Raw genomic sequence first — 61,475 nt, forward strand, 5'->3', positions numbered from 1 at the left:
AGGGGAAACCGGAGCACCCGGAGTAAACCTCACAATGAAAAGTCGAAAGGGGAAAAGGTCAATTATTTGAATATTTTAGAAGTGTGGGGGGAAACCGGAGCACCCGGAGTAAACCTCACGATGAAAGGGGAAAAGGGGAAACGGTCAGTTATTTTGACGTTGGAAGATGGAAACCAGTCTCATCTTCGCTCGACGAAACAGTTTGCAGGTCCTCTGAAAAAGGTTTTTCTTCTTTTTCTTCTTGATGTTAGCGTCATCAGCAGGTCCAGGGGCAGCTGCAGCTCCGTCAGTCTTGTCGTCATCTGTGTTTGTAGAGCTGTCATTGCGAGGAATAGCAGCACCTGAGTCTTCCTCGGGGGCAATAGCAGTGTCTCCTACTGGCTTGCTGTCCCAGCCTTTGTCACTGGAATGAGTGGGAGGGCTGTCACCTGAGGAGACACTGCTGGCTGGCATTATAGAGTCTTTTACACTGGAAACTAGAAAAGTTAAGTGTCTTTTAAAGATGCAAATGGTGGCCGGTACTACATCTTGGTTACGGGAAGTGTCAACGTCAGTATTGGTACCACTGTAACCCTCAGTGGTTGATTCTCCAGTGATGGAAGTCTCAGTGGCTGAGGATTCATCAGCGACACACTCCGAGTCTTTTACCGAGAGCCTGGCAGAAGATGGCTCTCTGTCTGAGGAGACCTTCAGAGCTCCAAGGTCTGCCTCCTCATGGCTGGAACTATGGGTGTCTGAGGCTCCAGCCCTTGAGTCAGAAGCCTGGTCATTTCTGTGGTCCTCAGTGACGGAGTGAGGATTATCTGTCTCATTCAAACTGTGGGAGAGGTTAACGGTCATGAGGTCAGCATTTGCATACGAGCTGGTCTCATTCAGGTGAGCCATTGTGATGAAAGGGTGTGCTAGGGCTTCCCTGGGTGTGATTCTCTTTCCAGCGTCCATTTGCAGAATCGATTTTAGGAGGCTTAAAAATGCCATCCTATCCTCATATTCTAGAGTGCTGCTTTTCTCTTGGAAATTCTTCACTTCATACTCCCGATTTCCTATCTCCTGGAAAAACTCCCACTCAACGTTAGGCTCATTACCAGTGGCCTTCTTGTACTCCTCTGGTGACTTCAGTCTCCACCCTGGACTGCTGGAGCCCTCCTCTCTGCTGAAAAACGATGAGGTGTTCTTGCCAGCACTCAGCAGGAGGTCCTCTGGTTGACCCAGCATGTGTATCATAGCTTTTATCCTATGATAGTCACAGTCTCCATCGAACATGTCACCGCCAAGGTACAGGAAGGACATGACGCATCCCACTGACCACATGTCAACAGCCTCTGACAGGGGAAGGCCCAGGGTCACCTCTGGAGCCCTGTATGCTGGAACCTGTATGGTCATCCCAGTGTGTAATCTTCTGACTGGAAGGGCCACACCGAAGTCGATGAGCTTCACCCTGAACGGCTGATCCCTGTGGTTGACGAGCATTATGTTGTCAGGTTTTAGGTCCCCATGTACAATGCCGATACCTTTCAGGGCGTCAAGTGCTACAAATAGCTGCTGCATCACAGTGCGAATTTCATTAAGATGCAATGGCTTTCTAGTTTCGTCCAGCAGGTCGTAAAGGCTCCTGTCGAGCTTCTCAAAGGCCAGGCAGGAGAAGCTGTGGTACGTGAAACTGTCAATGAATCTTACTATGTTTGTCTTTTCTGGGTCAAGAGAGCTGATTGCTTTCAGCATCTCCATTTCCCAGCTGCAGTCATCCCTGTCCTTGAGGATCTTAACTGCCGCCAGTTTGTTTGTTGTCATATCGAGACACTCGGCAACTCTGCCAAAACCTCCCTCACCCATAAAGTCCATCACCAGGTAGCGAGTGGACTTGCAGGGGAGGATATCAGACCTCTGGACCTGAAATGGTTCAGCAGGTGTGTCCTTGTTCTCCTCCATGTTTGTAGAGCTGTCATTGCGAGGAATAGCAGCACCTGAGTCTTCCTCGGTGGCAATAGCAGTGTCTCCTACTGGCTTGCTGTCCCAGCCTTTGTCACTGGAATGAGTGGGAGGGCTGTCACCTGAGGAGACACTGCTGGCTGGCATTATAGAGTCTTTTACACTGGAAACTAGAAAAGTTAAGTGTCTTTTAAAGATGCAAATGGTGGCCGGTACTACATCTTGGTTACGGGAAGTGTCAACGTCAGCATTGGTACCACTGTAACCCTCAGTGGCTGATTCTCCAGTGATGGAAGTCTCAGTGGCTGAGGATTCATCAGCGACACACTCCGAGTCTTTTACCGGGAGCCTGGCAGAAGATGGCTCTCTGTCTGAGGAGACCTTCAGAGCTCCACGGTCTGCCTCCTTATGGCTGGAATTATGGGTGTCTGAGGCTCCAGCCCTTGAGTCAGAAGCCTGTTCAGCTCTGCGCTGCTTGGTGACGGAGAGAGGATTATCTGTCTCATTCAAACTGTGGGAGAGGGTAACGGTCATTAGCTGAAGGACAGCCTTTGTATACGAGATGGTCTCAGCCAGGTGAGCCGTTGTGATGAAAGGGTGTGCTAGGGCTTCCTTGGGTGTGATTCTCTTTCCAGCGTCCATATGCAGAATCGATTTTAGGAGGCTTAAAAATGCCATCCTATCCTCATATTCAAGAGTGCTGCTTTTCTCTGGGAAATTCTTCACTTCATACTCCAGATTTCCCATCTCCTGGAAAAACTCCCAGTCAACGTTAGGCTCTTTACCAGTGGCCTGCTTGTACTCCTCTGGTGACTTCAGTCTCCACCCTGGACTGCTGGAGCCCTCCTCTCTGCTGAAAAACGACCAGGTGTTCTTGCCAGCACTCAGCAGGAGGTCCTCTGGTTGACCCAGAATGTGTATCATAGCTTTCATCCTATGATAGTCACAGTCTCCACCGAAGATGTCACCGCAAAAGTACAGGCAGGACATGATGCATCCCACTGACCACATGTCAATAGCCTCTGACAGGGGAAGGCCCAGGGTCACCTCTGGAGCCCTGTATGCTCGAACCTGTATGGTCTTCCCAGTGTATAATCTTCTGACTGGAAGGGCCAGACCGAAGTCGATGAGCTTCACCCTGAACGGCTGATCCCTGTGGTTGACGAGCATTATGTTGTCAGGTTTTAGGTCCCCATGTACAATGCCGATACCTTTCAGGGCGTCAAGTGCTACAAATAGCTGCTGCATCACAGGGCGAATTTCATTAACATTCAATGGCTTTCTAGTTTCGTTCAACAGGTCCCAAAGGCTCTTGTCGAGCATCTCAAAGGCCAGGCAGGAGAAGCTGTGGTACGTGAAACTGTCAATGAATCTTACTATGTTTGTCTTTTCTGGGTCAAGAACGCTGACTGCTTTCAGCATCTCCATTTCCCAGCGGCAATGATTCCTTTTGTTGAGGATCTTAACTGCCACCAATTTGTTTGTTGTCATATCGACACACTTGGCAACTTTACCAAAATGTCCCTCACCCATAAAGTCCATCACCAGGTAGCGAGTGGACTCGCCGGGGAGGATATCAGACCTCTGGACCTGAAATGGCACAGAAGGTGTGTTGTTGTTCTCCACCATTGTAGATTTCTTTGTAACTAAGGTCGAAGTAGAAGTTGGGGAAGACATTTATGCCGTCAAATGCTTCCAAATCCTTTCCAAACGCAGTATAGTTGTATGCTCAGGTCCTCACTCTGAAGGGAACAGAAGGTGTCTGACCAGCTTTACTTGAAGACTTGTTCTAGAACATGCCTCATGCTGTTCTGAGAGATCAAAGCCAAAATAGAATTCTGTTTCAGTTTGAAAACAAACAAAGAAAAATCTATTCAAAAAAAACTTTATTACCATGACAACTGGTTGACTGTTTTTCAGTTCAGTTCAATTCACTTCAACAGGCTTTACTGGCATGACATTTAACAACAAGAAAGACAACCATCAATTCACTAAATCAACTAAAAATAATGTGAACAGCAACATGAGTCATTAGAGATGATTTACAACAATGAAAAAAAAGAAATAGAATGAATTTACAAAATCAAGAAAACAGTAAAAAAAAAAAGAAAGTGAACACTTGCTATGAATATTTGTAAAATACTGTGGAAGTGTGGGCTAAGTTGTTAGTGTGTGTGTATCAGTGAATTATTCAAATAATTAAATAATGATCAAATAATTCTTTACAGGATTAAAATAACAATATTATATACATAACAATATTTGACCAGCTTATAATGACAAAATCTGATGATTCAGTATATCCAGATCACATATATGATCCGTCATGTTTCAATACAGCAGCTCATTTATCAGCCTACCAACCAGCCTGAAAAGACTGATTTGTTGCACCTTACCGTAATTAAACGGATTGATGGGCACCTCCAGTCTATCGAACAACTGAAAGAAATGTGTAAGGGGGGCAGAGGTAAACTAAAGAAACAGTAAACTGTTACACAGAGAAACATCTTGGACCTCCAGGCTAAGGGCCACTATGAAGCCAGGTCTGAACGAAGAGCTAGACCATGGTCCACAATACATTTGTTGTGACAAACAGTGCGTGTTAAACAGTGCGTGAATATAACTTACAAATGTTTGACATATAAGTGAGAAACATTTTATGTTATGTTGATAGTGTGTATGCGCGTGTGTGAACCTGTGTGTGTGTGTGTGTGTGTGTGTGTGTGTGTGGCATAAAACACCTTATGACAATAACAAGGTTTGTGTTCCACTTGCCAGTCTGCCATTAGCAACAAGGGCATCATGGGTACAGATGTTTTTTAACAATCACTTATCACACACAATAAGTTATTTCAAATAAAGTTCTTAAAGACGAAATGCTTACAAAGTGTTTTGTGTGATCATGCACTTGGTTTGGGCACACAAAAGTTAAATTGCTGTTTTATGATCTCTCAAATCTTTGCTTATTTCAATCCACCTAGTTGTTCTTTTTAACAGCTGTATTAAAACTCAATCATCAGGTTTAGGATTATTTTCTCACAGAGAAAGTGATGATACCGAACTTTGCTGCAGTGCTATGTTTTGGCTGTTGCACATGCTGCTCCTACACTCAAGTTACAAATAATTTCAACATGATCCATCCACCTAAAACCCTTAAAAGTCGGAAATCTGGTCAGATTACAATTTAAACCACTTTTTTTTTTTTAAATGTCGTACTCAAGTGACTTAGTAAACATCCTTAATATTCCCTAAATCGTTAATAAAAATCATCAATCATACATTTACATATTTCTTTTTCCAATTTTATTGAATACAGTTCATACATTGTTTAAAGAGAAGTCTCCTTAAACAACATAAGCAGAATGTTTTAGAAGTGTGAGGGGAAACCGGAGCACCCGGAGTAAACCTCACGATGAAAAGTCGAAAGGGGAAAAGGTCAGTTATTTGAATAGTTTAGAAGTGTGAGGGGAAACCGGAGCACCCGGAGTAAACCTCACGATGAAAAGTCGAAAGGGGAAAAGGGGAAACGGTCAGTTATTTTGACGTTTGAAGATGGAAACCAGTCTCATCTTCGCTCGACGAAACAGTTTGCAGGTCCTCTGAAAAAGGTTTTTCTTCTTTTTCTTCTTGATGTTAGCGTCATCAGCAGGTCCAGGGGCAGCTGCAGCTCCGTCAGTGTTGTCGTCATCTGTGTTTGTAGAGCTGTCATTGCAAGGAATAGCAGCACCTGAGTCTTCCTCAGTGGCAATAGCAGTGTCTCCTACTGGCTCGCTGGAATGAGTGGGAGGGCTGTCACCTGAGGAGACACTGCTGGCTGGCATTATAGTGTCTTTGTCACTGGAACTTGGAATTGATGAATGTCCATTAAAGATGCAAATGGTGGCCGGTACTGCATCTTGGTTACGGGAAGTGTCAACGTCAGCATTGGTACCACTGTAACCCTCAGTGGTTGATTCTCCAGTGATGGAAGTCTCAGTGGCTGAGGATTCATCAGCGACACACTCCGAGTCTTTTACCGAGAGCCTGGCAGAAGATGGCTCTCTGTCTGAGGAGACCTTCAGAGCTCCAAGGTCTGCCTCCTCATGGCTGGAACTATGGGTGTCTGAGGCTCCAGCCCTTGAGTCAGAAGCCTGTTCAGCTCTGCGCTGCTTGGTGACGGAGAGAGGATTATCTGTCTCATTCAAACTGTGGGAGAGGGTAACGGTCATGAGTTTAAGGCCAGCATTTGCATACGAGCTGGTCTCAGCCAGGTGAGACATTGTGATGAAAGGGTGTGCTAGGGCTTCCCTGGGTGTGATTCTTTTTCCAGCGTCCATATGCAGAATCGATTTTAGGAGGCTTAAAAATGCCATCCTATCTTCATATTCAAGAGTGCTGCTTTTCTCTGGGAAATTCTTCACTTCATACTCCAGATTTCCCATACGCTGGAAAAACTCCCACACAACTTCAGGCTCGTTACCAGTGGCCTGCTTGTACTCCTCTGGTGACTTCAGTCTCCACCCTGGACTGCTGGATTCGTCCTCTCTGCTGAAAAACAACCAGGTGTACATGCCAGCACTCAGCAGGAGGTCATCTGGTTGACCCAGAATTTGTATCATAGCTTTCATCCTATGATAGTCACAGTCTCTACCGAAGATGTCACCGCCAAAGTACAAGAAGGACATGACGCATCCCACTGACCACATGTCAACAGCCTCGGACAGGGGAAGGCCCAGGGTCACCTCTGGAGCCCTGTATGCTGGAACCTGTATGGTCTTCCCAGTGTGTAATCTTCTGACTGGAAGGGCCAGACCGAAGTCGATGAGCTTCACCCTGAACGGCTGATCCCTGTGGTCGACGAGCATTATGTTGTCAGGTTTTAGGTCCCCATGTACAATGCCGATACCTTTCAGGGCGTCAAGTGCTACAAATAGCTGCTGCATCACAGTGCGAATTTCATTAAGATGCAATGGCTTTCTAGTTTCGTCCAGCAGGTCGTAAAGGCTCCTGTCCAGCTTCTCAAAGGCCAGGCAGGAGAAGCTGTGGTACGTGAAACTGTCAATGAATCTTACTATGTTTGACTTTTCTGGGTCAAGAACGCTGATTGCTTTCAGCATCTCCATTTCCCTGCTGCAGTCATCCCTGTCCTTGAGGATCTTAACTGCCACCAATTTGTTTGTTGTCTTATCGACACACTTGGCAACTTTGCCAAAACTTCCCTCACCCATAAAGTCCATCACCAGGTAGCGGGTGGACTCGCAGGGGAGGATATCAGACCTCTGGACCTGAAATGGTTCAGCGGGTGTGTCCTTTTTCTCTTCCATGTTTGTAGGGCCGTCATTACGAGGAATAGCAGCACCCGAGTCTTCCTCAGTGGCAATAGCAGTGTCTGCTACTGGCTCGCTGTTCCAGCCTTCGTCACTGGAATGAGTGGGAGGGCTGTCACCTGAGGAGACACTGCTGACTGGCATTATAGTGTCTTTTACACTGGAAATTGGAAAAGTTAAGTGTCTTTTAAAGATGCAAATGGTGGCCGGTACTGCATCTTGGTTACCGGAAGTGTCAACGTCAGTATTGGTACCACTGTAACCCTCAGTGGTTGATTCTCCAGTGATGGAAGTCTCAGTGGCTGAGGATTCATCAGCGACACACTCCGAGTCTTTTACCGGGAGCCTGGCAGAAGATGGCTCTTTGTCTGAGGAGACCTTCAGAGCTCCCAGGTCTGCCTCCTCATGGCTGGAATTATGGGTGTCTGAGGCTCCAGCCCTTGAGTCAGAAGCCTGTTCAGCTCTGCGCTGCTTGGTGACGGAGAGAGGATTATCTGTCTCATTCAAACTGTGGGAGAGGGTAACGGTCATTAGCTTAAGGGCAGCATTTTCATACGAGATGGTCTCAGCCAGGTGAGCCATTGTGATGAAAGGGTGTGCTAGGGCTTCCTTGGGTGTGATTCTCTTTCCAGCATCCATATGCAGAATTGATTTTAGGAGGCTTAAAAATGCCATCCTATCTTCATATTCAAGAGTGCTGCTTTTCTCTGGGAAATTCTTCACTTCATACTCCAGATTTCCCATCTCCTGGAAAAACTCCCACACAACTTCAGGCTCGTTACCAGTGGCCTGCTTTTACTCCTCTGGTGACTTCAGTCTCCACCCTGGACTGCTGGAGCCCTCCTCTCTGCTGAAAAGCGATGAGGTGTTCTTGCCAGCACTCAGCAGGAGGTCCTCTGGTTGACCCAGCATGTGTATCATAGCTTTCATCCTATGATAGTCACAGTCTCCACCGAACATGTCACCGCCAAAGTACAAGAAGGACATGACGCATCCCAATGACCACATGTCAACAGCCTCGGACAGGGGAAGGCCCAGGGTCACCTCTGGAGCCCTGTATGCTGGAACCTGTATGGTCATCCCAGTGTGTAATCTTCTGACTGGAAGGGCCACACCGAAGTCGATGAGCTTCACCCTGAACGGCTGATCCCTGTGGTTGACGAGCATTATGTTGTCAGGTTTTAGGTCCCCATGTACAATGCCGATACCTTTCAGGGCATCAAGTGCTACGAATAGCTGCTGCATCACGGGGCGAATTTCATTAAGATTCAATGGGGTTCCAGTTTCGTTCAGTAGGTCCCAAAGGCTCCTGTCCAGCATCTCAAAGGCCAGGCAGGAGAAGCTGTGGTACATGAAACTGTCAATGAATCTTACTATGTTTGTCTTTTCTGGGTCAAGAGAGCTGATTGCTTTCAGCATCTCCATTTCCCTGCTGCAGTCATCCCTGTCCTTGAGGATCTTAACTGCCGCCAATTTGTTTGTTGTCACATCGACACACTTGGCAACTTTGCCAAAACTTCCCTCACCCATAAAGTCCATCACCAGGTAGTGAGTGGACTCGCAGGGGAGGATATCAGACCTCTGGACCTGAAATGGTTCAGAAGGTGTGTCCTTGTTCTCCACCATTGTAGATTTCTTTGTAACTAACATCGAAGTAGAAGTTGGGGAAGACATTTATGGCGTCAAATGTTTCCAAATCCTTTCCAAACGCAGTATAGTTGTACGCTCTGGCTCTCACTCTGAAGGTAACAGAAGGTGTCTGACCAGCTCTACTTATAGACTTTTTCAAGATGACATCAGGGAGTTCCGGGAGAACTCCAAAGAGTTTCACTTTGAAAACAAACAAACAAAATCTATTCAAAAAAGAACTTTATTACCATGACAACTGGTTGACTGTTTTTCAGTTCAGTTCAATTCACTTCAACAGGCTTTACTGGCATTTAATTCACTTCAATTCAATTCAATTTATTTTGTATAGCCCAATATCACAACAGAGTTGTCTCACAGTGCTTTATAAAGTTCACTGAAAGCGAACAAACAATCTAATAAAGAGTCCAGCAGTCGATGAGGCCAATGGATTAATGCCGTCCAGAGCAGTTATGGTAGTAGAAAAGCTGTCTCTGAGGTGTCTGGGGCCAAGTAAAATAACTTCAGTTTTATCTGAATTTAGCAGCAGAAAGTTGCTGCTCATCCAGGACTTTATGTCCTTAAGGCAGATTTGAAGTTTAGCCAACTGGCATGACATTTAACAACAAGAAAGACAACCATCAATTAATGAAATCAACTAAAAATAATGTGAACAGCAACATGAGTCATTAGAGATGATTTACAATAAAAAAAAAAAAGAAATAGAACAAATTCATAACATTAAAAAATAATAGTAAAAAATAGTGAACACTTGCTATGAATATTTGTAAAATACTGTGGATGTCACGACCCGGACAGACAAGACAAAGGAACCCACCTGCACGATCTCAGGGGATCTCAAGTACAAGAGTTTGTTTTCAGCCAGAGTGAATCCACAGTTCTGATGAAGCGATCAAACCCAGGGAGGCGGCATAAGAATGAAAGGAAAGTATGACCTACATATACGTCTGCAGCACAGGGAACATGGAGAAATATATGACCAGCATTCGATTATATGCTTCAGTGTTTCGTGTGGAGTTACATCTGCAACATTTATTTCTATAAGTTTGGGAAACCTCTTGTTATCGACCTGATCATCGGCACGTCTCAAAATCTAAATTGACCTGTCCTCCGAAATCACCCAACCTAAACCCATCTGAGATGGTTTGGGATGAGTTGGACCACTGAGTGAAGGAAAAGCAGCCAACAAGTGCTCAGCACCTCTGGGAGCTCTTTTAAGACTGTTGGAAAACCACCCGGGTGACGACCGCATGAAGCTGACTGAGAGAATAACAAGAGTGAAGCAAAGCTGTCGAAGCAAAAGGTGGCTACTGTGAAGAATCTAAAATATGACGGTGTGTCCAAACCTTTGACTGATATTGTAGATTATACTTAAGTACTTAACATTACAGCAGCCACACACACACACACAGAGACACGCTTAAAATGGGCTTCTGTACATCAACAGAGGCAGGGGCGAAAATCCCATTTCATTGTTGGGGGGGGGGGACAATAAACAGTAAAATTTCAGAGAGTAACTCCTGGGGGGGACATGAAAACATTGCTGTCTGGCCCTATCTACCTCTCTCTCCTTTATGCTCCTTTGCAACTTGTCTTGCAGGGTTGAGCCCTCAGCATGTTCAAATGCTTTAAATAATGTTATTAAAAGTAATAATAGTAGTTATAGCATTGTTCCGTATTAGTCCATATCCTACCTGCATACAGGTTTTTGTATGTTCAACCAGCAATACCAACACTGGTATTAGGTGGAAGGTGGCAGTGATACACCTTAACCAGCTGAAAAAAACAAAGAGGCTGATTTTGGACAAAACTGGAGAAATGTCACTTTTCATGTTACAAACATGTGCTTGTTGAACAAGTGGCGTAATAAATGACTTACTGGCTTTTACACATTAGTGTGGTTAGCTTCCTCACTATCAGTGACTGTCACTGAAACACAGAGCTGCCGGTAGCCCCGCGCATCGGAAAACAGCATGTGGACCAAACCACTTTGAGGAATAAGGGGGGGGTCGTAATTTTTCAACAATTAAGAAACACATTGTTTTACGTTTATAATTAGCACTGCATGTGTTGTGCTTTCATTGAACATAATCATATTGTTCAAAATTATTTATTTGTGTTTCCAATGATTGGGGGGGGTCACGGTACACATGCATAGTGACACACATTCGACAAGTCTTAAGCGTTCTCCTGTTGATGTTGGATTTTAGCTTTTACCCCCACATGACAGCCTCCCAGACCTGCTGAGAAACAGAAGAGCCTGCACTGAACTTCCAGCAGTGCACATTGTGAACGCTGCAGTGATCAAATCATATAGGGGAAAGACATAAGTAAGCAGAGGCATCACAATGAACGGAACCACATTAAAAACTAGCATAATCAACGCAGCGCTGATGATCTTGGCGGCTCTCATCTTCTGCTGGTTCCCTTCTTTCTTCTCTCTAGCCTCTCCTGGGCCGGGCCGTCGAAGCACTCTGAGAACTGACAGACTGCAGAGGAGCTCGATGGAGAGGATGGGGACCAGCAGAGTGAATGAACAAATGGAAAGCAGCGTGATGTTCTGCGGTGTGAAGACATTGGCCAGTCCAGCACCTACGCATCAGCAAAAAGAACACAAGGCTGAAGTCCCAGCGTCGGATCCCTCGCACATTATGTGATATAATGATATATTATATGCAGAACTTCTCTTACATGTAGTAATCAGCGAAAGAGCAGCAAGACAGGCACCCCTATACCTTATTTGCTTGTACCTGAAGAAGAAGAAGAAGAAGAAGAAGAAGAAGAAGGAGAAGAAGAAGAAAACACATGTTGGGTTCCATGTAGGTTCCATCACTGTACAAAAAATGTTTATCCAGTGCATGCATACACACATGACACACAACTGGAGTCCTGACTAACTCTGATTTAAGGATTATCTTAAATCGGTCGATCTGCACACTGACCTCCTACCTAGAGGGTGAGTGAACACTACATCCATTATTTTAGCTGCTTTTTAACGTGTGATTTAATGTTATTGTTGTCATGCTTTTAACAAGTATTTCTTGTAATGTGTCTTTAAAAGTGCTCTATTAATAAAATGCATTATTATTATTATTATTTCTTGTTTAAGCTAAAATGGGATGCCGAGTCGAGCCTTTAATGAATCAGATTTCAGCACATTTCACACATGAATTTGTTCATTTGTCAGGAGCTACCAGGAGTGATCTTCCTGTCCTCCCATGGAGACGCGAGCCAGTCAAATGAGTAGACACCCCCGCCCCCCCTCCCTACTGCAGCTGCCTGACCACAGTGCCAGATCATTTCACATTTGATGATGCTGAACGTGCTCCTGCTGGACTTTCCTTCAAGTTACCTGATGAAGACCACAGGATGGACGACTGCCAGGTAGCGATCCACACAGAGATAGCACTGGAGCAGGGTTCTTCCCACCACGGCCGCAGCATTGCAAAAGTTTGTCAGATCTTCAATAGAATGTACTTTGAAAATAACATGGATCACAGTAAGACAAAAACTCACAGAAACCACAGTTTCCATGATTACCAGGTTGAGAGTTAGCATCTCCGATTCAATGAGACTCCATTTCCCAGAGACAATGACCCACAGAGCCCAGCAGTTGACTGGAATGCCACTCAGGTGGTCTGCTGAGCCGGCGAAAATGAAAAGGTACACAGCAGGGGATGAGTACGCTGAGGAGTGGTTGGTCATCATCCCGCGTCTTTCTTCTGAAGATTAGTTACCTAAAATAAAAAGCAGAAATGAAACATGGTTGGCATTTTTCAGGCATTTCATTTTTTTTAGATTGTGTACTTGGCATGTTATAAGTTTATGACAAAGGCTGGAAAAAGTTTGGAAAATGAACTCAGAATACAGAAATTTTGAGCTTTGAGCAGTTTGGAGGACCGGCTGAAGTCTTCTCATCGCACGTCAGTAACTGCTGCTACTTTTTACTCAACATTTCTGTGTGTTTTTCATTTCAAAAAAGTTAAAAGCATCAACATCAGTGCACACACACACACACACACACACACACACACACACACTATATCTATATATATTAATGATAATAAGAATGCACATTGAATGTCATAGTTTCTAATCCGTCATTGCTTATCAAAAAATGAAGAATGAAAAAGATGTTTCTGAAAAATGAAGATATTACCACCGACCTGTTGTGTCCCTCCTGTGAACAGCAGCCTGCACCTGTTTCTCTTAAAAACATGTACAAGTAATTCAGTCCACAACGTTTTGCATGCTGGATTTATTTGACTAGTGGCTCCCTTCAGTCATCCCTCTACTCTGTGGGCACCTCTTTTAAGCAAAACGTGGCAGAACTGTAAAGAGAAATCACACGTGTTCTCTGAAACATTAAAGCTTTTTTCCCGTCATGTTGTTACTGTCAGTTACACCCAGAAAAAAAGTCCATATTTGTTGACATTTGTTGTTTGAGTTGACGTCTTGGGCATGCATGTATCTACATATGCTGAATGTGTGTGTGTGTGTGTGTGTGTGTGTGTATACTGTATGTATATGCCTTTAGGTTGTACAAAATCCAATTTTACAAACAGATGCCACTTTGTGCAAACTGTCACCTTCAGACTGGTATTCAAACATTTGTTTTTACTGCGCCTTTCACACAAGACAGGTGACAGCTAACCAACTTCTATTTCGGCGTGAATGGTGAGAATTAGTGCAGGCACCCGGTGAAGAAACCAAACGTTCTACTGATACTTTTTCCAGTTCAGCTCTAGCAAATGCTGATTCTAGGCTCTGGGCACCGACGTTGATCAAGATACAAATGCTACAACCTTAAACCGTGAAACAAAACCATTCAAGTTATGTTTTTCGAGTGTAATTTACCATAAGCACCGTGGGCGTTTCCCCTGCTGTTTAAAGGATAATTCTGGTATTTTTAAACCTGGCCCTATCTGTCCATATCCTGGTGTCTAAATGACTGGTAGGTACTAACAGTGTTGGAATTGGTCCAGTGGATCGCCTCAGTTGGCAGCTGAGAGCAGGCTGTGAACGAGCTTCAGTGGCTGTAATATAATTCTTTGGGGCCACTCCAATCCAGTAAAAGTGCTGTTTTTTTCCCCACTGCAGGCTCATATTGTTCTTCTGCTGGCACTGCTGCTAATTCCTGCTACTCCCATGATTCAACATAGATGTATGTATGTATCTATGTACATATTTCATAAACCATGTGCTAAATGTAGCCAAGAAATAAATCTTTTGGAGGTACTGATGGAGAAAAGTAAGCACGAGAGGAATGTTTCTATTTCTACACGGGCAGGTGAGTAAATCAAAGGGCCTGTAGCTCCTGGCGGCCGTCACCGGTTCACTCCTACACCGGGCTGTTAACCGGTTCCAGGAGGTGCAGGGGAGATGGTGCGTTAGGGAGCAGCAGACTCCCTCAACAAGTAGAGCAGTACACTCTTGTGGGCTAAAGGTTGTACGACACCTAAGATTCAAGATTCAATCTTAAATGTCTCATATGTACAGATAAAAACAAGTTTCACCACACAATTAAATTCTTGCTTTGCCCTTTTGGCTTCAATTCCTTCAGGATTTAGAAGGTAAATATGTTTTGTGAGCAAAGCTTAGTTCAGAAAATGACTGATTCTTAGCACTCTGTAGGTCAGATGTGAAGGTGTCGTGTCGCTCTCAAAGATCCCCTGATCTCACCTCGTCTGTACTGCCTTTGAGGCCTCATTTTCTGTCCATGGTCACCTTGTTGTCTTGCCTTTTGCATACTTGCGCCCCAAAGCACATTCATTCACATAACCTGGTTTGCAAATAAGATTTGGAGCTAATTCATGAGTTTCAAAAAAACAAATCTGCAAATTAAATCAAAGAAGTATTTGTTTAGGAAACGCCTTCTGTGCGAGACTGAATGATGAGATGATCAGATGATCACACACACACACACACACACACACTTATGATGAACGAGCACTTGATTAAAAGTGATGATTGACTGTCATCACTAAATCAGTGTGTCCATCGGGAGAACTGCTGCAGACGCTGACATTCTTTTTGAATTAACAAGCGTTGATGCTGATGTGTCGCAAACCAAATAAAGTCAGACCAGAGGATCATTTCTGAAGGAAAGTCTTTGCTGACTGAGCCAACAACTCAGTATGGTTGGTGGTATTCCATGACACCTCAACACCTAGGTAGGTGTGTGTCGGCTCCAGGTAGGCAGCTGGAGCTGACACACAGCCTCCTTAATCAAGAGGTCACAAACTGTTACCTACCGATGACCTGTTCTACCTTAGGCAGGGGGAAGGAAGGCAGTACCGGTTGCGGGAGGCCCATGAGGTTCTACTTACTGCTCCCAAAGAGTTCTAGTAACATGCTGCTGGTCTTCAGTTCCTGCCTTCTGAATCACACAGTTGGCACTTTGCATGCCAATGATGAAACAACTCCCTAAAATATTTGCCTATGTATTTTACTCTGCTGTAGTTCTAGCTTGGCTACTTTGCCACAATCCTAGGATCACCTGGACTCTTCTAAGCAGGAGTTCTAAAAGTGAACAATGTGTTCAACAAAGTTACAGCTGTATAAAGCTTTACCTGCACCAACGGGGAAAATGCAGCAGGCAGGAGGTCGTCAGGCAGACACAGGCTGGTAGGCATAGTGCTGACAGGTTGCTGTACAAGCTGAGGAACAGCTGTAGGGATCAGGTGAACGCCTGAGTGATAGCTAGGAAGGGAAAAGTCTTTAGTGTCCATGCAAATCTGTGCTGCTGACAATATTCCAATGTGGGAAAATGTATGACTAATATCCTCTGGACAATAAATATACAAAGAGCTGAAATCACAATAGTATTTTAAAAGAATTGAGCTGAGAATGGTTTCTGTAATTTAGAAACAGAGCAGCGTCATCCATCCCAGCGCTCCCACTAGCAGCTGACAGGAGTTAAGTTGCCTGTCAAAAGGCAGCTTTTCTCTGCGCTTTCACTGCGATCACTTCAGTGGCAACCTGGGAAGACTGGCCAAGGCCAGAGGGGCCTGGATACAGAAAGTGTGTGATGCTGTCGAGTACACTGCGGCTACAAACGAGAGCAGGAGGCCTTTAGCCAAACTGTAACACAGGGAAGTCAAAATGAGAATGGTATTCCTAAAATACTGTATTTTATATTACAAATAAAACAAACTTTGAATTTAATGAAGTGTATTCAAAAAGGTCTTTTGTGTTACTGTAAGGCAACTGTGATAGTATTATTCATTATTACCATCGTGTGATTTTAGTGATGAGGTTTCAAGAAAACGATTCCGTTTCAAATGACAGTTTGGAGTTTTACAAAAGGGAAAAGGTTTTTTGTCAAAAAACAAACAAACCCTGCATTAAAATCCTGGGAGACACTGCAGCACAGACAGCTGAATCAAATAATATTCAACCTACTTCAGTTCAGATGGAGAAACTTCATACATTCAGAAGGTGAATGAAGGATAACAGACAAGTAAGTAAAAACATTTTATTGACTGTGCACAGTTCATACTGCCAGCCATCGTCCACTGTACACTTCCCACTCATTTCTCTTAATTCTACATGAAAAATCAAAACCACGTATTGACATCTACACCAATGTGAGAATCTGGACCCTTAGTGACAAATGGAGACAATACAAAGGAGGGGGGGGGGCAAAGTCAGAGTTTCACAGCCACATTCAGCTGGAGTCATCAGGTTTGGGAGCCACAATCGCCATCCTCTTGGTCTGCAAGTATTTCTAGAGGACAAGGAACAAGGAAACTGGATCAGTCCACAATATTCTGGCCTCTGTAGGACCAAACCAATGTGTGGAGATGTAGACACCTGCATTACAGCCAGAGGCAAGAATCTAAAAAGGGAAAATGGGGACTGTGCTATTTGACTAGACAAAGCTAGAGTCCTCAGGATTTTTATTGTTACAGATGAGTCCCACGTCACAGGCCAGCCGGGTCCTCAGATGCCTTCAGGCTTTGATTATTCTTCTAGTGCCGAAATAAGCCACACGTGTCAATAGAATGAATATGGAAATGTAAGTACCCTGATGTCTTACTGTGCGTGTGTGGGTGAGTAAGCGACAAACAATCTCAGGAGCGGATGGTGTGATTTAGGATCACCAGCAACTACACATGTCAAACTCAAGGCCCGCGGGCCACATCCGGCCCACGATACAATTATATACGGCCTGCAAGATGATTTCATATCACTATTAAAAACGGCCCGTCGGTAAACAGCACTCCCACCTCTTATACTACAAATCCCACAATGCACTGAACAGCTGCCACTCTAGTCAGGACCCGTGCAGCAGCCCCTCCTCCCGCAGGTATAATGACACACCGATCAGTGGATCAATGCATCGGTCACTGTTATATTGACACTTAAGCTAGCCCCCCCCCCAAAATAAATGGCTAAACGAAAAGTGGACTTTGAAAACAGAGACTTTCAAAGCAGCTGGGAATCAGAGTTTTACCTGTTTGTCGATATCGGAAGTGAACCTGTGTGTCTTGTTAGTGGAGCAAGAATATAAATATGGCACTATGAGACAAAACATGAAGATAAGTACAAAAAAGAAAAAAAAAATTAAAAATGTCATTTATTTTACTGAGGAAAAGTTGTTGAAGTTTGGCTGTTTAAATTCATATTTCTGAATAAAATATATATTATATTATATACTATAATAAAATAGTCACTTTTAGACTCTTCACTAAACATTGAGCCCGTTTGGCCTGCAACTTAGACCATGTTTTAAATTTTGGCCCCTTCTTTGATTGAGTATGACCCCCCTGCTTTAAAGCCATAAACTACAGGACCCTTCAGAGCCAAAACGCAGGTTTGACAAGACTTTTGTAGACCATTTTCATTTGAAAACACAACAGGCCCCCTGGAGACCTCCAAAGGGACTGTTGCTGTTCCATCTTTAAGGCATATTCACACAAACACCTGTCTATGTGTGTGTGTGTGTGTGTGTGTGTCTTACCTGTAGGTTCTCATAGTGTTTGAGGGTTTTGCAGTGGTTGATCTCTCCCTCTTTGGTTCCGCTGAAGAACCTATTGCACACCTTACAGAAGAAACCTGTTTTTGGGACCAAGAACTCCATTCCTGCGGGGACACACACACACAGACACGGCAGTGAGCTCCATCAGCTGTTGACCACTAAGTAGTCAGACACAGAGTACACATGTAAAAACACAGAAGACAGAAGTGAAAACTCAGCGGCAGACGAGGTGAAGAAGTGTCTTACCAACTGGGTTGCTGGGGTTGAAAGGGGGGAGGGAGGGGTCTGTGCTTGTGAGAGATTCCGTCGTTAATTTCTTGTTCATACTCCTGTCTTCGGTGTCTGTTTGGTCTTCAGACCTCTCATGCTTTCCTGTGAGAGACAGAGTCCTCTTTAAAATCTGAATCAGGGACTGATGCAGAAAACTCTTTCATGCCTAAAATCTGTGTGCACGCATAAAGACAGAGATGTGCATACGCATTATTTTAGTCAGATGTCTAAGCCAACATGCATGCCTGACTTGCTCCACTGTGGCCATGGAGCCAAACATGAGCTGCAGTTGGTCATAAATTATTGTCCATAAATTATCGGAGAAAGCCTCTTAACGGCTTTGTAACTGGCCCAGTAGATTGTCTCAGCTGAGAACTAGCAGCGAGCAAGCTACGGTGGTGTAATCCTTTGAGGCAACTGTGCCAAATCAAAGTAGCCCACTGACTTGCTGGTAGACCAGAAAAAGCCATTACATCACTATCAACTTGTCATTTTACACAGGAGTTACTGGTCTACCACTATCTCCATCACTTACTGTGTGAGGTCTGAAGTAACAACAACACATACTCACTGATGGAGGCAGCAGCAGACCAGCAAGTAAAATCCCTGTTTTAGTGAATGTAGTCTGGTGTGTGTGCTGTTTGTGATTAAACCAAAAGGATCTTCCAGGTCTCTCTCTGTAGGGATCCTTTCCATGATGCTGTCAGACAAGCTCTTTTAGTGGACCTACTGTGATCAGGTGCAGTTGTCCCAAAGGATCACGTTGCAGCCATTGCAGCCCGTATGGCTGCTGGCTGAGGTGATCTACTGGACCAGTTCCAACACTTTTAGGACCTACCAGTCATTTGAAACCCAATATGTAAATATAGGGTTTAGGTTTAAAAAAGGCAGACTTATTCTTTAAGCATTCATTTACATATGGACACTTGTGCCCCCTCCAACAGTCACTGTTGTGGTCATGAGCGTCCTGACCACCAAAGGCACTGCTGGTTTCAATTCACACTAAATCAACTAAGCCATACCTGTCACCACAGCAGGAGCTCCTGTGTCTTTGTCTTCCTGCTTCTTCTCGTGTTCCTCTGTTTTGTCCGACACCACCACCTTCTCCTCCTCTGTAGCCTGACTGTGACTGACATCAGTGTCCTTTTTCTTATCTTCCTCACTCTCTGCAGTCACTACCACTGTAGCTGGGCTGTTTGAGGAAGAGTCAGCTGGCGCAGCTGAAGCTAAAGGGGCAGGCTGGAGAGGGGGTTCGACCTCGGTGGCAGAGTCCAGAGTGGCAGAGTCCAGAGTGGCTGTCAGTGTGGTTACAGTAATGACAGATTTCAGGCCAAAATGAATTATTACTGTTACCATTATTATTAAAAATGACACAGTTTTAAATATAGTTATAAAAGAAGTTGCTTTCCTCAGTTCATGATAAGGTTAAATCAGTGCGGCTGTACCTGTCTCCGGTGCTTCCGGCTGACATGTCGGCACATGTGTTTGGCTGGGGGAAGAGTCAGATCGTGAAGCTGGTGAGGGGGATGCTGCAGGGGCGGGGACCAGACCAGGCGTCACATCTGATGACACCAAACTGTCTGAGGCCTCAGGTGTCGGCACAGTCCTGGGCTCAGACTCTGCTGATATGGGCTCATCAGCTTTCACCACAGCTGCTGTGGCGTCTGACATGCTTGTGTCTGTGGAAACCTCCACGGGCGTGTCCTAGAAGCAGAAACAAGGACAGTGATCTCATTAAACTGTGGAAATTACAGTCTCAAACACCCCAATGACACCCATGTAGAGACAGTGTTTCATGTGAGAGAACTAAAATGTACCCCTGGAGCATCGTTTTGGACAGATGTGGGCGTGTCCTCCCCTCCCTCTGTGGGAGGAGTGGGAGAAGGAGGGCAAGGGAGGTCAGTCACATCTCCCACTTCATCCACTGTCACAAAGTCACTCATGTTGAATGGGAACTCATCAAGGGCCTCCTCCTCCTCCTCCTCCTCCTCCGCCTTCACCTGATAGCATGACAGGACAGAAGAAGGAATCGAACTGAGGATGAGAATAAAGAGAGATGAAGCCAGTTTCAACACTGTTGACCCGACAGTGTCCTCTCACCGTTTTGGTCTCAGCGTCTGAGTTGTTGGACTGTTCATCCCTCCAGCAGCTCTGCTTATATCCCTCCAACCTGGAGGACGACCTCAGTCCTAGCGCACCTTCACCGTATCCTCTCTTCCTCAGCCTTCTCTCCCTTTCTTTCCTCTCCCACTCCCTTCGTTCGTCCTCCCTCTTCTCCCTCTCCCTCCTGGCTCTTTCATCCCGCTCCCTCTCCTTCTTCTCCCAGGCCCTCCTCTCCCTGTCCTTTCTCTCCCTCTCCCTTCTTGTCTCCCTCTCTTGCCTCTTTGCCTCTTCCTCCTCTATGGGGTTCTTGGCCGCCTCTTTTGTCTCTGTTGCTTTTTCACCCTGCTCTGTTGTATCCATTTGGGTTTCCCCCTTCTCTCCATTGGTGGAAGCGGCTGTGTTGTTGGGATGACCGCTGGTTCTAGTTCGGCACTCCACAAGCAGTGCGTTAACCATCTCTTGGGTAACCTGGTGAAACAGGGATCAAAAAGAGCTGCCAAAACTCACAAATATCAGTCAATAGTCTGGAGGTTCCTGGCCTGAGCTACACAGGAAAAACAGTGTGGCTGCTCAACAGTATATTTTACCTTAGGGAGCGCTGGCATGGCCGTCTCCTGGGAAGCTGCTTTGCCCTCAGAGCTAGACAACTTTGTCTCTTCACTGGTAAGAGTCTTTTCATTTTCTGCTTTGGATGGATTGATGTCTTTCTTCTCTCCTGCCGCAGTTTCAACAGCTGATGTTTCACTGATGTCTGTCTTTAAATCGCCTTCTGGTTTGGCATCTGATGCAGTCACACAATCAGAAACAAACAGGTCTTTGCTCCCGTTCTCGCCCAAACCTTCATCTTCACCAGCTATCCTCTCTGTGCTCTTCATCTTCTCACCCACCCCCTCGCCATCTTTTTCCATCCCCACCAAAGGAGATTCAGATTCTTTATCTGCTGCCTCCTCTTTGTCTGGAGCTGCTGCTGCTGCTGCTGCTTGGCTGCCTTTGCCATTTGCAGGTGTATCCTACAACCAGAGAGAAGAAGGTGTGTCACATCAAACTAGGTCTTCACAGGTCCAAAATGACCAACCCAAATCCCAAGGGACCCTCCACAGTGCATGTCTAAAAGGGGAGAGAGGTGGAATAGATCCCCCCTGGAACTGGGTTTGTTCAGTGACGTCTGCATCATGTTTGCATTAACAGTTAAACGTGTGAGGATCTACAGTGCTCATGGAGAATATCATTGGGGAAAAGAGGACGGTGTTTTTAAGTCTGATTTAGGTCAAGTCTCTGAACAGACCATAGTAGAACATGGACCCTAACCCAGGTCGGCTCTCTGATCCGTGGTTCCATGTAGACCCAGGACGTCCATCAAACACCAGCATTCATGTGTTTGATGGGAGCTAAAGCTGCAGGAATTTAGTAGTCCAGTAGTCCAGAAAAAAAAGTCTAAATGTCATCACTCTGGACAGCTACTTATCAAAGTTACCGACCTCAGGTGAGTCCAGGTATGCAGTGATGGCTTTGGTCGGTATGTTGGCTTTGGGGTCAGGTCTCCGGGAGAAGAATAGAGGGTTGTTCTGGATGATGCATGGAAATGTCTGAAAGCGTTTATACACAGACAGGGCCATGGCTGCAGTTGCCATCTCACAAATGACCTGAGAAGGAAGAGACATGACGTTGTGTCAGCAGCATGTGAGATTGTTTGGCCTGATGAATAAAAGATGTGAGACCTGACGGATTAGCATGTTTTCAGCTGAACAGAACAACAGCCCTCACCATACTGTTGAGCACTAAGGTTTTGATGACGGTACCAAAGCGGCGCACCAGTTTCTGGACCTCAGAGGAGCCGGACGGTGTGCTGGGAACATTACTGATCACCAACAGGCTGCTCCAGCCTACTGGAACGTGACTCTCCTGTAGGATGCAAAGGAACATTCAGTCACTTATCATCCAGAGCATAATAACTCATCCATCACCAGTTCAGCGACTCAACGGTCAGTTCAAGGTTCACAGACTGTTCAATTTACTAAATTGATTACATAAATAAATGATGAAACCCTACAGCATTGCATGATAACCACACAAAATACTGTTCTGTCTGTTAATATATAGACAGTTTTTCAATCAGTAAACCAGTAAGTCAGAACAACAAACTTATGGCAATGACAGAAACATTGGTTTTCAGCAGAAAGATCAGTGTAATAAATAGTGATCAGTACACTTTACAGACTTTCCTTGCTTATCTTAATCTAAAGAGTACTACCCAAAAGGTTCCTTCAAACTGCTTAAGTCAAGCAGTAAATAACAAAACTGAGCACAGTGTATTACAGGGAGAAGACACAGCTGAGCAACTAGAGCAGGTCCCGGAAAAGGACATGACTGTTGATGATAAAGGCAAAGACTTCCTAAGAAGTCTGATATTGTTGCAAACAGTTTCACAGCACAACCCTTCAGTGATGACAGCCACTTACCACGTTTACTGTGGAGGGGCTGCACAAAATTAAAAAACTGACTTTTGGCTAACTCTGATGCATTTATACTGTCCCTGTTAAATGAACTAATAAATAAACTAAACTGGACAGAACTGAACTGGTAGAGATACTCACCAAAAGGTCCCCTGATCCCATCAGAAGATTGTAGAGAGCCACCTGTGTGTAGAGGTTTAGTTTTGATCATCAGTTAATGTTAAGAATCAACACAAAAAGGAAAAAAATACTTTTTAAAAACTTTATCTAATGACTGAAATGTTACACTTGAAGTACAATATCACAGAGCCAACTTCAGAAAAGTGAAATAACTGAACAGTGGACAGCAACAGAGGAGAAAAGATGATCAGTCTACTATAGAGAAAATAGTAGTCCTACCGGTGTGCTGAGACCGACGCATTGTTTGAGATGGATCATCTTCAGCTCAACGTCTTTCATCTTCATCGGCGTAAAGGTGTGGACTTTGACCATCTCCTGAGCAATCTCTAAGTGTGGCACTGATACAAGTACCTAACAGACAAATGATGTGTTACAGGTAAATCAACTTTCAACAATCACATCCTTTTAGCGGAAATGGACATCCTCAGACAAGCTGCCCTCAAAAACAGCTCCAGGTTGTTGTTTGTTTTTTTTTTTTTTTTAAATCAATCAAAAATATAAGAATTATTTTATTTTTGCCATTAATAATTCTAATGGCCAAAAAGAGGAAACATCTACAACTTAGCAATCCACACAGAAAATATTCTGTATACGCATATTTTTAAAAAATTATTGATGACAGATGAGTCACATGACTAAGAACTACATCTGCTACAAGAATTACTTGTGTCCAGTTGTGTCTGAGTATTTTCTCCTCTTCTAGAAAAAGCAAACGCTTCAGGCGAAGCTGTGTTTAAGCCAACCTTTCCCAGATGTGTTGCCAGGATGATGTCAGAGGGAGTACCGAAAGGCTGGACCAGCGTGATGATGTCGCTCTCTGACCAGCCACTCTCAGGAAGTCCAGAGATCAGCACCATGCCCTTCTGCAGGACACATCGGGTCGGGATGTTAGGAAAGTGCTCTTTCTCCAGCCCTGTGCATTTTACACGGTATGTATGTGTATCACGTACCTCATCAGAAGTCTTCTGGTCAGCCTCACCGCCTGCTGTGGGGAGGAGGGGGAGACGGGGGCCAAAGTGCAAACAGAGCTATGATTAGTATATTTTCAACACCACAACCGCTAAAAGCAGGCTGTGACAAACCTGCGTTTGTCTTAGCCTTAACTAAAGACATGACAGCCTATAATCGATCGAGTATAAATAAGATAAAGATATTACAAGGTGCTATGCAGCATTTTCTTTGACAGGAACAGGTTTAGATATGCTAGCTCCGATTTATTTCACTGCTGTGTATTTCAGACTCCCAGTAACAGTTTTGGTTTTCCTACCAGTCTCTCCCTCAGCAGCACCTTTGTCCTGTCCTGTTGCAGGTTTGCTGTGAGGACAGGAATATTAATAGTTTAGAGTAGGTTTGAAATTGGCATGGTGAGTATACAGCATATTGGACTGCAAAGACGATAACTGTGACAGACCTGTTGTTAGCATCAGAAGACTGCTCCGCTTCCATTTTCTAAAATGACAACAGAGAACTTGTTTTCACTGAAACTGTACATGAGACAACACACATGTGGCCTAAAGGTAAAGAAATATTCTGTGTTTCAAACAGCACATGTGACAATGGTCTATTGTTAATTCAGAAAATATCACACGGTACCTTGGCTACTGACGCAGTGATTGGCTGGTCTCTGATGGACAGATCTGAGGAGTTCGCCAGAGCCTGTGCATCTTCAGCCTTCACCATGCAAACAGATGCCTGCGGCAGCGGAGGGAGACAGTGAAGATGTGGGACAAACTGTGAACATTTGTTTTTGTGAAACCACCGTGGTTTCTAACATGTCCACGGCCATGTTTTGTAGGGCCAGCGGCTACTTTAATTATTTGTAGGTCTTTCTTGTGAGTCACATTTATATTGAGAATGTAGATTCATTAACAAACAACATTCTTTTAAAGGGTTAAATGACCAGATTGAATACTATTGCAACATGTTTATTGCAATACATATTACATATATTATTTCCTGTAATATTCACTACATGAGCAAAGTGCAAGAGTGAAATAAAAACTTAATCAGAACAGATAGTGTAAATGACACTAATACTTGAAGTTTATTCACTATTACTGCATACTATCAGCTTTTACTAATGAATGATACTGGATGGTTTGCTGTAAAGATTGTGAAGCCCCTTGAGTCAAATTTGTGATAGTGGGTTTTACAAATGAAATGGACTTGACTATCCATCTTGCTTCTAAGCAGGCAAAATATTTTTTTTAATTGTTCTCAAAAACATCACATCTGTCAAATTCCTTGCAAAGGGGCATTATTAACCATTATTTTACACACTCACATTTTGTCCTTCACCGTTCTCACTGCCTTCCTCTGAGCATGGCAAGAGGATCACGTTGTTGATCCTGCCAAAGGACCCGACCAGGTCGGTAACTTCCTGCTCTGATGCATCTTTGGGGATGCCTGTCAGATACACAAGACGGTCTGCGACAGACAAGTCCTGGGAGGCAGGAGTCACCGTTTTCCTCTTCTTCTTGGCTGCTGGAGGCTTGGCACACTACAAAGCAACAACATACGTTTTAGGAGAAATCCAGTTTGAGTAAAGCAGAGGCAAACAATTCAAGATTTCACTACTTATTATTCACAATGACAGTGTGGCTGGGCTTGAGAAAATACTGAAGTGATTCAAGAAAAAAAAAAAAGACCAACTTTGCAAAAGCGGAATTATTCAGTCAACATCTGTACGCTTCAGCAATATAAATAATAAATACTTGAGCTCATGTTGGCAATATCTGAAATGGACTTATACTAGACTTAGTATAGGCAGTTACAATTTGACATTGCCCTAAGAGCAAAGATCCCAGAAATATTCACTTTAGAAATAGTCCATTAATAGTTTAATGATAATAATTAGTCAATACAGGCAGCACACATACACTACTCACTAAAAGTTAGGGATATTCGACTTTCAGGTGAAATTTATGGAAAATGTAAAAAGTGAATGCTACAGTGATATTATATCATGAAAGTAGGACATTTAAGTAGAAGCATGCAATGGTCATTTCTTCATTTTAAACTATTTATTGAAAGAAAATCTACCAACAGTGGTAGGTATACCACAACAAAACATGTTCAGTGTCTCAATAAATTGGGACGTGGCCAAAGGACGTCCACTCCTCTCCTTTCTGTGACTCTTCCAGTCTCTGTATCACTGTTCCAACCTCCTGATGACACTCTGTGACCCTCTAAGCTCAGTGAACACCTCCGTCTGAGGACTTCCTGTTTGAAGCCTCCAGTGTTGAGGTGCTGCTGATCAACTGTTAGGTGTCGTCTTGGTCTCATGATGTCAGAATGTGAACAGCAGGATGAGGAGGACTGTTTAAATACCAATTCTAACTGAAGCAGGAAATGTATTGGTGGATTCATGGATCAAACCTGTTGTGAATGTTGCTGTTAAGCTTCTTGTTAGAGAACAGCAGCTGGTGCAGAAAGTACTGAGACACTGAACAGTTGGACATGTGCATTCAAAGGTTTAGAGAAGGTCACATTAAGTTCACCTGGAAAGGTTAGAATGCATTTTAGGTTCATCCTGAAATTTCACCTGAAAGCTGAATATCCTTAACTTTTAGTGAGTAGTGTGTGTCAGCAAGTTAAATTTAAGACTTTAATACCACCGTTTAATGAAAGGACAATTTTAAATTTTTTCAAACATGAAAATATTTGCGTACACTTCTGAGTAAATACGTAAACCGTCAGTTCAAAATTATAATCACAACAAAATGACGATAACTGGTTAAGTAAAACAATATTAGTTTAAATAGGTTTGTCAATACATTGTTCTTAAGAATATCAATCACCACGAACACTCTGATTCTAATTTGTTGTTGAAGGTAGAATATGGCAGTCACTTAATTGGCACCAAGCTACTATTTGAACACTTTCAGGGGTTGTGTAGTTGTGTTAATTTTTCCTAACCTAATGTATCCTAACGTTCACAGAACACATATTTAGGAATAACTGCTGTTAACATGCAGGCTGTGTAGCTCTGACTGTCTCAGGACGAAGGCCAAAGTCTCACACTCCAAAACATCTGAGATAACAATTAGCAGTCAGAATGAGTCTGGTGGTCCACTATGTCGAGTTTTACACAACTAGAGTGAAAACACCTACTGTGTCGACGGCCTTGGCACTTCCTGCCTTAGTAGTCTTGGTTCCAGGCTTCGTCCCAGTCCTGACAGTTCTGACAAAGGACTGTAACGGTACATGTTTGGAGCTGTGACCTGCCTTGAAGTAGGAAGGATGCCGGCTGGTGTCCGGGGAGAACTTGGTTGAATCATCATACGGACGTTTCACACCACTGCGAAACGAACCCACTGTGACAGGAGAGCAAAGTGAAACGAGTGAAGAAATATTAGTCAGTTGTGTGAAAAATGGAAAAATAATGAAATCCCTGTATTTGAAAAGGCCAAGCCGGCAAATGTTGTCATTTAAAGCTCCTATATGAACATTTCTCATTTGCTGCTGGAGTTGAGGCTTATATGTGTTTGTGAAGCCAGGACATGTTGTATACATGCGCAAACGTGTAAATGGGATTCTCCAATAGCCTCATGATAACCAAGACTATGATGTAAATGTAAACACATACACTGACTGGGGCACCACGAAAGCTTTGTTTTTGCCGACACCATCAGGTGGGCCTCCACAGAGCTACGGGTGTTAGTGGATGAACGCCATAGACCAAACATTGGCTGCGCATTCTGCTACATAGCACCTCAGTGCTGAGGAAGACTTCTGATTAAATTGACGAATATACTTTAGTGCCTTTACACAGCATCCCTGTAAGAAAGTAATAAAATATTTGGGAAGCCGGCGCTTGACATGATAGTAAAAATCAATTTATCATTTAATTCTTAAATTCAGTTGTTTGTCATATTCTACAGATGGCTCCAGGTACTGTATGCCATAAAGTGAGAGGACAAAAGGAAAAAAAACAAATTTGAACTCCTCTACCTTGAAATGAAAACGGCTGCACGTAGCAGGCGCCTTGTCTCAAAATTTGGGAGATGCATGACCTCATACTGAGGACATTGTCATGCATCCAGCATAAACAATTATGGTTAGGGAGCGTTCCACATAACCATCCATGGTTCAGTTGACCATTGTTGCACATCATGCCCCTCATCTTCCTCATGTTTTCTGTCTTTCTACATGGTCAGGACTCAATTAAAGGCAAAATGCCAAAAATTTATCTTAAATACATTAATAAATTGGGAAATGCCCAGCCTGATGACAATACTGAAGTATGATGAAGTCTTTTAAAAATGGCTTTTTGAATCCTTAACATTGAGTTCTTGAATCGTTGGGTCTCTCTCTTAATCACAGAGTTTGGTCTAGACCTGCTCTTTATGGAAAGCATCTTGAGATAACACTGTTATGAATTGGTGCCATATTAATAAAGATTGATTTTTTTTTTTTTTTGTGCTTGCCATTCTGCATCTATTTGAATTCCTTTAGTAAGTTCTATGTTTGCCCACTTAGCACACTTAGTTGTGCCTACTCTCTAGCAACTGGGCTACCTGCGTAGCGTTGGTGACGAGGGTGATGGTGAGGCGAGTAAGGTCTCCCGCGCGGCCTGTGGGGATCGGGGCCGACCCTGTGTTTGCTGGGAGGAGGACTTGGGGAAGGAGAACAAGAGAGGGATCGAGACAGGGAATGGGATGGAGAGCGATCCTTGGGATCCCACAGAGCCCTGCTGCCATACCGTCCACTCCGACTGGATCAAACACAGTGTTTATTAACACTCATAACCAGTGAAATTACAGCGGAAAAAAACCCAGCCACGCTCATGCAAGTCAACTTAGTGAGATGTTTGTGACAAATGGTGGCCTTAAGGCTTATGTGTGCACAGATTTGTGGGGGGGGGGGTTATGCTGCTTGGGCAACAAGGCTGGGTAAGATTTCAGGATATTAAAACATTTACCGGACAAAACTGTTGTGAATACAACTTGTGGAAACAAATTGTGTTGGAACTTAAAATTTAAGAGGATTATTCACATCAGTTTGTTATTGATATTTTAGGTTCTAACACATGGACATTAACTACAATTTCACTTTTACACTCTTTGTAGCCTAATTTTAACATATCTGAAACAATAAATATAACTATTTAAATGGGTAACCAACAAAACTGCTCAGTCAGATCTGTGTCTTATTGTGCTGTCACAGTATTAGAAATGTGCAGGAAAAGCAGAGGAGCGACTCCCACTGGTCACACCTAAAAACAGATTATTGGGAGCATAAGAACAAAAGTCTAACTGACCGTGGTAGATTTGGTTTCCAGTCAGGGTACCTTCAGAAACACACACAAACACCGTTAACATGTCATTCAACATCCTCTTACCTACTCCTATTATTATACTCCTTAGCTTGGGTTTAGACGGGATTACCAAATACAAATGTATGTATCAATGCAAAGTCATGCTTTTTAAAGTCTGCATTAAGCAATAAGTAGTTGCCCACTTAGAATTAAGTCCCTACTCTACAGCTCTATTCAGATTTAGAATTTCTTGGCTTGTTTTGGGCCATACTACTGATATGCAGGCTGTAGAACCAAGTCCATCGTTAGCGGTGGTAAGACAGCCAAAGAAAGTGAGTCACTTATAGAGAGGGTCAAGCATCTACCAAGCTTGGGACCCTGTGAATTCTTTCTAAGGATATGGTTGACTAAACTAGAGCGAAAAGGCAGGTTATTATTGGATTTAGGTACAAGCCAGACAGACAACTACAGTGGAACACGTCTGTCTGTGTCTCCTGGATATGCAAGTAGGAAACTGTTAGCCAGAACATTAGCCATAAGCACTGCTTTCCTTAATGCATTGTATTCTGTGCTTTTTGACTGTTCACTCAAAATACATGCATGCAGAATGCATATCTAAGTAACTATGGCATAATACTGAAGATGTAGTGGAGATGCAGGCTGCACCATTACATAGAATATTTCCTCACTTGTTGCGCAGGTCTCTGCAGGCGGCAGTGTGGTTGACAGTATTAATGTGCTCAACCCAGTCCTGAAGAAAAACGACAAATGGGAGAGGAAAATGTCACAATCAGACATGAATGGAAACAACCCTCAACAGAGCTAGACTCATACTGCACACGTATGCTGCTGTGTTTACATCTCTGTTTCTGTGTTGAACTGCCTATGAAGACAAATCTCCCTCTAGCACAATAAAGTCTAGGCTGAATCTACATCAAATCCTTAGAAATCCTATACACCGTCAATCCACTGGAAAAGACCTAAACCCTGAAGACAAAAGCTCAAGTGGATTTCCGTTTCCTGGAGTCAGTTTTTAACATGGTGTGAAAGGATTAACCCTAATCCTGCACTGAAAGTTGAGTCCCAGTTTGTTCAACTCGTATTCATGTTCAACTTATATCGCAGCCACTAAGAGAAACAGTGTATCAGATCATTGGTGTCCTTGGTAAACATGATCTCTATCCATTCCACTTTCCATCATCTTCAGTGTGTGACTATCGTTCTTAACACACTATACATCACTGGCAGAAAACAAACATAGAACACACATTGTTTTTAGTCTTCTTGTTGCAAACGCTGTTCAGTTATTAAAGCTATGCTCCGAGGTCTGAAGAACACAAATCATTTATTACACCATTATCTGCTCATTCACCAAGCTGTTGTGCCTGTGCTGCATAGACGTCCTGTCACAACCTGTGACATATGATAATTTTGTCCAAAATAAAAGAAGATACACACCTATGTTCAACAAGCATACAATAAGTCAAATAAACCAAATAGTTTAGAGCTAAAAAAAACAACCAAAAACTAAAAACCTCGTAGAACCTTACAGTCACATTGAGAAAGGCTGTGGTTGTGTGAGGTTTTTAGACAATCTTTATGCGAAAATGTATGAAATGACCGTTTACTAAATGCTTTCGTCCTTATAAACTGCATCTTCAAACATTCCACACTTGACATCTATAATTAACTAATACTGACACTGAATCAGGGTACAAGCCATTTTAAAACATAGTTTGTCCTACATATAGTCAATCACTCCATTGAAAACTTTAGAAACTCCACTCCAAAGGCAGAGACCAGAGAGAGAAAATATTTCTCTCTGTATCCTTTGACAATTCATCTCATCAGTTTACACAAACTTTTTAAATTAGCCAGTTGTCCAAACAAATGTAATCATTTTAATTATAGCACCTTGTCAACATTATCCCCATCATTACTAAAGCATGCAGCTTTAGTATAAATGTTCACATTTACAGTAACTTTTAAATTAAACTCTCACTGACAAAACGTCCCACCCTTAAAATGCCATTTGATACACCAGCAAACTGCCAGTTTGACGTATTTATGATTGGGGCAGGTTGTAGCCCTGGAAAAACCAATAGCATATGAGTTGGGAGGATTTTTTTTTTTTTTTTTTTTTTTATTACATGGATGAAGCCAGAGGATTGTTAAAAATGTTGTGGTTTTTTAAACTTAACACCTATTGGTATGCATGAGTTTATCAAGAATCACATTCATTAAATGAGAAAGTCAGCCATAGCACTTGTGGTTATGCTAAAACGTTTAATCAAGGTGAACATATGAACTCTAACTGAGAAATTATACTATTTGTTTTATTAAGTATTTGTAGTTTTATCGTTTCATACTAGTTAGCGTAGTGCTACAAAACATTGTTTTCAGCTCAAAAAAAAGGAGGGACACCTAGTGTAAACTCAAGTCTTACTTTATGTATCCAGTCAGTGCCTGTTTGTTTTTGTTATTCAAGTCAGAACATCCTAATTTGGGGTAAGAGGCTGGACGTGTCAACACTCAGCTCTGGTGGTGATAGGCCAAGAAACTGTTAAAACTCAAGACAGACATGGGAAAATAATGAAATTAAGTGTTTTTATAGCTGCCATCTTAGCAGCAATAACTCTGATGAGTAATGACTATACCTTCCAGCCATGTTGTGGTCACATGTGCGCTTATCACAACCTGTGGTATAAATATCGGGATTGATGCCTTCAAATGGTAGTACAGTAAGCATTCATTATTTAAAATAATGGGTTTTACTGGCTACAAGCTACCTGTATAATTTAACGACTTATTTCAATGGCAATTACAAACCGTGCGAAACACTACTTGAATGACATCAGAATCACTCTCATCCTGACAGCTGCCTGGTGAAGAGAGGCTGCAGACTAAAACTCAACATGTGAAGGTATTCCTTTCAGACATTGGTACGAGGGCATGTTGGCACTCACCTTTTCCTGATCACACTGTATGTGGCACAGGGAGCAGGTATGGGGATACACCTTTGGAGACACAGCTGAGAAATCGCTTATCATGGTGGGGGTAGGTAACTTCTTGCTGCTGCTGTGTGGTTTTGAGCCAGATGAAGAGGAGACAGAGCGTCTCGAGGAAGCCTCGCTCCTGGTTTCAGACGAGGGCCTAGGTTTGGGCCCGTCACGCCTGTAGTCTTGGTCTAGATTACGAGATTTGGATGATGGTGGAAATTCTCTCAGAGGTGAATGATTGCTCTTGCGATGATCGCTGCTCGTCCTTCGATAGTCCCGGTCTCCGTGCTTACTTGATTCATTGTGTTCCAAACGAACCTGCCGCCTTTCAGTTTTATCCGGTTTGGGATCTGATGAGGAGGACGATGAGGAAGATGGGAACATTTTAATTGTCCTTTCACTGGAGAGCTGCTCTCTTTTGAAAGTCTCTCTGGTACCACTCTCATCCTTGGCCCGACTGGCATGACCGTAGTCAATGACTTTGCCTGCCGTCTGTGTAACAGTAAGAAGGCTGGGCACTTCTGGGGAGCGTGAACGTGCCATTGGCGAAGAGCGGGAAGGAGGCAGCGGCACGTCATGGATGCTACGTGAGAACGGGGAAGAGGAAGTGGAAGCCACCGTTTTTTGGTTGCTTGCCTTGTTGATTTGGATGTCACGGAGTATGAATGGTAAAGTATCGGGGGTTAACTGATCATCAGGGTAGTGACTCAGAACTTCCAAGTCCTCATTTGAAAGCCCAAAGCTAGCCAAGATGCTTCCCGCACTCTCTGGTGTGTACATACCCTGACCATCCCCAATACCCCCGTGGGGATGTCGGGTTTGGGGTGATGGTGAGTCACTTACAGGGGCAGTCCAGCTTGGCATGCTTGTTCCGGTGTGACTGCCCTGGGTCTGCTGTTGAGGCCCCTGGTGTCGTTGAGACTGGTGGCTAGCACTAGGTGGAGGACTGGCAAATAGTTTAGTTGGAGGTTGGTAGCTTGACCAGTCTACTCCTTGCTGGTGGGCAGGCTGATTATCAGAGGTGAGTGGGTTAGAGCCGTAGCTTCCGTGTTGACTGATGCCAGAACCTGAACTTTGGTTCTGGTGTTGGTTTGGTCGGCTCACGTGGTCAATGAGGCGGTGGTCCATGTCCCTGGCCCCCCGGATAGCCAGGGCAGACTCTAGTTCATCGGGGAGCTGGGTGGGACGAGGAAACTGGAAACCCATCACCTGTGACAGCATATCAGAAGGAGGGCGATTCTGATGTTGATTTGGAGGTGGCTGGTGAGGAGGCCCGTTAGAGAAGGGCTGTGACCCGTGTTGCTGCGAGTGGTGGTACATGGCAGCAGAGTGACACAGTTGTGTGTTTCTGTAGGTTTTGCAGTTTGTGTCCAAGTTCAAGCCAACAGCTGACACCCACTGTCTATTGAGAAGACTTAGGAGGGCGAGGTTGGGAGGTGACGCTGCTGCAAACCCGTTGTTGTTAAGACACTGGTTGCCAACAGTTATGGTTGCTAGAGTAGCAAGCTGCTGGAGAGCAATCTGGGCCTGAGCCAGTCGGAGAGCGGTCGCTGCAGCGGCACCAGCCACAGGTCCAAATGTGAAATGGGTCCTTCTGGTGGTGTTGCCGATGGAGAACGTTGCACTGGGCTCCAGCCGAAGCGTAGGAGCAAGGTGCGAATTACTGTCTGTGTGCACAGCGAGGCTGTGGTGGAAAGCAGAAATATACTATTACAGATGAACATTTCAAAAGTAGCTTTCAGATGAGGTCCATTTTCCCACGCAATTTTTTATAACAAGTTGGCACAGTCCTCATTTTGTTTGTGGTTTCTTCCCTTTGGAATTTGTCAAAAGCATTAAGGAAAGTAGTCCACCTCGAGATAACTTTCTTGTGGTCAAGTGAGCCCCCCACGCCTTTCTTTCAGGACAGGAAAGCAAAGCAGCATTATGCAACAACACGGATTCAATTAAAAGCAAGAAGAACTCAAACAGAAAATATGGATTCAATCTGTTGGGACAGAATGCAAACGCACAGTCTGGGCTTGACAGGAAAAGAAAAATATGATAATGCTTTCGAGGAAACACTTTCTAGCCTTGCAATGCATGTTCAACATTACAACACAGTGGACTTTGCAGAGGCCTCTTTGCCAAAATGTTCACAACAGAACAAAACAATTCTACAAACACACGGTGCCCTGATTATTCCCTGCAGGTAACATCATAGCATTGCAACAACTTAATATTATAAAATACACTTCCTACGTCCTTAAACAGGACAGTACTGAACTATAGTGTACTTCTCTTTCCATAAAGCTAATAAAACACAAATAATGAAATTGTGAGCATTAACTAATCATCCCGAGCAACATGCTGGTCTGTTTAACATGCTTAATGTTTTAACAAGACCTGAAAAGGAAAGCAAGTCCACTAAAGCACATGTATCTGCACATAACTTTGTCGTCAGACATGACAAAGGTCCAGTGTGATCTAAACATTAACTTATTCTAGGAATCAGTGTCCACCCTCTCTTGTTTTCTATATCCTGTCCCTGAGACCAATTTGGACTGAGTAGATGGTTGTTTTCTCTTTGACAAGATCTACCAAACTGCCTTTAAAATTACTTTATTTTAGCAATAGTGTCAGTGTCACTCATGTCAAACCGTGACAGGATATCAGTCCACCCCGTCACAAAGCAGCTAACATAATATCCACTTGTAAATGTGAGCAGCAAGTCCGTAACAGACCAAAGCATAAGTAAGTTCTTCAGTCTGAGGGCACGTATCCAAAACAGACCAAGCTGAGCAACCTTAGACCAACTACTAGCTTTAAGTAAATAGGTGAGCTTGCATGCTGTGCATGACTGAAATAATTTTGTTGCTAATCATCTTAACAAATATTAGTTAAGGAGGTTAATAGTCCAAATACTCAAAGTCAAACATAAGCAATACATTTAACGGAAAAAACAACATGCAGTTGACTTGTCCTTCCCCAAAAAAGAAATAAAAGAGGGAAAAGCTCTGATTGAGTTGATGATATGATGCAAGAATATCTATTGTGATCTGACAGTAAAGCTGTACGTTCATGAAAAGGTCTGGCATATAAAGACATAGCCCCTGCTAGAATATCATTAGCTGCAGGAGAATTAGCCAAATAGAAAGGTCCCACATACAAGTGTATTTTATTGTTTTCTTGGCATATTCTTGCTTTCTTCCTGGCAAAGGGGATTTTTTCTTGCCACCGTCGCCTGATCCTTGCTCAAGTGGGGAATCTTGAATCCTTCATTTTGATTTCTTGGGTCTGTCATATTCAAAGACTAAGCCTGCCTCATTATGAGAAGTGTCTTGACGTAACATTTTGTGATGAATTGGCGCTATATAAATAAAGATTGATTGATAGATAAAGCAGTTAATGGCTTCTCACACAGCTTCTTAATGTGCTGAAACAAGTACAGCGGTAGCAGCTGTCTGCACTCTCTAAACAGAGGCCCTGATGGTCCTGATGGAGGAGTACATTTAGAGCACTGCATGTTCAGTAAGCTTTGTGTCACTGGCTGACCACTCTAGGTCAAAGACAGGTTCACAGTCCAAATATGTGGTTTCTGATGCAGCACATGGTGAAAGGGTGACACATATTTTCTTTACACCACCACGAAAGTACATGTAAAATATACAATGGGCTACAGATCATCGTCTGTACATAAAGTGGAAGTCCAATCCCAGAAGAGGAGAATGTGTCTGCAGTGCTTCACAGTCAGCACACTGACACAGCTGGGGCTTGTTGGCTGATTTTTGTTGTTGAGTACAGCCCATTTACACACTGCACTAAGTTCCTACTTCTAGTACAGCGCAGACAATTCGTGCTGCCATACTAATATTAAGAAACAACTCAAAGAAGTACTGCGTTTGTGCCTGCATGGCCCGTAGAAAAATGCATTCATGGTTTACTACAGAGATGCCCGCGCTTCTGAGCCAGGCCCAGTCTCAGGCCCGTGACATTTAGCTCACTAAACTTACAACCCAGCTGAGTGCAACGCACACACACAATAGCACAGATTACGGTGTAATATGAACCAGGTAGTACAGGACCACCCTACGCAGACCCAAACACACGGCCATTTTGGGTGTTTCTCCGTGTAGCAAGCTAACGTTAGCTACCCCGAGCACAGCGTAGCAACCGCTCCGTAGCACGTAATGGACACGCGCACCTTCTCAATAAATACCTTTCACAACGAGGCGGTGTTGGTCTTTGTAGTTGCTGCTGTTGTGTCTGTCCGCTGACAATTGTTTCGGTATGTTTGTTTGTACAGTTGTGCGCCTCTTGGGCGCTCGCACAGATACAGCGGAAACTACCGGATTTCCGCCTCCTCTTGTTCTTCTTTGGTGTTTTACGGCGGCCGACACGCGCTATGTTGCACTACCGCCGCCCTGTCGGATTAGTCCGGTACTGCGCCACTTTCATTCTAGATCATTTTTATTTTCCCAGTGTCTTTCAAGAGCTCAGATATATCTCACTCCTCTCCCTGCGTCTCCACACTCTCAGTTACCTCTCACTGACATTTCTGCTCATCCCCGCTATATCACTTCTCCTTGTGGCCCCGTTCCTCCTACATGGCAGGTCGGCCCACATGCTGCTTGTCTCTGGCTGCTGCCATCGCTCACATAACCTGGCTGGATGCCTGGTCAGACTCTGTGTCGAGAAGGTGTCTGCCTTCTCCTGCTCCCAGTACAGATGCCACTCCTGGTTTACATTCCTCCAAACAATACTTTTCCCTCCAGATTTAGTTAAAGATTTCAATGGCAAGGTGCTGTTTAAAAACGACTGCTGGCTGCTGAATAACGCATCCTCTTATTTCATCTTAAGTCATTAGTGACCTGATATTCAAACTGTCGAGCTGAAATGGCTCTAAAATGATCTGCAGATGAAACCTTTTGATTCATATAAATCTGGAGACACAGTTGCAGCGTCGATGCATTACTGGGCCCAGATGTGTAGTTTACTGCCTGTCCAGACTGACATCACCTCCTTTCTTAGACCAGGTGAGTGTTGGATGTATGAAATTATCAATGTCAAGTCAGCACAAATATGAGCTGATGACTTTATCCAACTCTAAAGTGTCTAATGCAAACATTTTAATTTATTTTTCATTTACTTCCTTATGTGTATAATGTTTTTTTTTCTTAATGTTCGAGCGTACATTTTCATTCAATCAACCAAATTAATCAACCCTTTTTTGGGCTGTTTGGACTTGACATTTATAGTTTCATACATCCAACACTCACATGGTATGAGGCAGGAAGGGATGCAACGCTCAGCAGATAATAAAATACACATCTGCTGAATGATGCATCCACACTGCAACTTTATTTTTAGAGAACTACAAATTATAAGTCTCAAGGTGCCCAACTCATGTAAGACTGGATGCTTTTATAATTTTAAAAAAAAGGAAGACTAGAAGGGCTCTCCAATCAGACTTGAGCAACCCAAACAAGCCCAATTTAAATAGCGCAACACAACTAATATTGCAGGTGGTTTCTGCAGTTTCAACACAATTTGCCACTTTTAATGGCTACTGCTGTCTCAATCCCTGAATAGAATCCCTCAGAAGAGCACTCATTTGCAAATCAGGTGTGCTTGAGATAGAACATATCAAATACCCGGACTGGCTTTGGGTTCGTTCACAGTGGTTACATGTGAGAAATATGGGTAAGTTAAGAGAATTGTCCAAAAAGTTAAGAGAGGGGATCATTGCCTTGCACAAACAAGGAAAAGGTTATAGAAAGACAGCAAAGGCACTGAATGTTCCAAGAGATGTTGTTGGAAGAAAGGTTCACAAGCTCAAAGCTAAAGGATACACTGGCTGCACTACTTGAACGTGGCAGAAAGAGGAAGCTATCAACGGCTGCCACCAGATCTGAGGACAAAAACCCTCGAGTGACTGCAAAAGACCTGCAGCAGACCTGGTGTCAGCAGGCACTGAGGTTTCAGATTCTACAATAAGGTGCATACTAAACACTGAAGGCCTCCATCACTGAACCTCAAGATGTTCGCTACTACTGACCCAAAAGCACAAGACAAGTCGGCTCCAATGTGCTTAAAACAGTATAAATAATGCCACAGAAGATTTGGAGATTCTGTTCTGTGGAGCGATGAAACAAAACTGTAAGGGTCTTTAAATCAGCGGTATGTCTGGAGGAGGAAGAATGAGGGAGACGCTGAAAAGGAGGCCCTGCCTACAGTGAGGCATGGCGGTGGCTCTGTGATGGTCTGGGGCTGATTTGGAGGGCAGGATAAACCTCTGTTCTGTCATCAGGAACAACGAGATACACTTCTGCTCCAACCTTTCACAATAAATACCTCCACACATCTGACAAACATCAGGTCTTTTTAGCCCTTGTGTGTTATCTCATATAATAAAAGGTCTTTTGTGTGTTTTGACTACAGTCTGTGGCATACAGGCATCGCTTAATATCACTGTCAGGGGGATGATTGTATTTTTGATGATAAAAAAAGAAGTTAATACAATCATTATCTTTTATGATTGCCAAAGAATCTTTGTTCTCGTTGTTGTTAGCTTGTAAAGCAGCATGTTGTCTATGGGACACAGTGTATCATTAATGCAGCACTGCTTTATCCCCACTGCATGCACACACACACACACACACACACACACACACACCTGTTAAAACCTGTTATCTGCTGTATTTGACTCCTCTTTCAACTAGACATTTGTCAGTTGTAAATTGAACCTGTTCTCCTTCCCCATCGATAGACCCCCCCCTCTCCCTGATCTTGTGATATTAAGATGGCTATTTATTGGACCAGAGGGGGCATGTGTCACTCGGGTGGAGGAGGAATGGGCAGAGGGGAAATCCATAGCATGAGAGATCATGTGATAAGTCAGCAAGAGTCTGGCCACGTGCCGAAGATGACGTGCACTATGATAAGTAATACCAGCCTCAGTTGGTTCAGGTCGTATTCAGGGGGTAGCTACTAGGTTGTCACTGTGGGAGATCCTGAACATAAAGGGGTCACCATATCATGCACAATCCAAAAGGGTTTCAGTCTTTGGCCTCAACTATTTAGGCTTGTTGTTGTTATTGAGGTAAGAAACTAAGATCATGGCTATTCAGATTGCAGCTGGATTTACTCAATGGTCCCCTGAACTTAGTGACAATACTTGATGTGATGACATTTCCTGTAATTGAATACAAGACAAAGACTGTTTGGCAACAAAGACTCAGAGTGATTGCTTGATTCCAGAGCAATAAATACTAAAGGCCAATTTAGGATTCCTGGTATTTTAATGTATTCAGCACATACATTAAGTCAGTACCTAAATGAACCATTTCACTTGATACATACAAGATTTGGAAATGACTGCACTTTTAATATGGACACTAGTTTCAGAGGGTGTCGTTTTAAAGGTGAGGACACTTTTTTTTGTTTGCTGTTTGTTGTAATATAATTGTCAAACATGTACAACACACCCTACACCCTGTCACAGATGTCATGTGAATGCCACTAAAGATTCACGACATCCCAGTTATTTTCACACAGTAGCTACTGTATATCAGATGTAAATGTCTGACAAAAAAAACACACACACATTTTACCTGTGTAGATGCTAGCAGCCAGTCATTACTATTACTTAGTGTTAACAGATTCAGTGCGATCAGTGGATCAAGCAAGCCAGACTGGACTGAGATCTATCGTCCAGATCTATTAATGTAAAATATCTACGGTACTGATCTCTGAGGGTACGGAGAGCTGGAGAGTCCAAAATAGAGAGAGCTATTGTGTCATTGTGGTGTTGCACTGTATCTCCTCCTGTATTTAAACTGCTCCAAAAGTCCATGGTACAAATACACAATTTGAAGACAATGTGTACACTCTTTGTAATTAGTAGTTAAACCATCGACTAGCTTGATGGGTATTCTGGCTGGCTGGTGACGGCCAATTATTCCCACAAAGATGTGCAGGTGAACTCCGCCATGACCAGACTCTAAGAGTTTTGAAAAATACGAACAAACTGACAAATGATGTTGGCAACTAGACAAAACCTCACCAAAATAATGCCCCGACGTGTGATTATGTGATGTGCTCATGTTACTAAGACAGAAAAAGGAGAACAGAACAGAATGTAATCAATCGGCTGAACTGTGGTCATCTGTTTCTGCAATGAGATTGCACTGCTGGCCTCTCTTAACCTGAATGTCAGGGGTTGAACTTTATTTGCAAGTAGCCACTGTGTGTGTGTGTGTGTGTGTGTGTGTGAGAGAGAGAGAGAGAGAGAGAGAGAGAGAGAGAGAGCGACTGAGACAGAGATTTTATTAATGTGCTAATGTGCTATGGTAATAACATCATGTCAATTGGGAATCAGCTTGAGTTTCTCTCTGTCCTTGTGTCTCTCTCTCTCTCTCTCTCACACACACACACACACACACACACACACACTCTCTGGCACACATACACAAAAGGAAGCCTGACCATTGCAATGTGGTGCAGTAATGTGAGCCATACTGAGTGCTTACACATGCAGTTTATGTATTATTGATTTCATTTCTTTCTGAATCAAGCCAAGCAGAGCCAGCCTTCTTCTTAGTAGTTAAACTGTCTCCAGTTCACTTACTAAAAGATTATTATTAGAGTATTTCAGTGCAATTTTCAGCGTCATTTCAAGGAGTGACCCCAGGGTGTTTGATGACTTTGTGCTCCAGGCTCAAACCACTGACACTGAATACTTGGACACATCCTGTCAGGTAATGGATGGACCACATGCAGTGGAATAGCCCACAACTTGATCCTTGTTTTTACACCCAGACAACATCCAGTGCAGAGTCACATGAATGACTCAGTTATCTAGATCAAGTGTTGGTTTGGAGAGTGGATCAACATAATGCCACGAAACACCACGTGTCTGTCTGAAGGCAAAGGAGGAGAAGTGACTATAAAGAGAATGAAGATGTCTTCCTCAACGCTGTTTTGAAATCCATAAGCACGTTGTACCACACGTCTATGAGCGAAACACTGAAAAAGCGGTCACGTGCCACAAAAAGGTTTTTATTACTGACATTGTTTTGATCCTACTTGACCTTCACCTGGTCTACATGCTTAAAAACATGGAAACCACACGCATTTTTATACATCACGCACGCCAATGGTCTGCTGCGACGGCAGGTGCGTGTAAGCGCTCTGCCTGAAGATCCAAATAGAGTGACAGCATTAATAGAAACATGTGTGGCATGGCGTGAGAGTGCCGACAGTGCTTCTTTTTCATTAATGCCGTCTCCTGCTAGCCTTGCACATACGGGATGTGTGTGTATAATCCCTGTGCTGTAAATGGAAAATCCACATCTTTCCCCAGAACAACTTCAAATGAAATAATTACGTTTGCTCTGCAGTAATTTGATATCTTAAACGTCATGTATACAAGAGTCCCAGCTTCTGTAGTTGGGACATTGTGAAATTTTATTTTGTGCCACGTCACACCACACGCACAGTTTAGGATGAGGCTGCATGGGCTGCATTCAAATTAAACTCATAAGGTTCTCACAAGGTCAAACCTCGCTGTAAACACTCTTTGACGATGTAATATTCTACAATACATTACAGCGTGTATGTTAGAGGGAGACACATTAGCACATCTGCACTCCCCAGACATCATTGGGGGGCTAAATGATTAGAACTGATGACCTTCATAGATCTAAACCTTCCTGCCAGTGTTCTCCTCTGCACTTCACAAACAGTTCATTCTCTATCATTTTTCGACATGACTCTGTCCGTGGCAGCCACACTGCCTCCACTTAAGAGGGACAGGTGGTCTGCTGTGTCAGTCCAGAACAACTATTTTGAGGGTCAACAAATTTATGAAACACACGAGCGCCAGATGCCAAAACAATGAGCGTCAAAATACTTCAGATTCAATCACCTCTGAAGGTCAGATTGTCTCAAAGATGCTGCAGAAGATGTCTAATTGTGTCTTCAAGATTTATAGACCGTTTTACTGCTGGCATTTCCGTGAGGGGCCAAGGCCATGGGGTCAAATAAACACCATATTTAGATAGAGGGGAAGGGGGGGGGCATGGAAACTGGCATGTATGCATTAGTGCTCTCATTCATTATCACGAGGAGAGAACAGTTCAAGTTTTAAGTAGTTAGTCAGTTAGTTAGTTAGCTGGTTAGTTAGTTAGCTGGTTAGTTAGATAACCATAGTCTTATGGTTAGATGCAGGAGTAGATCTGGGTAAGGGGTTCAGGTAACAGGGTTAGGGTTATTGTGGAGGGTCCTGACATGGAGAAAAGGGGAATAAGTGTATTTATGTCTGTCTGTAGTCCAGAGAAGTTTCTCGCTTATCGTGCCGTCAAAATGAAATCACATGAAATTCTCACTAACTAGAAGTCAAACTGTTGGACAAAGTGCGGTTCGATCACATCGACTGTGTGGAGCCCTGGAGTCACAGATGTGATGTACTGCACAAATGGAGACAACAGCACACACAGTTTCAGACAGTCTCTCCTCATTTTATTGTGCATGTATTGTATCGCCTCCTCTCACCTGGCCAATCACTGTGCGAGGGGGACGTGACTCTAGGAGCAGCCTTACCACACTGACACACACTATTTACCCCTGCTTCTATTTAACATTAATGGACCTGGAAGCCAAAGGTGTGAAGGTGAGTTAGGAGGTGACTGTCTCTGTGTGTTTGCTCTGTGATTTGCCAGGGGTGTTTCTCGTCCTTCCACCCCAGGCGGCGTACTGTGTGCTGGGACACACTTCAGCACTCAGTGTGTGGCTCCCTCCCTCCATGCGTGTGTGGACGCCTGCTATATTCTCCATCTCATGACCAACGTCCCAGAACATCTGAGCAAGACAGGCCTGAGCGGCTGCTCATCGTAAAGCTGCCTATGATTTGCAGCAGCGGAGTCACGGGGACCCTTCTCCTGTCTCGTGGGCTAGAAATACTTCAGTCAGTCTTCTGCAGACAGCCAGAGGACGGTAAAAGGCCAGTCAGTAAACTTTAGAGATGGCTCTTAGTGGGTTAGCGCACGTGATAATGCTACATGTACGTCCCTGATCCGACACGTGGCTCAAATGATCATAAACAACACAGCACTTTTGGTATTATTTGGTACACCGCATGGAGTGCGTACAAATACGATAATAATCGTACATCTGTCTAGCAGTCTAGTAGAGGGTGCCAAGGAGGAGGACAAAGTCTTTTTCATTTTATTTCATGTTCCCAATCTAAAAAGCTAGAGTAACAAGTGCAGTGCAGCAGCATTTCTTTTGGCCAACTCAACACATCTGCTCAGTCAAAGCTGAAGAAAGGGGAAGTCTGATGTAACTGGGCCCGGGCTGGCAGGAGATGCCATACAGACCTCCTACATACAGACCTCAGCAGAAGTGAACAGGGAACATATAATAAACAATATATAAACAATAATTAGAGAAAACACTGTACAAAATATTATTAAGCGTATTCCATCCATGTCCATGTATCCAAGTAGGCAAAGTAGAAAAGATCACACACTCAGACACATATGCCACATCCAAGAATAGAAATGACGGCAATGATGAAGTAGGAAGTATGCAAGACCAGACAGTGCCATGACAGGGAGCCAGAGAAATGTGTTCACACATAGTGCTCCCCACATGTCTGAAATATACCTGGGGGGGGGGGTTGGGACGAAGGCAAGGGAGAAGGATTTTTCTGAATAATACTGGGGGTGGGGGTGGAAGGGGTTATGCCTTTACAAACAACAGCATATGTGTCACCTTGAATACGTCACATTATTGGACAGCAAAATGCAAAGTTGACCAGTGGTCAGCAAGGACACCTTCCTCTTTCTACCACCATACACATGGGAATGAATTAGACCGCACTGTAACAGATTGGTGTATATTTCCCACTTTCCCTCTGATTGTCTAAATAATTCACTGGATTTGTTGCTCCTCATCAGTGGGAAAGTCGGCTATAGCCCAACAGCCAGGTTCAAATACCTGCCTTCCCGGGCCTAAACGGGGCCAGTGATTCAGGTAGAAGTTACTCTGGTAGATTCAGGTAGAAGTTACTCTACCTACTACCTACTACACTACAGAGACAGACTTTTAAAAACAGATCTTCCTCTCTGGTCTCCGAACGGACACACGTGAGTTTAGCCGCTGAGGAGCACCAACCCTTTTGTTGGACAAAGCTCCCAAGTCTAATTGACAAACCTACAGTTTTGTGTACTGGCCATTACTGTGAGACAATGTTTGACTGCTGAGTGTGTCTGTGTGTGTGTGTGTGTGTGTGTGTGTGTGTGTGTGTGTGTGTGTGAGAGAGAGAGAGAGTTAAAGCATGCTGACAAGCAAAGGCTCATGGGATAAGCCTTCAAGATTACAGCTGTCTACACCAAATGAAAAGTGGTTCCTCTCTGAAGAAAACATGTAAATGATACAGAGGAAAACACCTAAACTTCTAACGTCTTTCTGTGCGTCTTCAGTAACACCTATAAAACACAGACGGACACGCATAAGTGATCAGTAGCAAAAATCCTCGTGCTTATTGATCATTAATGTTTTCTATCACTTCTGTCACCACAAGTTGTGCTGATTTACACACAATACAATTAAAGGCTTGTGGTTCTTTTTAATTGGTGATATTTCAGAAAGACAACATTTAAATATCTTAAGTGCAACTTAAATTGTATTCATTTTACTTTCATGGGCCACATCAGTACTTTAACACTATCAGTGGAAGGGATGATCATACCACATCGTTCATCTTCAAAGTAGTTTTACAGTATATTTTTTGATCTGGTCTGGTCGTTGCATCTGCTGACATATCAGTATTCTATTCGATCAAATTCTTCGAGTTTTTAAACGATGACTTTCCAAACATCACTCATCGTGGGTTAGATATGCACCATGCAAAGACCTGTATGTATAAGTGGTAGCGGGTTAGACGGTGAACAGGATGAGCATTAGTACTACTGATCAAGCCGAATCTTGGTCTAGCTTAATTAATAATAAGAAGGATGAACACAAAAATGGACATACAGATTCATGCTTATTTGCAAACCTATAAGACGTTGTTCCATTTTCCTAAACTGAACTGGATCTTCTGTCCCTGACCCGACCCTCTTAACTAACCCTGTTACTCACTGATGAGCTGCTTTTGCGAGGTTTCTGCTCTGAGCTCGCTTCTTCTTGTTGGTCCTCTGCATCTCCAGGCCGCTCTGACAACCTCCTTCGAACATCCGGTGATTGTGGCTTGAAATGAAGAACCAGACGAAAAAAATGAAAAGACCCAAGACTGAAGAGTGAAAGAGAGGAGTAGTCCAAGACGTGAGACCTTCAGAGTCCTGCTCCACATCTACAAAGTCACAGCAAACAAGGCAAAGTGTGAATGTTTGTGCACTGAACGCGGCTCCATGTGCAGCCAGCACAGTACAAGTTTCAAGTGCCCTGACCTTCCTCCCTCTCTTTTTCCCTTCTCTCTCTCTGGCATTTCATACACACACACACACACGCACGCACACACACACACACGCACGGACAGACAGACGCTGAACCAGTGTAAGGAATTTTTATGACCACCCTAAACCGTCAGAAATGCATACCTAAAGAAATAGTTCATCCCCAAATGAAAAGCACACATTGATCATACTCCATTTGTATTTCCACACAGTTTAAAGTGTATTTAGGTATTTCCTTCAGTTTGGCGAGGCAGCATCCTAAGTTAGCCCTCTTTTACAGGATGGTAGGAATTAGTGGGTCACATGTCACAGCTTCCAGTCTCTGGTTACAGCAGAGCGCTGATTCAGAGGGGGAGATGGGAGAGGGAAGATGGGTTGGAATGACGTAAGAAGATAGAGCAACATGCAAGAAGAAAGAGGAGTCACGTGTATTTTAGGGGCATGAGTGGGGAAGGAGAGAAGACCCTGAGGTGACCAGAATGAGCAACAGCAGGAGTACAATCAAATCAGCTGCATTCAGGATCAGCCACCAAACGTTTTCCCCCTGGCTTTGGATGCTACTCAAAGAAACACTTGAATTGCTCTTGTTGGTGATTTTGTTGCTTGAGCTCATTTTTGTAAAGTAAAGTATCCCTCTAAAGGGTCACTTGATGGTGACATCTAGGCATGCAGGTATTCTATTTTGTTTGAAGGAGGTTTCAGATATTTGTATGATATTTACGTTTTCTGCTGCCACCCCTCAAAAATGGAGCTGAATTAGTTTGGGCTACTTAAAGTACTGACAAAGTACACTCAGAAATCTCAGCAGCAACATTTCTGCTCTGAATAAACGCTCCAGTTAGTGTGGATAATCAACACATGAGCAGTTTTCATTGACAAAATCCTCGGATGAATGCGGTGGCATTGATGTCTGCCAAAGTAAAAGGACGTTAAGGCTTTAAACAGCCCAAATTAAACCCCATTCATCACCAGTGTGTTGGTCCTGCTGTCCACCTGTCAGAGGTGGATATATCAAACCTGGACACATAAAACCCAAACACTCATTACTAGACACCGCTGGTGTCAGACATTCATTTGCTTTCTTGCCGACAGTTAGCGAGATGATCTTTGCTGCTCTAATGTCAATGCACTAGTGGAGCAACAGCCTGGATGCGGTTAGCTTAGTTTAGCACGTGACCATGAATGCCTGTTCCAAATTCCCTGTCATTCCATCAAGTAATTGTTGAGATTTGCTAAAACAGCTTCACAACAGTTGTGTATCTGTTTGGGTGAGGTGTTCTGACTGACCTCAATCCTTTGATAAAATTCCTCTCTGGGTTTGACCCTTCCAGACTCTTTCTGAGCAGAGGGCCACAGGACAGTATTCATATGTGCAACATGCATGTCTTTGTGGTGGTGGGAGACCTGGAAAAGGCCACTGGGAGAGAGTGTCAGTGTGGTCCTGAAAGGGTTTAAACCCTCATAAAGCATCTCCTGATTTTACCAGCATCATCGTTGTTCACAGTTCAGAATGTGCTTTATTCACCAAGTACATCTATATACATACATCATATGCATGGAAATGCTTTGATGCTTGCTGCATCAACTATTCTTATCAGCGTGATGTATGCAAATGAGCGGTTTGGCAGCGTCTGCCTGCAAGCTGGTCTGTGTGTGTCCAAAGCACACCACAGAGTGACAGGTGTTGACTGGTATGAGTGATGATGCTCCCATTTCTGCCCGGGCAAAAAAATGCAAAACCCTGAGCACCGTGAAATTCCATCTGCGCCCATGTGTGGACAGTGTGTGCGCGCATGTGTGTGTGAGCTGAAATGTGTGACTGAGTTTTAAGGTCATCTATCTATGTGTGTATGTGTGTGTGTGTGTGTGTGTGTGTGTGTGTTTCTGACAAATTCTTCCCTACTCTATTATTTATCCATTCATTAACTCAGTCTCTCTCCTCTGCTGCCTTTCATCACCTCAGATTATCCACTTATTAAACCACAAACAGTAAATGGCAAATAATTAGATTTGTGTGTATTATGCATTAATAATACATAATATCTATTTCCACATACAGCAGACACAGAGGAACATTCACATTCATTTGGTATTTACCAAAACATTAAAACCATCTTTACCATTTTCACCTCAACTTAAAATGTATGGCCCTTTGAAGGCATAAATAAAGGGATGGCTGGAGGTGATTTTAACACACACACACACACATATATATACACTGTTTCCCATAAAGTTGGAATAAAATGTTTTTTTACCTCTTCTCATGAAATGATTGTGACAATGTGATTTATTCTTGATAAATAAAGTTTATATCTTCTCAACTTTATTGATCAAACTCTTCCAAACAGATCACAGTGAAACTTAAACCACAATTAACCTTTGAAAACTGTGTATTCAGGCTTTAACAAATAATTTAATTCATTAAAAATATCTAATATATATATATGGACATTATGGAGGAGATCCATGCAATGGAGAAAATGACTTTTCATCTGTGAATCAAAGCAGGTGACTTTGCACAAAAATGGAGGAAATGGACATTATTCAAAGACAAAGAACATGCTCACTCAACTGACTGATCATTTGTATGCCCCCTTTTGTATTATTATATATATATATTTTTTTTTTCTCTGCTCCTGCTGTCTGTATACAAACAAAACTAAATAAAAAGTATAAAAAAAATAAAATAAATCTAATATATTACAACCCATTCATTTATCCACCAACCATTCTTTTTAAATCCCACTAAAATACCTCAAATATATAATTGTGAAGGGGCAAATGAGTGGAATTTAAGATAAAAGTGTGGATGAAGGGTTCCCTCTAGAGGGTCAGTTTGCCTTCTTTGTTTTAGTTTTTGAAAAAGTCCACCTGCAACAGTTCTGCACCCCCTGTACGTGGGGGTGACTACAGGGGCAAGATCAGCTGATTATACTACTAACACAACGGAAACATGAAACAAGAATCATGACGAGAATGATAAGGGAAATATATGCTGACCCAAGTGTGGTATCAGTCATTTTCCCAGTATAATATCTAGCAGCATGATCATGTGAGCAGAGTACACAATATTTTGCTGTCATATTTGTAACATTGATTTTGATATGGAACTCCAGCTCCACTCTGTGGGAGATTTGATTGATGCAGCCGATACAAAATATTTTAGTCACTGTTGAATTATTTCATGTGAAACTATGAAACTGTGGAGAGCATGGTCCTGTATACACCTGGCTCCAGGCTATTTGACAGCTCCTGATGTGTTTTTATGCTGAACTCTACCTGTTTTGTGAGGAGACCTTCAGATCAACAGATCCTCCTTCCTTCAACAAGACTCCACCTCGAACGCTCAGCTTGTCTTAGAATAAGTCGTAAATGATATCACTTGGAGTACGTCTCTGGCTCACTGAGGCGTGAGCTTTGGACAGAAGTCAGCTCAGCAACACTGTATGATAAAGTAGATGACACACAGATGACAGGATCAACAGCGAATGTACCCAAAACTCTCCGACAAAATTAGTTTCTGAACAGATTTCAGTCAAAAACAGCCCGTACCTCAAACCTCCAGCCCTGCCACAAGCTGTGCTGCCTGGAACTAAATCAGACGGTCAGCTGAACGTCACTGTGAGCCCCTCAGAGGCTGAGGTGTAAACTGCATCGTGCCCTGGTGTTGTGTCCTGCAGACATCACTGAAACGCCATTAGAGGTCAGTGCATCTGAGGTTTGGCTCAGAGCTGCTGCATATGACTTTTAAGAGGGTTTTAAAGGGAGGCCTGCATCATTCTGACCACCTTATATTAAACACATTCACAATGAGTCCAACATAAAATAATGAAAGCCAAACAATTCTGATAATCATTTATTTAGAGCTGTCAACTGCTAACCCCACCACTGGAGCAACAAAAGGAAAAGACAACCACTGGAAGGCTTTGAAGTAAAATGTTCAAAGATCACCTTTTGAGAGGAGGAATAATAAATGTAATCATGTAAGTGTGGCAGCGTGTTTTTGTAACTGGAACACTGCGCTTCTGACATTCTGTTTTATTTTTACGGTTAGTTACGTTCAGGTGAAGACACAATCCACATATCCGAGCAGTTTCAGCTACCAGAATGTTTTCTCACAGATCCACTGGTTTCTGGCGCTGCACATGAAGTCATTCAAGCCGATGAAATCAATCATTGTGCGAAGGTCGCCGCAGTCTTCTCCTCCAAACGCTCCATCAGGCTGCCCACGGGCCCACTGCAGCCTACAAACAGAAACCTGCTGTCAACTGTTCAAGAGGAGCTGAAAAACTTCGGAGGCTATTAGTATTTAAGCTCATACTTTGTATCCTCACATTTCTGATTCTCTCTGCTGCTGCAGACACCTTTCACTCTGATCAAAGCCCCGCGCATCTAAAGCACAATTCAACAGCCGGCGTTTCACTCTCCTGGTTTGGTTGAAAGTGCGTTTCACCTCTGAGCAACCTCAGAATTACTGATGGGTGTGGAGAGTGATGTGACAGAGCACTGACACGGCCTGCAGGACACTTTGTCTACTGCAGCAAGGTGAGAAGTTAAACCACCACGTCAGCAAAAAAAAAAAAAAAAAACATTTTAAGCTGCTGTTGAGTTGCTCATGTAAAAGGAAAATCTTGCAATTTGACAGGATTTTACATGAATATATAAGAAATACAGGTTCCAATCTGCAGGTTTGTGGTTTGAACTTTGAACCTGTTTGCTCGTTCAAATGGTGACTGAACTGTAGGTGCGAGTGGTCGTCTGTCTCTGTGATTGACCGGTGACCAGTCCAGGGTGACCCCCACCTCTCACCCAATGTCAGCTGGGATTGGCCCTAACCTCCAACACCCCCCCACACACACACACACACACACAACCCTTAAGGATAAGCTGTATAGACAATGGATGGATACAATCACCTTCTTGTGTGGGTGTGAGGATTTGTTGGGCTTTACTTTAATACAGATCTAACAAGCACAAATAAGAGGATTACTGCTATAGGCTTAGACTGCCGGGGGACTCCCATGATGCACTGGGCTCCTCTCTCCTCCTCTTCCTCTCCATCCTAATGGTCGTGTTATTATTACTCATATATTAACTATTGGCATGTTTTTCAATGTTTCCAATGTATTGATCATCATTAGTCATATTCCTAATGTCAGTAACGTAGTTTCTATTTCATTATTGTGGCTGTTTGTTGTTGATGCTGCTCATGTGGGGATTCTTGAATCCTTAATGTTGAATTCCTGAATCGTTGGGTCTCTCTCTTTAATTACAGAGTCGACCTGCTCTTTATGGAAAGCATCTTGACATAACGCTCTTGTGAATTAGCGCTATATGAATAAAGATCCCAATCACACACACGTCACAGCAGCATGCTCAGTCTCCCACCTGTCTTTGTCCACTCGTGTTCCGTCCACCCAGATCCAGGTTCCTTCCTCCTCCCTGTCAGTCATACCAACCCACGCAGCCATGGTGAATCCAGTGAGGAAGGCCTGTCATAAACCAACGTCCCCATGAGCAAAGGACTCGAAATGTTCAGATGCTTTCTCAGCAAATAGCCCAGCTGTCCACGGGCAGCGGCGTGAGGGGATATAAAGGTACCTGTTCCTGAGTGCTGTTGATGACGACCAGGTCAGCGTCTCTCTGCACGCAGTCCTGCCGGCTGGCGTCCCAGCTCCTCCTCTGCGAGGAAATGTAGTAACAGCTGGAGCCGAACATCAACCAGCCCTGCGGACAGCTCTGCTCTGTCCCACCTCAGCACAGCAACAGAGACAGCATGTCCCAACATACCGTGTCACAATGTAAAGAACATGCAGAACAGAACAAACTCATGAAGCAACGCATTACGAAGCTTTTTCAATATGTGGCTGAGCTTTGAAGACTTCATACTGTTGCTGACATTGCTGGGTTAAGTTGTCAATTTCAACTGAAATTAAGAAAATATATGTATTTTAATAAAAAAGGTGTGTATTTTATACAGAACTTCAAGGAAGATATTTTGTCGTTGATTTGTCGTTGATGTAATTTAATTCATCTGTGAGCACCACACGCTAAATTCCCTTTACCTCAATTTAGCGTCACTTTAGCAGCTAAATGTTTCATCATGTCCACCAGCTAACTTCATCTTTTTGCCGCTGGTGGACAAGTAGTGAGAATGAAGCTGGAGAGCCGAACCGAAGAGCTAAAAGACAGCACAAAGCTGCAGAGCTAAAGCTTTGTCAGTGTCTACCTGCATCAGTGGGCTCCCTCACAGCAAGTCTCAGAGCCACGTTGAGGATCCCTTGAAGGACACACAGCAGGCCGAAGCTCAGCAGAACCACACGGACATGTCTCAGCTCTGTACAACACACAGAAAATACTTCATTAGCTCAGTTCCTGTCCTCTTAATCAAAGAATACATGTGGTACTTAACATAAAGTGCCTTTACACTAAAACCTAAACCCACTTCATCAGTGACAACGTTAATATTTCATAACTGAACAACAACATAACATGATCTCTCCCGTGTCCCCGATCACCTACTCGGTTTAGGCGTCCTCTCTGTGGCGGCGTGCTCAGCTCCGGGGTTGGGGAACTGCTGATAGTCCCCGATCTCAGCGGTAAGATCACACGCACTTGAGTGAGGGAACGACTCCATTTTGAAGCTGCTGCAGTCAGAAGGGGTGTTTTATGCGTGGTGTTGTGTCACTGGTCCTCCTGCCCTCTGTAGAGGAAGTCCTGTCCCATCACATGCCTCATTTAACAAGACAGTATGATCATCGCTCTGTATTTTCTTATTAACGCGTTCGGTTGTATTTAATTTGTGGTTTGTATGTTGATGATGAACAAAATCAGAGGACATTTACTGGTTTTATTCTTTGTTTCGTGTTCTGAGGCTCTTTAAATGTTTCTACACATTAGCACCATGGTAAAATACTATTTTAGTCATGACATGATGTACATTACACAGAGACCTTTTAGACTAACCGAGGTTTTATGTTCTGGGTGTTTGTGGAAATCTAGGGGCAGACGGTATTCTATTTAAATCATTCAAATGTAAGTTTCCTCATGTTCATCTTCTTAAAACTGAAATTATTTCTGATCAGCACTCTGAAATGAACCACGACATCATTCAGTCCATCTGAATGATGCCACGATGAGCTATTAAAATCACAGCGTGACGTCACTCCAGGTGAGACAGGATGTCAAAATATTCACTACTTTATTCGTCATTTAGTCTCGTGCCAGTTTCTGTGTGGAAACGTCCTGTTGAGAAAAGGCTGTGGAGACACTGAGTGCAGCAGCAGCAGCTTTACACAACAGCGTGACAGAAACACGAGGCATGAAGAAACCACTGACATCACTGTCATCTTACTCAAAGACATTTACTTTCCTTTGACGCAGCTCATCACATGGGGCCAAGTTGACATTTACAAAGAAATACAGTAAATACATAAGATAACAGCTCGTTTCCAGTCAGTACAAAAAGGTTAAGTGAGTGTGTGTGTGTGTGTGTGTGAGTCGGTCCAACCATCCCATCACATCCTAACAGACCACTTGAGTTCATCATTTTCAACAAATGGCACAGCACATGAAGCCCATGAAGATCTACTGTGGCTGAATCTGGACTGAACTGAAGTTCTTTTCCACAGTCCATTTTTTTCAAACCTAAATAAAAACAAAAAACCTCATATTGCTTTTCCCTTTTCTGCAGACACGACTGTGTGAAGGTGTAGAGGTGAGACAGGACCATAACTCGCTGGGATACACGTAAAGAATGAAGCCTGAGTGTAGAGCTGTGAATGTAGAAGTATAGAAGTCTTCTACTGGTACAACTGTTGTGTGTTATTCAGATGTTACAAGGTTCAAACCCACCACGGGCGCCTGTGTCGCGTTCCGGCCGCACCGTAGCCAAACCACGTCGAGCAGCACAGAGAAGATGAGGCGGCCAGGAAGTCGGCCAAACAATCAATAAAAGAGAATCCGGTCATTTTTCAAAATAAAAATGAGCAGCCTTTCAATCATATATTCCACCAGCACATCAATGTCGCTTTATAAATCGGTGGCACCAGGCCAGACTTTAACCGGTCACAATGTTCGGGGGGAAAAAAAAGCACTGCGTTCAGCTGCTGTCTGTAGGCTACAGCACAACAAAGCAGGAAATACACACAAGAAACAGACTTAAAACAAAATATGAAACGTAGCTTGTCTGGACACGTTCGAACTCACAGGAAAATCTGAGCGAGTCAACTAATCAGCCAGAAAAAAAAAAAGAAGCTCTGCGTCTGAAACGTTTCTGTAACGCTCCCGGTGGGTTTAACGGAGGAGGCGAGGGGAGGTGAGGACGGAGAGAAGCTGGACCGCAGCCGGAACGCCACACAAAGACGTGCCCTGTGGGTGTTTGGGTAAGTCTACACTAAATATTTTGTAGCAGTGTATTATTTCAGTCACAACAAAGTTGATCAATATCTAAAAATTGACACACTTTGCTCTATTGGCATAATAATGTTTCATTTCTCAAATGATCGAAATTAATCTGAAACCAAATGGCTTCAAACGTGAGCACGTTAGTATGTCCACAGTGTATGTACACACGAGCCACAGACACAGATGTGGTCATGAGTTTGCAGGACGTGACGTGTTGCTGTGAGCGCTGCGACACACACCAGGCTCCTCTCATCCCACGTGTCCCACGCTCAGACATGATGCACATGGTTCTACCTTCAAGTGATGGATGCGTGTGGAGGACTTGTCCAGCAGTCTATATGTACACAGAGGTGTGTTGGACATCACTGTGGGGGAGGAGGGGGAGGGGGAGGAGGGGGAGGGGGAGGCAGGTCGGAGAAGGAGATGGAGTTTGGGGGCCAGAGAGGCGAAGAGAAAGATGGATTGAAGTAAGAGGGGGGAGGAGGAGGGTAGAGAGGGAAGTTGGGTGGGGGGAAATGGTGAGGGGGTGGAGGAGGGTAAGGGCAGGGAGGGGGGAGGTACATGGGGGGCATGTTAGCGCGTCTAGGTGGTGGGTGTGTGTGTCTGGGTGGAGTGTGCGTGTGTTTGAAAGGTGGGTGTGTGTTCCTCGGGTTCTGGTGCCTGAACGGAGACCCTGCATGTCTTGATGGGAAAGCCCTTACGTCATGCTGCTGCTGCTGCTGCTGCTGCTGCTGCTGCTGCAAGGGGTTCTGGGTAACGTGGGCAGTGTCATCTGGAGGGAAAAACAGATGAATCAAAGTCAGGAAAAAAAGTGGATGATGGATGAGCGTGACTTTCAGCTTTCTTTCAGACGATAACACCATAAACCCAGACATGTCTTCAGGCCTGCAGAACGTGTGTGTGTGTGTGTGTGTGTGTGTGTGTGTGTGTGTGTGTGTGTGTGTGTGTGTGTGTGTGTGTGTGTGTGTGTGTACCTGCACTGTTATTGTCCCTCTTCTTTTTGGAGTTTTTCTGTTTCCTCTTGGCATCCAGCTCTTTCTCATCATCACTATAATCTAAAGCCTGGAGAGAGAAGAGAGAGTGAAACCACGCTGGTGTTTGCAACAGCAGAACCTCAACGAGTTCAGTTTAGAACACGAGATGAGTCCATTTTCAGCTCCACCCGTCGCTTTCTACTTGTTTTAATGTTTAGGCGAACCGTCGGTGTGCTTACCTCCGCCGGGGGCTCCTGGTCATTCTTCCAGGATGCATCAGATCCCTTTAAACTGAACGAAAAGCATTTTCACTTTTGGTCAAAACAAGCGTCCATCAAGCATATCAGACGTGTTTTATCACTCAACAAGCAAGCTAAACAACCAATCGGTGTATTTGCCCATCTTTAATATATACGTGTGTGTGTGTGTGTGTGTGTGTGTGTGTGTGCATGCGTACAGTTTGAGCTGCTGTGTGAGGATGTATCCCGTGTACTCTTTCATGGCCGGTGCATAATGAAGAGTCATGCCCTCTGCCAGTCCCTTGCTGCTTATGTCATCTGCAGAGTTAAAACGCAAAATGTAGAGCGGGCTGGACACCGGGCCGAACACCTCGAACACCTGAAACACACACAGTGGTAGGTTTTTCTCATGTAACATGATTCTGTAGGAACTTGTGTCATACATGGTATACATGCTACTCTCAAGTCAGCATTCTACTTGTCCGACTCCGCTTTGTCTGGACAACTGGTTGTTCTAAGGAAAGATCAAGTCCATCTTGGGACATGCTCTCATGTATCTGAAACCAGATATAGTTTGTAGAATCCTATATATGTGGTAGCTTTACTCTGTATTCCTTAGTCTCATCTATGCCTGTGATGTTGGACTCTGAGCTCGCACACCTACATAAACTTCTTGAATGAATCTTGCTACAACCACAGAAAAGCATCCCTACACACTGACAGCAGCATGTCGCCAACGAGACACACACACACACAGAAACATGAAGAACGATAAACCTGAGTAGACAGAGGTACAGGCAGTCAGACACACAGCCTCTGCTGGTCCACCCACCTTGCCCACTGCCAGCCCATCAGATCTAAAGAGGATGCTGTCATCAGTCAGAGGGGGCGTCTCCTTCAGAGACTGGATGATTACTGCAGACACAGAGATCAAAGATGAAACACAGAGCCGAGTAAATACACATTCATTATTCTCTCCCTCAGTTTTCCGTGCTCTGTTGAAATCAGATCGACAGATGCAGTCTGACCTGTGTGTGTGTGTGTGTGTGTGTGTGTGTGTGTGTGTGTGTGTGTGTGTGTGTGTGTGTGTGTGTGTATTTACCGAGTTGCTGTATAATACTGGAGATTGTTCCTACAGGCTGCAGTTCTGCACCTTCTGGTAATGAGACACACACCTCCTCCACTACGGGCAGGTCCTGCACACAGACATGGGGACATGATGGTGTAAAGGTACATTTGTCTGCACACACACACACAAACACGTGTCTGTAAAATGACCACTTGTCATTGTGTGGTCTGTTTGGAGAGGGACGAGAGGAACCGCAGCGAAGTGAATCGTCTGCTGTTTTGCCCCCCCAGCCGGAGGAGTGCACATTCCCTGCTCCTCTGTACCAACACTGATGCACTGAGGGAGGCGAGAACAGACGTCTCTGTGGGCCAGTGCCCGCGGCGGGTTCACTTCTGCTTTAAACCACACCAAACAGCTAAGATCGGTGGTGTTTGGGGCTGTGACATCTGCTCTCCACGTCTCGTTTCACTAATTTCCACTGACAGCTACCAAGCAGCTTCCTGTTTCCCGAGCACCCAGGTGGTTTCAGTGTGATGTGCGATCATCTCCTCAGTGCTTCCCTGATATCAGCTGAGTGAGGATCATAAACTCTCCAGCGCTGAAAGCCGGCATCAGTTTGACTTATTCTTCATCTCACAGCTCGGTCATAAGCTTGTGTTCAGACAACATTAAACATTTGGAACTTTTGTTTTGCATGAGGAAAGGTGAAAGGTGTGAGAAAGCTTTGGCACTGGCGCCGACACTCAGCTGCAGTATTGGCAGTTAGAGCACAAACAGAGCCGCCCCTGGTCCTTGTCTGATGGCGGCATTAAGGTTCGGTAAGAACGTCGTCACAGACTGACCTCCAGCAGGACTTCGTCTCTGGTTTTGATGGCGGGCGGTTGGCTGAATCCCTCGTCGTCGTCATCCTCAAGCACGGGGGCAGAGGGGGAGGAGGAGGAGGAGGAGGAGGAGGAGGAAGATGAGGAGGAGGAAGAGCTGTCACTGGGGATGGGAGAGGAAGAGCATCAGACTCACATACTTCTAAACTCACAGATACAAAGACGACTACTGGCTCAAAGTATTGATAACGAGCATGTTTGGAGTGTGTGTGTGTGTGTGTGTGTGTGTGTGTGTGTGTGTGTGTGTGTGTGTGTGTGTGTATAAACACCTGTCTGAATCCTCTGAGTCATCTTCCTCACAGTCCTCCGTCTTACACACACCATGTGTCGGCTCCGTGTCCACAGCTCCCGCCTCCTCTGGATGTGTTGGAGCATTTGATTTCACGTCGGCCTCCTCGGGGGTTACGATGAGATTTTCTAGTTGCGTTGTCATAGAAACCTCCATCTCCTCTTCCTCCTCCTTGTGCGGTGGTACTGTCTGTCCATTCCCCTCAGATAGTTTTTCATCCATCTGAAACGACACACACTTCTGCGATGAAGGCAGCCGTGGGGGCTTTAAGGGCCCACAAACACCGTGACACTGCACTCAGACAAAAACATAGAAACACCAGGAGAGCTACAATCCAAGCTGCTCAGAAAAGCAGCTGATCCATTTCTTTGGACACTTTTTTAAAGGGCTTACAATCTTTGAGGCTGCAGGACGCACTAGTGCAGTTTTCCTACAATCAAAGCCGCATAACTTTACATTAAAGGCACATGAAGGTCCCCAAGTAGCCAAAGAAGATGATGATGATGAATCACGGCCACTAATATATACACACTGACACACAGCGGTGCTCAGCTGATCTTTGACCATCCACCCAGTGCTGTAGTACCCTGTGCCCCACCGTGAATACTCGTTGTCAGCTCAGTGAGGAAAAACATTAAAGCATCTTTAACATGAATCCAGAGCTCTCTACCAACCTTTATCTCAAAGTCACAGACGTCAGAGAAAAGTCCACGGACACGAAAACTAATGTTGTTGCGTCTTCTCCTCGGTGGGCTAACCAGCTAGCTTAGCTAACGAGCTAACCCGGAAGAGGAGCGCGTGGTTTCACTAGTTACAGCCCGGGTCCAACAGGCCCAGACAGCACGAGCGCAGACAGCCCTTACTAACTGCTAGAGGACACGTGGGCCCAGTGGCCGTGGGGGTTCACAGTGAATACCTGTGAGTGTGTGTGAGACGGAGAGAGTCTGCTAGTGGAGCTGCTGGAGCCGCGTCGTGGACAGCTGCATCAAACCACGAGGAACCAAACTACTTCCGCTGTCCACCTTTAAAATAAAAGCCTCACTGGAGGGGCGACTTTGAAATTCTCTGCTACACCAACGTTAGCACAAACATACAAGTGTACAAGGAGCATCTGCGTGAGAATAGACGATTTTCTTTTGTCATTTTCACAAGAGACAGTAAATTAGTTAACGCACAGGTGTGTGCCGTCATCTGACGCGACAAAAAGACGGAAGTGGAATCTAAAATAAAATAAAATAAAACCACATCAGATAAGATAAGATCAACTTTATTCATCCCGAAGGAAAATATTTTGCCAGAATACAAATACAAAAATTAGAGCAATATACACAATTACAGAAAGGTTAGTAATTAAATAAAAAAATCAAAATAAGAGTACAAAGTACAAAGTGTAAAGTTTCTAAGTGGATGCAAAGTAATAGTGCCTAAGAAATTAAATTAAAATAAGTACAACATGTAAGCTAGGTAACAAGAAACGGATAAATAACAGAAAGTGAATTGAAAGTAAACAGTAAACAGGAATATTGCACGTGACAATGACACTATAGTTTATTGATAGTGAAATTATTGCACATGACTGAACGTATAACATATGTCACAGACTTGTGTATAGAAAATAGAATATACAATGAATATGGGCTGCAACCATTGCATTCAGTACTTGTGTGTCTGTACATCCCGTGCTGAAAGTATCCCCGTATTTTATTTTGAAGGCAAAATCATTCAATTCCGGTGGTAAAACTTTTTTCTCCGTGAGCTTGACGAAGATGAACGTCTCCATCCACAGGTCCGACACACACGTGGGGCTGTTTTTCCGGGTACGCGCACACCTGTTGCGCAGTAAACACTAACGTTTCCCAGATGGATGAATGAATGGATGGATGGATGGATGGATGGATGGATGGATGGATGAAAGGATGGATGGATGAATGGATGGATGGATGGATGGATGAATGGATGGATGGATGGATGGATGAAAGGATGGATGGATGGATGGATGGATGGATGGATGGACTCGTGCTAATGGTGCAGCTAATAAGAAAAATGCAAGAGTCAAATAAAGTACTTTAAAAAACTGTAGAAATACTAAAACTAGAAACAGCACAATTTGACAGTACTTCTATTATTACTGCTGGTTGCTGCTCATCACTTCTGTTGGCTGTAGCACATACATACACAGCACACATCAGGACATTATTACTGACACATCAGCTAAACACTTTGAATTTAAACGGTAAGAGTAGCAGCACACAGTGCGGGCTGCTTCAGAGGAGGAGGTGCAAGCATGCAGGTAGAATTTCACTGTTTCCAATATGACCAGTAGGTGGAAGCAAAATCCTGTTTTATGAATCCAGACCACAGAGCAGCCAGTCTGAGTCACCGTGGAGCGAAAAAGGTTTGAATCTTTGCATGAAACACATCTCTTTGACCTGAACCCATGTCATGCAACATTCAGCATCAAAGCCTTCATTGCTGCTTTGGCTCAGAAACCACAAAGAGCCCAGATCTGGCGTTGAAGTAATCCTGTGTTAAAATGACTGAAGTGATTAAATCGGACATATTTTTGTTTAAAGTTTGATTGAATTTAAATTGCCAAGAGTGGTGTCCTTTTCAGTACAGACTGCAAAAGCCATAAATCATTTCTCAAGTCAGGGGCCATACAGACCTGAAGCTGCAGCGGAGGGAAGTCGATGCTGACGGATTTGGGGATGTGGAGTGTGAATGTGTATTTCTGTGTGGTCACGATCCAAGAAACATGTTCAGATCTGGTGTTTTCGTAAGGTTTCACTTCAGCACCGCCAAACTGTGGTTGGCTGCTGTTAAAATGTCTCAGTTTTCACAATGTCTTTTCATGACCTTCCCTTGGCTGAACGTCCGTTCAGAGCGAAATGTTCAAAATCTGACATTTGACACTGACATTTCTAATCTTACTCTTTTCTATTTCTTAGCAGCTTATTTTGTGTCAATCCTCCCCCAAATACATTTTCCTGCCTAGTGTCAAAAATGCAGAACAGTCCGGAGTATTCAGATCTATTATTTGTGTAAAAGTAAGAATACCAGACTGGAAATATTACCCAAGAACAAGTACTATCAGCTAAATGTACTAGAAGCTTTAAAAGTGAAGGTACTCCTGACAGTACAAGTACTGCATTCATGTGTCATTAGCAGTTTACAGTAGAGCTGGTTTGAACTATTTAATGTAATGTTGGGCAGTTAAACATACAAACAAAACATATGTTGAACTTATAAAACATGATTTATTCTAGCAGTACTCAAAGCAGTCTGATTAATGTAGTGCAGTAAAAAGTACAATATCTCTCTCTGAACTGTAATAGATATATTTATATATTTATTTATTTCTACTTAAGTACAGTACTGAGTTTCCTAACGCTGCTCACCTGGCAGCAGGGTCACATAAATACAACATAAAATCAGCTGAGGCTGCCTCCTGAATGGCCATATTGTTACCGAGCTGATCGACTGGCACCGGCTCAGTGCCACGGCTCCAGTTCAAAGCTCGTTCCCACATCAAACAGCATTTCTCAAAGAGGCACCGCTGTGCCCCAATCACTGTTGCTTTTGAAGACAACATGACATAAATGGCTGAAAATAATTTCAAGTGAACCCCAACAGGAGTCATATTTGCGTGCGCCGAGGGAGCTGAGAACCAAGCGATTGTTGTTTCTGTGTGTGACCCACCTCACCTGAATGCTTTACTAGAACCATACTGGTGTGTGCATTCAAGTGGATGGGAAGTAGAGCATTCGAGATACTGCCTCTGTATCCTACGATATATCCCATGATAACATTGTACGAGCCAGGCCTCTAACTCTGATTCCCATTGTTCCAGGACAAAATAGAAAGCTGAGAAATTCCCAGTGTGCACACTCAAAGAAAACCTTGAAAACCTTTGTTTTGCTGTGGAGAAAACAATTCAGCTCATTTATCCTGGTGACCTAAGAGGGTGAGGAACATATTCCACACATTAGCTCATGCTTCTCAAGCTGTGGCGTCACTGATGGTCCGCTGAATGACAATTGTTCAGGTCA

The 61,475-nt window shown here is 43.8% G+C and overlaps 3 protein-coding genes across 4 annotated transcripts; all 3 read right to left on the reverse strand.

The window, feature by feature from the left end:
* Nucleotides 1-16,345: 16,345 nt before the first annotated feature.
* Nucleotides 16,346-36,734, reverse strand: LOC139222741 (zinc finger protein 638-like). Its single transcript, XM_070854594.1, has 25 exons — nt 36,663-36,734; nt 36,328-36,521; nt 32,097-33,813; nt 29,820-29,881; nt 29,134-29,163; nt 28,391-28,587; nt 26,985-27,187; nt 25,156-25,371; nt 24,465-24,563; nt 24,283-24,320; nt 24,139-24,185; nt 23,822-23,856; nt 23,615-23,734; nt 23,091-23,222; nt 22,833-22,874; nt 22,003-22,140; nt 21,717-21,881; nt 20,826-21,248; nt 20,236-20,706; nt 19,953-20,135; nt 19,581-19,839; nt 19,158-19,430; nt 18,112-18,237; nt 17,848-17,969; nt 16,346-16,611 (listed from the first exon to the last, which is right to left on the reverse strand). The coding sequence occupies exons 1-25, from the start codon at nt 36,732-36,734 to the stop codon at nt 16,552-16,554; spliced, it is 5,424 nt and encodes a 1,807-aa protein (XP_070710695.1). The 3' UTR covers nt 16,346-16,551.
* Nucleotides 36,735-49,471: 12,737 nt separating this feature from the next.
* Nucleotides 49,472-52,205, reverse strand: LOC139222753 (CD209 antigen-like protein C). Its single transcript, XM_070854606.1, has 5 exons — nt 52,091-52,205; nt 51,798-51,905; nt 51,170-51,321; nt 50,957-51,060; nt 49,472-49,812 (listed from the first exon to the last, which is right to left on the reverse strand). Exons 1-5 carry the CDS (start codon nt 52,203-52,205, stop codon nt 49,668-49,670), a joined length of 624 nt encoding a protein of 207 aa, XP_070710707.1. The 3' UTR covers nt 49,472-49,667.
* A 708-nt stretch (nt 52,206-52,913) lies between these two features.
* LOC139198797 (H/ACA ribonucleoprotein complex non-core subunit NAF1-like) lies at nt 52,914-58,392 on the reverse strand. 2 transcript variants are annotated; one of them, XM_070827747.1, is made up of 9 exons: nt 58,343-58,392; nt 57,407-57,648; nt 57,099-57,240; nt 56,290-56,383; nt 56,020-56,102; nt 55,406-55,566; nt 55,188-55,239; nt 54,949-55,036; nt 52,914-54,746 (listed from the first exon to the last, which is right to left on the reverse strand). In XM_070827747.1, the coding sequence occupies exons 2-9, from the start codon at nt 57,646-57,648 to the stop codon at nt 54,337-54,339; spliced, it is 1,272 nt and encodes a 423-aa protein (XP_070683848.1). In that variant the 5' UTR covers nt 58,343-58,392; the 3' UTR covers nt 52,914-54,336. The 2 variants fall into 2 exon arrangements, with proteins under 2 accessions (XP_070683848.1, XP_070683847.1); XM_070827746.1 differs by lacking the exon at nt 58,343-58,392 and adding an exon at nt 58,101-58,167.
* Between the last annotated feature and the right edge of the window lie 3,083 nt (nt 58,393-61,475).

Source organism: Pempheris klunzingeri, chromosome 3 (genome assembly GCF_042242105.1).
Source record: "Pempheris klunzingeri isolate RE-2024b chromosome 3, fPemKlu1.hap1, whole genome shotgun sequence".
In the NCBI taxonomy this organism is placed as follows: domain Eukaryota; kingdom Metazoa; phylum Chordata; class Actinopteri; order Acropomatiformes; family Pempheridae; genus Pempheris; species Pempheris klunzingeri.

What these genes read in the sequence shown, in the direction of transcription:
- LOC139222741 (XM_070854594.1), bottom strand. Translation starts at nt 36,734, where the DNA reads ATGTGGGCCGACCTGCCATGTAGGAGGAACGGGGCCACAAGGAGAAGT. An exon ending in AGAACGGTGAAGGACAAAAT is followed by an intron (nt 24,564 to 25,155) that starts GTGAGTGTGTAA and finishes CCGCTGCCGCAG; the next exon opens with GCATCTGTTTGCATGGTGAA. An exon ending in GCCGGAAGCACCGGAGACAG is followed by an intron (nt 19,431 to 19,580) that starts GTACAGCCGCAC and finishes CCACACTGACAG; the next exon opens with CCACTCTGGACTCTGCCACT.
- LOC139222753 (XM_070854606.1), bottom strand. Translation starts at nt 52,205, where the DNA reads ATGGAGTCGTTCCCTCACTCAAGTGCGTGTGATCTTACCGCTGAGATC. An exon ending in AGAGAGGACGCCTAAACCGA is followed by an intron (nt 51,906 to 52,090) that starts GTAGGTGATCGG and finishes TGTGTTGTACAG; the next exon opens with AGCTGAGACATGTCCGTGTG. An exon ending in TCAACAGCACTCAGGAACAG is followed by an intron (nt 51,061 to 51,169) that starts GTACCTTTATAT and finishes GGTTTATGACAG; the next exon opens with GCCTTCCTCACTGGATTCAC.
- LOC139198797 (XM_070827747.1), bottom strand. Translation starts at nt 57,648, where the DNA reads ATGGATGAAAAACTATCTGAGGGGAATGGACAGACAGTACCACCGCAC. An exon ending in GAGACGAAGTCCTGCTGGAG is followed by an intron (nt 56,384 to 57,098) that starts GTCAGTCTGTGA and finishes GTCTGTGTGCAG; the next exon opens with GACCTGCCCGTAGTGGAGGA. An exon ending in ATGGGCTGGCAGTGGGCAAG is followed by an intron (nt 55,567 to 56,019) that starts GTGGGTGGACCA and finishes TGTGTGTTTCAG; the next exon opens with GTGTTCGAGGTGTTCGGCCC.